Here is a 72,089-nt window from a genome sequence, read left to right as displayed (position 1 = left end):
TATGGGAACTAAACCATAAGATGTATTTAATAACTTACAAGGAATCCTCCAAATTAAAATACACACAATAGGCCCTGCCCAATACACACATTTAAGGTAGTATTCACTCATAATATCATGTGAAAAAAACTGAGATATTAACAATCGTAATTAACGTCTTATCTTAATGATATCAGATTAAGATACTGATATAGGCCGGGCGGTGGTGGCGCACGCCTTTAATCCCAGCACTCGGGAGGCAGAGCCAGGTGGATCTCCGTGAGTTCGAGGCCAGCCTGGGCTACCAAGTGAGTTCCAGGAAAGGCGCAAAGCTACACAGAGAAACCCTGTCTCGAAAAACCAAAAAAAAAAAAAAAAAAAGATACTGATATAAAGGATGAAACTGAATAAAATTTATCAAAGCATATAAGCATCAAAAACATAATAATGAAAGTGGTAGTGAGTCCCATATCTAGAATAAGGAAGAATATAGACATGAACATGTCTATAAAATCAAAAAGTAAGACGTGTACGAGGGTCTGTAGTTGGACTTTTTCATCTGGACTACTGGTTTCCCAGTAATGTCACAGAGACTTATTAATTGTAAAAGCTCAGTCAATAGCTTAGACTTGTTTCTAACTAGACTTTATTACTTACATTAACCTATTTCTATTCATCTACATGTTATCTCATTACTTATGGCTTTTACCTCTCCTCCTGCATGTCTGTTCCCTCTGCATCTGCAGGCAACTTCACCTTTCTTCTTCCCAGAACTCAATGTTTGAAGAAGTCTCACTTACAACTCTTCTTGAGTAGCTATTGGCCATTCAGCTCTTTATTAAATCAGTCACAGTGACATATCTTCACACAGTGTAAAGGAATATTCCTCAACAAGGGTGACTAGAGTGTCCTGGTTGACCTGTGTGCACCTTCAGTTTGTCAGTAACAATCAGAAAAAAATGGAACAGTTGTCCCCACTTTTGACATCTCCTATTTGGTCTTCTTGTTTATTGTAACAAAATACAATAAGCTGGGTACCTGAAGCAACAGAAATTTATTTATTACAAATTTGGACACTGGTGAGTCAAGATCAAAATTCTGGAAAGGTAGATTTCACTGTAAGGCCTCTTCTTTGGGGCTATAGACGATCACTATCTCAGTTCTTCACCCAACAGCTCTGCAATCATGGTGTACAGAAAGAACAAGCTTTTTGTCATTTTTAATAGGGATATTCACCCATCAGAAAGACCTCACCCTCTTCATCTCATTGTGTTCCAAAGTTGATGTCACCATGAATATCATAATGGGGGCTAGTGCTTCAACATATGAACTTCAGGGGTGATATATTAAGTCAATAAAACCTTCTTGGCAACCTTCTGACAACTACTTAGTTTAAACCTGTGCCGTGGTCCGTGTGGGAAGGCTAACATACATAACAATTTCTCATGATTATGACAAGTCAGAACTTCAGGTCAGTGAGGGAAAAGCTGATAGGTTACTGATATATGGATGTAGGATTAGAAGATATGGAGAACACCAAATAACATGCTATACAGTTCATCTGAGGCAGAAGAAGGTCATGAAAACAGGACTGCCAAGGGACAAAATAGACAAAAGGAGATAGCACAAGAGTACAGAGAGAAGTCTCTAATGCCATGGTCATGTTTTAGGCAGAAGATAGAAAGTGCTTTCCATGATCCCTTACTTTAGGCCTATGCTTGGCTTGCCACTTTGACCCTATAAAGAATGATTAGATGAAATAATCTTTATGACAATTCTACATTTTCAAAATAAGCATATTGTATGAATTGGCCTTGTAATTAGAGGAAAAGTCTCACTTTGTTTTCTCTAAATATGCATAACTCTGGCAGACTTTTGGAAGGAAGGCTCTGGATGGCAGGGCTCAGGGCAGAGCACTGAGCAAGCAGGCCCTTGGTGGGTACTCTGGCTTACTAACTACTTATTTTACTAAGATGTCATTTTGCTAACACATCTGACAAATCTCAGTGATTCTTAACTTGACAACAATTCATTCTTTCATTCACAATCTATTTTTTTAATTTTATTTTACAATAAAATTCTGTTCTACATATCAGCCATGGATTCCCTGGTTCTTCCCCCTCCCGCCCCTCTCCCCTTCCCTCCAGCTCAACCCCCCATTGCCACCTCCTGCAAGGCAAATCCTCCCCGGAGGACTGAGATCAACCTGGTAGACTCAGTCCAGGCAGGTCCAGTCCCCTCCTCCCAGGCCGAGCCAAGCGACCCTGCATAAGGCCCAGGTTTCAAACAGCTGACTCATGCAATGAGCACAGGACCCTGTCCCACTGCCTGGGTGCCTCCCAAACAGATCAAGCCAATCAACTGTCTCACCCATTCAGAGGGCCTGATCCAGTTGGGGGCACCTCAGCCATTGGTTCATAGTTCATGTGTTTCCATTCATTTGGCTATTTGTCCCTGTGCTTTATCCAACCTTGGTTTCAACAATTCTTGCTCATATAAACCCTCCTCTTTCTTGCTAATTAGACTCTCGGAGCTCCACCCAGGGCCTAGCCGTGGATCTCTGCATCCAGATACCTCAGTCTTTGGATGGGGTTTCTAGCAAGACAATTAGGGTGTTTGGCCCTCCCATCACCAGACTAGGTCAGGAATTTTTAAAGCTGATGGGATTAAAGGTGTGCACCACCACTGCCCGGCTGGCTACAGTTCTTGACAGCTATTTCTTTGCCATAAGAAACATTTTTTTTAAATAAAACAGTATTTCCTTAGACAGAAGCATTTATGGATGTGTTTCAAGGAAGATCCTGTCATTGGCCTTGTGAAAAAAAGGTTTACTGCTGTCAACTTCGAAGGCTATGTCAGAGGAAAAAGTCTTCAAACAAATTCCTTCGGTTGAGATTAAGTTCTAATCACACAGCTTTGGGGCTGTAGCAGAAAACTCTATCACTTTTTAATCCTAGAATTCTAGTCTTGAAATAGTGGCTATTAGCTCATGTTCTTACTTAAATTTAAATTAATTAAAAATGACGTAAACTTAACAAGATTTAGTAATTCTGGCCACATAACTAATAACTTGTGTAGCTTGTGGTGACCATGTCAAGCAGGGAAGACTTGAAGCATTCCATCAGCACTGGTACCCTGAAATAACAGGGAGACTCAAGAGACAAAGAACCCCGTCAGGGCAAATATGCACAGTAGGCAAATATGGGCTCCTGTTAGGTAATTCCTTTTTCTCTATCTATTAACAAGTAATTAAAATATATCAAAGCTCAAAGCACTGGATTTTCTCCTTAATGGTTAGAGGGGGAAGCCAGCTCATTGAAGACTTGTATTTATTGTTTGTATGTTAAAAGTAACCAAAAGAAAGTTATTCTGTTTGGTGTATCAGTCAAATACATTGCAATTCAATCTACAGTGCATAAACTGCAAATTATGCCTGTTCCTTTTCTACCTCCTCTCCCACATTTGTTCCTGTTGTAATAATCCATTCTCTCTCTCTCTCTCTCTCTCTCTCTCTCTCTCTCTCTCTCTCTCTCTCTCTCTTCTCTCTCTCTTTCTTTCCTTTACAAGCTAACAAGTTTGATGTGGCTCTGTGTCTTATTCCCTTCCAGGCTTGCAGCTGTTTTGGCAACAGAAGAAAAAAATCCCCATAACAAATCAAATAAAAGCTCTTTCTGTGAAGAGGAATTGAAAACAGCAGGCCTCAAAGAGGACTGCACATGAGATGCCTTGTTCTGGCTTTCAACACAACTCAAATCAGAAACACATTACCATAATCTGAAACAGCCCACTGCTAACACAAGACAGATGGTAGGTAATAACCCATGCATCATTAATAAATAAATTCCAGCATTAAAGGCTTTACAAAGTATGACAACATTATCTGGGCACAATTACTGCCCCTTTCCCACCCCAGCATCATTTCAGTGTGTTATGGACTATGCTAGGTTTATTTTTATCTTTTTTCACTTCGACTCCACAGATCTAAGGGAAGTTTAAATATGACACACGTTCTAACCAGATGAAACCTATCTCAGTGTACAAGAGAGGTCAAAAACTCCATAAGGAAAAAAGAAAATAGCCGCCAGAGTTTAAGAGCTCACATGTTCTGCGGTTGGATCGGCCCACAGAGATTTACTGCGCTGCCCTCCATGGGCTGGCCTCGCCCTCTCCAGTATGCCTCAGCCTGTATCACACTGCACATTTTACCCAAGAATCTTGGCATCACATTTGCCATGAAGCTGAAAGATGTATGTGTAATTTCTCAGTTTTCTTTTTGCGAGCGTTGCCATCTGTGTCTTTCCCCCTGGTTCCCCTCGCTACATGGGAAAGCAAAACAACCTCTGATTAGATTCAAAAAGTAAAAGAGAGAAATTTAATACCATAAATGTTGGAAACTAAACTAAAATAAAAGAAGAGAAAGACATTACAACATCCAAAGATATGGACTGCATTATTTGTTCAAGGGATGTGGAATATCTTACCGAACCAGGATGAGGGGAGCACAGAGGTACCAGAGAGGACTGTGAAGGGGTCTTAGGATATTCTCTAGGATTTCCCAGGGTACGGCTATTATTCTGCAATGTCTAGATAGCTACTCTCCCTTCACACCATCCTAAATCAAAATAGAGCTCGGGAACAACCACAAATTAGGTACAAATACAGTATTTAGTAAAGCAAATACAAAGTTTAACTTTCCTTTATAGGAGTTATTAACTTGTCCGAATGATGGTTTTGATGAAAGAGAGAAAATATATTGAACTAAATCCTTTGACATGTAAAGACCTAAGAACAGACACAGTATATCATAAATAGGCTAATCTCAGATCATGTGACAACCAATGAATATATTCTAAGATATCATCCAAAGTCTCAAAGGGCAGATCCTCTGGAAGGCTTTCTCAGTCCTTGAATTTAAATTAGTTTTTCTTTGACCTGGGTCTCTGGGAAGAAAGAATGAAGAAAAGAAGGAAATGAAGAAGGAGACAGAAGGAAGGAGACAGAAAAGGAGAGCATAGGGACAAGGGGAAGAAAGAAGGGGGAACCTCTTCCTGACAGACAGCCCTTACATCTTGGCACTCAGAGACTCCCCTTTCTGGTATAGTACATAAAGGCTGATATGCAAGACTTCCTTGATGAGCATGTTAATCAAAACCCTCCTTTTCCTCAAACTAAATCAATATTTTTATGTGTACATGTGTATCTACTTTCTCTTAATTGACTGTTTATCTTGTTTCCTGTACTACATTGTGAGATTCCTGAGGGTACAAACTGTGTCTAATTGACGATCTAAATTCTTCTTAGCACCCGACACAGAACACCGCACTCAGGCTAAATGGAATCACCACTCCGAGAGATGCCAGGATGGCTGGCAGGGCAGCCTTAGCTGGGTCTATGAGTTCCAGGCGAGTCTGTCTGTTCCAAAGCAGCTTTTCTTTGAGCTCTTTCCAGCTTTCTCTGGGAACAGCTGCTGAGGGATGGTCAGGAGGAGGAGAGTTAAGCTCTAATTGGTTCCTAAGGTCTGCAATTTCCTTCGATCAGTACATGATGGAGGGAAATTGTAAATAAATCCTGATTCTGAATCAGTAGATAGAGAAGAAATCATAAGATCATATTGATTAACAGACATTCTGAAAACAGCTGTAAAGTAAGGGTCATTTCTACAAACCTTGGTGTGCTTCCAACTTCAGAGTTTATGACATCACATTTGATGGTTTTTTTCTTTTCTCTTAGGTGAATACCTGCTCATGAAAATTTATTAAGCTATCATTCTATCATCATTTAGGCCAAGTAAATAATTAATAAACTTTTATTTTCTCATCTTAAAGTATAAGTTACAGATTGAAAGTTTTAAACAAGATTTTATCAGTATCTCTGGAGTTTCAAGTTCAGAAATCAAACCCAATGTCTGCAACTGCTAAAACTGTATAAAGAAAAACCTGCATGCAGTCATCTGGCTACATATATGCATTTCTTACTTGTGAATTCAAACAACTACAGATGGAAATGCTTATGAAGAAGTATGTTTGTTTTGAGCATGCATAGGTTCCTATTTTCTTGTCATTCTTCCATAAACCATACAATATAACATCTATGTATAGTGTGTTAGTGTTATAAGAAATCTAGAAGTGATTAGTGGCTATAGAAGGATGTCTATGTAGTGTATAGATCCATATGATTATCATCCATGGTTTGCTGTTACTAATCATGAAGGGTAGCTGTAGAGAGCTGCATAGTCAGGATATTGTCTCAATGATGTTTATACATTTTTACTTAGCAAAGGGAAAAATAAATCATATTTTTGTTTTCTAGAATTATTTATTTTATTGTTTGTATGAGTGTTTTGCCTTTATATATGTATGTGTATCCCATGTGTACAGTGTCAGAGGAGGTCTGAAGAGGTTGTTCCATCCTTTGGAACTGAAATTATAGATGGTTGTGAACCACCATGTGGGTTCTGAGAACTGAACCTGGGTCCTTTGTAAGAGCAGCAAATGCTTTTAACCACTAAGTCAACTCTGCAGCCCTAGTTACTAAAACAAACAGGTTAGCTTAAAATCTTCCTCAATTAAATCAGATAAGGAAGCAAAGCACATAGATGAGTACCTATGGACACAGGCCTTCTGTAGATCTGAACTTACTGAAATATAACTACATGCTTAGGGTAGTGCATCCCTAAAGGAATCAGGGGTGGGGTTCATTATCTTATTGATAAATTTCGAGCCTCCAGTTAGTGTTTATTCACTTTCCCAGTATCTACTGTTAGAGAACACAGTTTCATTTAATATTTGTGAACTTTCTACTGCCTCATCTACTTGTAAATAAGAAAATCTTCTGCATCTCATAAAGTATTGGAGGACTGAACTAAATCATGCTTTGAGGATGCTAAAACATTACTCACATTAAGCATGACATGACAAAATTTAGCTATATTTTAGAAGCCACATCTTAGACTTGGGAGAATAGTTGCATTTTTTCTTGTCATTTGGAAGCATAAAATTTGGGGTAAGATCAATATAGGAACATCATTTCTACATGACATGGTAAATGCTACCTGAATTTACGTATGCAAAGTTGCCCAGAGTATCCAGTGTACAACCAGGTCTTTCTTATAGTAAGTGCTGTGTATATGTTGATGGAAACAAGAAAAAAGGTCCTGCATTTCATTGACAGTACCATTTAGTGAGAGATGGTAAAAGATGTGATTCACATAAGTTCACAGAAATAAGAGCCAAGTTCCAATTGCACATGAGTTCCAGAGTAAAGGCAGTGTCAAGAAGATCAAGTTGTTCAGCTGTTTCTAAGTATGCAGGGCAGTCAGTCAGCTAACAACTTGTAAATGTTCCTTTAAATGGTGATGTGCTCATAATTATAGATCATTAAAGAGCTAATTGTAAAGAGTCTTGACTGTGGAAGCCATACTGAAGAGTACTGAAGAAGATGGGAAGAGAAAGATAGGGGTATACTGTTTCTACTGCAGCAGGCTTTTAACATATGACAGCTGCAGGGGAGGATTCCTCCCAGCATGTGAGTTCAGTGTCAGACTCTAGGAGTAGCTAACACCCTACTCTATATCTTAAATAATGGGTCATGCATGAAAAGGTTTAAAATAATTCACGTTGAAATATTTGTCTTGTCAGATGACATTTGTCATTTTGATGGTAGATAGACTTTTGAAGGATAATAGCCTTATAAACACTCCTTGCCAGTGCTTAAAAGAAGTGTATGATAAAGAAGGGGCAGTCTGGCTCATTTCTAGTTAGTTAATGGGATGCAAAATTCATTTTCTAGTTTTTCTCCCACATCGGAAAGGACAGGTTGATAATTTTATGATTTAAGTCATATTTGTGCCACAAATCAAGTGGGCCTGTTGAATAGCCTCAGAGAATCTTTAATCCCACGTTATCTCATTTGATGCCATCTGATGTGTAGAGTTCATGAGTTACCTTTCTCAACTCTAATGGTATTATTCATGGTTGGCATCCAAATTCCTCTTAAAACCTGACCTACATCTCAGAATTTTAATTTGAGGAGTAAAAAGCATAGTGATCTAAACACATGTGTGAATGAAGCCATTCCAGGCTTTAAAGTTCCGAGTTGTGCTCCAAACAACTCTGGGTTTCCCTATGAAACCATTTTTACCCAAGAAAACCAGCAAGTAAGCTTCTGAGCCCTGGAATGACAGTGAGATGGTTTTTGGAAGGCATCAAGAAATTGTGGAGAGAGAAATAATGCAAGATCTGGTTCCTGGTAGAAACATTCCATCTGCGGACTTCGTGGATGTCAGTGCTGGGAAGGATAGACGGACTAACTCATCATTTCATCTTGCAAGGTTTCATGCTTTCTTATTCTTCATTTGAAGCTTTCTGAGCTGGAAAACAGTAGAAATAAGAGGAGGAAAAAATCTGCTTCTCTGACTTTCCTTCTTCTAGCCCCAAAAGCTTTGTCATTCACAACCCTGTAGGCAAAAATCTACGGATTTTCAGTTGCAGAATAAAAAAAAGTCATCTCATTTTTACCATGCATGACTCATAATTCTTTAAATTTCATTTGTGATTTTTACTCTTTGTAGGAAAACATAAAAGACAACATTTGAGAATTGCAAGCTTTCCATAGAATGATGTTAAAAATTGTTAGCAGTCAGCCAGCAAGAGGGCTCAGTAGTTAAATGTTCTTGTTTCACAAGCCTCACAACCTGAATTTGATTCTCAAATCCCAGAGTGGAAGAAACAACCCACTCCTTTATGGCACTTTGTCATTGTTAACTGATTTCATGATCTGAGATGAAATCCATTTTCAATAAAAGGTAAATATTGTAGACCAAATTGATAATTGATAAATGATCAGTAATGAAAACCAATTCATTTAAAGTTCTAGCTTTTCTTTTTCCTTTTTAGAAAGCTAGTAGTAGAGTCATACTCCCAGTGACTGATTGTCCCACTGTGTCTCTGGCTAGAGTTGTCCAGCAGCCTATCCATGAGCTCACAGAGCTTCCAACGGTAAGAACTCACCTTTCTTTCAATTCCTCACCACTGCTGTACAAAACATTGCTAGCTGTTGTTCGTTCTCCTTTTGTTAAAACAAAAGACTTACATATGGATCTGTTGCCAATCTCCCAACTTTCTGAGTGAATTAGAGGTCATTTACAAAGAGAGAGAGGAGAGACAGGGAGAAGAGCTAGGGATGGATAGAGGGAGGGAGGGGGGAGAAAAAGAATGTACAGATGTACTGAGGGAAAGAAAGGAAAATAAAGACATGGACAACTATCTATGTTGCCAAAACATAGGAGACTAAGGTGGGATCATCGCAGGGCTCTAAGAGGCCTGAGCTTGGTGAAATTGATGCTGACAGGTTTTGCCCTTTACTTCTTCTCCCTCTCCCTTGCTAAAAACCATTAGACTACATTCCTAAAGCTAGCCCTCAAGGTCTATTCCCTTATTTGGCCACTGATTCATTCCTGACACAAACCACCAAGGTCCAACAATCAAAATTCATTATTTGGCTACCCCATCCAATCAGGATTCAGCACATCACCCTAGCACAGAATCCCCCTTTTCTCCTCAAAAACACCTGCTTACTTGCTTGTTTCTTGCTGTCTGCCATTAAAACCCCACCACCCCCATACTTGCCCCTCTGGGGTAATAAATCTCCTTTATACTGAGAATTTAGTGTCTGGGTGTGTCCTATACCAACTGGTTGGTGGGGAGCAACCTCTCTTACAGTCATAAGGTTGACATTCAATGGTTTAGAAATCTCTGATGTGAGGTCTTTTAGATCATGTGAAAGCCTTCCTTTCCTTTCAAGAAAAATACTTATTGTTTTACACCCTGAAGTGGATTTCTGATGCCCATCACAAAAAAAAAATCTGTGTTTGATTTAGCTTTTCACAGATTTGTTTCCAGAATCTCTCACACTTCCCTTTCCCAATCACACCCCTAATTTATTCTCTAGGCTTATCCAGAGTGATCTTAGATTTTATTAATTTATGTTTTGTGTATATGTATGTGCATGTGTACATGAGTGCATGTTTGTGTTCAGGTGTGTATACATCTGTGTATGGAAACAAGAGAACATCAGGTGTTGTTCCATGGGAGAGCCATGGGCTCTCATTAGCCCGAGACTTCCCAATGTTTCTAGGCTGATTAACCATCAAGCCCAGAAATCTGCCCATCTCTATCTTTACAGTTGCAATTACAAGGATTTACCATCATTCCTGGCTTTGTTAAATAAATTCTGGTAATCAAACTTAGGTCCTCCCTTCATGCTTGTGTGGCAAGACCTTTACTGACTGATTAGTAAAATATTTGCAATTGTGCTTAGTGTTTGCTTTCTACTGGAAATCAAATTAAATGAACAAAGCCCTGACCCATATGGGCTTCTGCCTTACCTCTCATACTCTGTCTTCCTCACAAACCCTTGCCATTGCAAGCACTACTACAACTTCCCACAGGCAGCTGTGGCATCAGCCACAGGACATTTGCACTGATTTTCTATGTTGGATTCTTCCAGGTACTTTTAAATCCCATTTGTTCTTTGCAAAAAATTCTAAAAGGGGGTTGATTAAATTTAAATGTACTTATGTTAGAGTTCAAGAGATGTTGTTCAGTTCCTCCTTGAGAAGACTCCAACAATTAATGGGCAAAATATAAAGGTATTTATTTCCTAAAATATGTGGTACCATCAAGTGCTAAACATCTTACATGTTGCTGATCTGTTCTTTTAAGCTTTGTTATTTTCCATCAAAAAGCAGCACATTGCCCATTTTCACTTATCTTCTTTTGGCTTCTTATATGCTTTGTGTTCTGGCTTCCAGTAACCCACAGGAAGTATTCATTCCTTTTTTTTTTTCTAGATGAACATTTCTGTCTAACCTGCTGCCTTTCCACATTTTACTATGGCCTGATGGACTCATCAGGAGGGACCTTCTTTCTTCACTCAGGTCCAGTGTGCCTCACTGAAGGTTGTAGAGACTCTTTCCCAGTGAGAGGGAAGTCAGGGTCCCTCTGAGATACTCTCAGAGTTTGTCTCACTTACACCGTTCTGCACAACACTGTAACAAATGCCTAATTCCAGGCTTAGGTATGGATAGCCCATAATGGCCTGTGTGCTCTGCTCTGTCTTCTTCCTTCCTATTTTTGTAGGAATCAACTCCATCTGAGATAGATGTGGGGAGGTGGTCACTCTGCTACTGAACAGTTCATCTTGACTTTCCACTTTCCACTGCCCTGAAATCTAACAATGACAGGAAACAGTGATAGTTACAGTGACTATGTACAGTGTTACAGTGATCACCTTCTATGTGACAGGCATTTGTCCAAGTGCTTCATATGTAATGTCCCATCAGTCCTCATGACATTCCAACACATGGGGCTTTCTTATAATTTCTACTTTAGGATGAGAAATGTGGACTTCCAGAGCTAAAGAGCCTTTGCGAGTTCTCACAAGTAAAGAAGGAGTTGAGACATAACTCAAGGTTGCATATATCTGTGCACTGTGTTTTTAACCATTATTTCTGTGTTATCTGTGGGTGAATAAAATATAGGATTCTTTAAAAAATATGTTCTGGGCATTACTACACACAGAAATCTCATGGCAGCATAGTTGAGGTTTAATGATTTTTGGGTCCATCTCAACAATTCAGATTTCAAACCATCAATGCCCCTAGAGGCTTCAAAGTACTTGCAGAAATGAAGCATGCTTCTATCCATATACTCCAAAGGAATGATTTGCTCAAGGTTTCCCCATTATAGAACATTATCAATTAATGGGTATTAGGTGAGAAAAATTTATCACTTATCAAATGAAAGAGGACAGTTAATTTGATCAATTCATCATTCAATTTAATCATTTGAAGGCTGCAGCTAAAGAAGACATGATCATGAGTCAGAGCCATAGGTGGTGATTATGAGATGTCATCTAGAACGTGTTTGGAATCTCATTCCAACACATGATAATGACATAGTAAGTAATATCAAATGATTAATTTGAGTACAATCATGCCATCTGAAGACTTCAGCTCATAACCTTAATGTACTATTACCATAATTAAGGTATCTTAGCCATTTGGCATTTTGTTGCCTTTCAGAGTTTAACTTTTCTTTCATTGTATTAGTAGTATAGTGTTGATTCATTTATGATAATCATCTTCCTTCAAATGGTTTGGTAATGGCTCAGGAGTAGAAAAATGACAAAGATGGAAACAGAAGCAGAGAGAAATGGAGATCAGAGAGTAAAATTTATGTGCAAGCACTCCCAATAGAAATGAGTCCTGTATGTTAGTTAAGATTTCCTAGCTACTGCAATAAAAAGTAAAAAGAATGGATGAGATTATTTTAAACATAAATTTTGTTTATTGAAATACATTTAAACTTCAACATGAAATCAAATAAAAACCTAATCATGAGAAATATTACTTGTTTTTTACTAAGCTTTTATGAACCAAAGTATATTTACTTTACCTTTATATCACACAGCAATTCAATTGCAAATTCAGGTCTTCCATCACTGAAGTCAAATTGTCACACTGTCCTTAACCACATTAGTTAATGGCCATCATGCTGCACAGAATAGTCATAAAGTATTTGTAAAATGAATCATGTTCTTTGATAATGGAAACATTGGAATACTTTTATTAGCTTTGAGAAGCATGCTACAATTCTTTGTGTTTTGTGATGTTTTTACCCAGGCTCACTTTTTTTAAGTAGGCAAGAAATGAATAAGAAATTTAAGTAAGCACAAAAGAATAAGTAGTATAATGATTTTACACTGTTTCACAGAAGTCTCCATCCACAATAAATGTGAATATTCTGGGTACCCCTGGCATCCAAAGCAAGAACTATCAACTATCCATTTCTGGCACAAAATCAGAATTCCAACAGTGAGGAGGGAGAAAAACTGCCTATCATTCATGGTTCAGTGGTTACTTCCTATAGTTTCAGGGTCATACAGAAGGAGCTCTGCAACTTTACAAGATAATAAAACTAAAGCCAACACATGTAGTACTACTGGCCCTAATTGCAAATAGCATCATTATCATTAATAAGGACCAAAGTGTTTTTAACTGCAAGAAAGAAAGTGAAATTAACCAATGCAGAAGTAGAGTTTAAGCTTTTGAGGAAACAATTGCAATTAAAACAGTTTAACAAAGCTTTGCTTGCTATCTACAAAAACCAGGCAGAACAGTGCCACAAAATATCTGCCAACTTGCAGTCCCGACATCCTGAGTATCTCCTGCCTGTGTTAATCCAAGCGCCCATCTCTTCCATGAAAAGCAACATTCAAAAACAATAGAGCTGCTTCAGGAATTTTCTGACCAACATCCAGAAAATACAGTTGAAATCTAGCTCACCATGTAACAGTTGAATTTTCTCAAGGTAATATTTCCAAAGCCTGTCTAATATTTAGAAGAACAGAGAAGTTAAATCGTAAACCAGATATGGTACCTGTTTTAGTGATCATGTACAGCCACAAAGAAGATATTGGTGGTGCCACTGAGGTTTTCACACAGCCATCCAGTGGTATCAAAGCCATCAACCATTATCCTATGCTAATTTGTCCTTGATAAGAGAAATTGCAATCTTTAAGCTCAAATATGGAAGTAAGTAAGAGGTAATTACTGACCTAGAACAGCTATGGAAACAAAATCCAAAAGATATTTATAACCTAGCTAGCATTATTTCTGCTTACTTGTTTATGGACCCAGTAAAAGCAAAGGCCTTTAGTAAATGCTTGCCTTCAGCAGATAATAGATGTTTAAAAGTAGATATTAAGGCTCTTGAAAATTCTCTTGGTGGTTCATACCAAGAAAGAGGGGAGAGAAAGTTATTGGAGAAAATCAACCTAAGGAGCAAGAACAAGGAGATTTGAAAGAGGATGAAATGAAAAAAAAAGGAAGAGGAGGAGGAAGAAGAAGAGGAGGAGGAGGAATAGTAAGAGAAAGAAGAAGAAGAGAAAGAAGAAGAAGAAGAAGAAGAAGAAGAAGAAGAAGAAGAAGAACAAGAACAAGAACAAGAACAAGAACAAGAAGAACAAGAACAAGAACAAGAACAAGAACAAGAAGAACAAGAAGATCAAGAACGAGAAGGAGAAGGAGAAGGAGAAGAAGAAGAAACTGCCTTAGAATTATGACCCCAAAGTAAAACATTCTTACTACCTAGGAATAAAAAAGGGTGAAGAGAAGAACCAGACTGGAAAAAGAACAAAGAGAGCAACTGCAAGAACTTCCTCTGAACTGGACACCAGTAAAACTGGGAACAGCCTACTTGCCTCACTAAGACCTGCCTTGCTACAATACCTACCTCTAAAGTAATCTGTACTTCAAGACACCAGAAACATCCAGGGCCCCAGAAACAAAACAGAAACATGCAACAGGAGAAGGAGAAAGGAGGCAAAGGGGCTAGTGATTGTGATGTACTTGTTGCAGATTGTTTTAAATCCAGAGTTCCTGGCTTTTCCAACATAATAAAGGCAACACAGCAAGAAGCCCAGAGCTCCCTCCTCCATCCCCATTGTCAGGAAATGATTTCTTGTACTTCACATGGGAACTTCATCAAACTGACTAATCAGGTTTAGCCTACTTCACAAAATAGCTTTGCACAAATTATGAAACTGAAGATGCCTGAGTGTCAGATACATTATCTAAGGTTTCCTGGAATTTAAATACAGTGTGTTTCCCCTGCTTCAATTAGTGTGAGAAGACATACATTCACTTTTAAGTCTCACCTTAAATTATGTGTTGGGAGGCCCTGGGTAGGTTAAATGTGGACTCTTCTGTGCATCCAAGTCCTTGGTTTGGATTATCATGTGATGAAAAGGAATCTTACTAAAATACTAGTATGTTTAATTAAATAAGTGGCCAGAAACACTCAATGTCTAAAGTAATTTTACCATAAGTTCTCTGTTCCTGTGATACTAGGAGTGTGATTTTCTTCACTTGTATGCGTATGTGAACAAGCCTGACTCCTCTATGCCCTTGCTATTTTCAATTTCAGATTATGTTAACAGCTGATTCAGTTCCATTGAAGACCTCCACAAACATATCAATGATCCATATACTTGAATCTTAGACCAGTGCTCTAAGGGCAAATGAATTTTGGCTTCTTAATAAGAACATTTAATGGCCACTATCAAGGACATAAACTTTGACTTCTTTATTTTAAGAGTAATAGTATCAGGCACTATTAAAAATTAACAAGAGCATTTGGCCCAGTTAGCACTCAGGTGGCTCCCTTTTCTGTTATGGGATCTGACCTTTCACTACTTTTCTCAAAGTAATTTGGTTTGCAGATCACTTATGGAGTAGATATTGCTCTTGTTTTACCTTGTTAGCAAACTGAATTCACACGCAACAGCTATGAGATGCACATTGGGGTACCTCCTCATGTTTGATATTCATTTATGCCACCCAAGATATCATTTATTTCAGGCTTTTATTTCCTTGTGATCAGATTCCTTGTGACCAGATTGTTAATAAAAGTGCTGCTGAGTTTGAATATTGAAGAATAAATGAATAAAAAGCTGATAGGAATGAATCAGTAATTAAAAAGAAATATGAGAGTTAAAATTATTCTTTGCAGAATGTATGGATGTTCCCATTTTATGCAGCCAGAAGAGTGTAAATAATGAGGGCTAGGGTTATAACATAAATGTAGAAATCTTACAATTCCTGAGAAGATTCAATTTTCAACTCTGCTCTATCTGCTACAATGACAAGATGAGAAACAGGGAGTCTGAGGCTAGAATGCTGATATATAAATTATGATGTGCAATAGTTTTTAATTTTCCTGCTTATGTTAATCTTCTAATGCTGTAAAAATTACTCACTATCCCCTCTTGGAAGATGATACAGAGGTCTCTGCTTTGCAAAACAGCTTGTGTTCTCTTTAGCATCTGTTGTTTCCCCACTCGGTTATTTACATAATAGACATGGTCAAATCACAACAGAAACACACTGGCAGCCCATGCAGCTTCAGTTAGTGGGAATAGTTATCAATGAGGCCGTGGTTACAGCAGAGTTATAAAAAATTAGCAGTGGACCACAAGCCATGTATAACCCCCCCTCCTTTTATTTTACAATCATTTTCATCTTAGGGAAAAATTATAATAGCAGATTTTGTTGACTCCATGCACAGATTCACCAATAATTAATGTGTTCCTGTTCAGTGCTTTGTAGTTCATCCAGGTTATCTGTATTTACTCTCCTGCCCAATCTTATAATAAATGGATAGTCCCAGCAATGCCAGGAGGAGAATATGAAGATGACAAGCTCACTCCCCTCAGGGAAAAGGGAATAGAAACTGTATGGAGCAAACCAGTAATACCAGCTCAGTTTCTCAATGAGAGCATCATCTACAATGGATAACAAATAGAGAATAAGAAAAGAAACTATGACCAGCTACATCAGCAGGGACTACCTTATACCCTTCATAATTCTGAGGCAAAGTGATTATCAATGTCACAGAGAAGATGACTTCAAACAGAATGAGTTCAGTATAGGAAGGTAATAGATTAGAGCAGATTGAAGGGTGGCCTATAGAGCCAAGTTTTCCATTCATACGTGTTTGGTGGTACACATCTGTGAACCCTGCTCTCAGATAACTGACACAGAAATGTCACAAGTTCCAGTCCAGCCTTTCTAATTTAATTAATTAATTAAAACAAGATTATCCCGTATTTCCGTATTTCCTAGTCTGAAGGCCTAAACTTCAGCAATCCTTTTACATTGGTATGATCATACCCAACCCCTGACTATGGCCTGAGCTTTGACACTCTCCTTGCCCTTCGCTATATGACAAACTAATATTCAAGCCTTTGAGTGACTATGCCTGGATATTTCTGGCCTTGCTCTGCATCTCATTTTTGCTGTGTTGACTTTCACCTCACAAGTCTTCCCTGAGTCCCATCCCAGAATAAACCCATTATTTAACAGACAACCTTTATCATTTTTTCTCAGTATGAATTAAAAATGTGTGTGATTAACAAATATCTTTAACAATAGATGGGGACAGAGAGGATGTATTTGTCTTTTAAAACCACAAATTCTCAAGCATGGCATATTGCCTGGCATATGTAGACACTCAATAAATATTTACTGATTTAATAAATAGATGAATGAGCAACTTGCTTTTTAATAAGCATACTAAAATCTTTCAAAATATTTAAGTTGCGTTGAATAGGCATATGATTAAAATATGTTATCCCTGGAAATAGTCATAAAATTATTATTCATTTCATTATGGCATTAAAATATCTTGGTCTTCATCTCTTTGAATGTTTAGTTTTTCTTTTTTTTTTATAATTTTTTATTAGTGTAGAAATACTGGTAAAATATTTCCCCAAAACAGAAAGATTGGCATGTGATGCATTCAGAGTGTGTCCAAGACTGACAGGAATTAAGTTCTCCTTTGTTACTACAGAAAAATATATAGGAGAATGAGAAACTAAGTAGCCTTTCAATAGGAAAGAGTAGCTATGAAATATTAGAAAAATTATTCATTTGATCACTTTATTTCTTTCATAGGAAATATAAATATTATCTTAGAGAAAAAAATTAAAATTCCATGAACTAATGTTTGTGGTTATGACTGGAGCATTACTATATATTTTTATTAAACTTACTATAAATCTATTAATGTGTTCATTTTGAATAAGCACATCTTATATTTGATTACAAAGCTAATAAAGAATGCAAATAAATTGTAAGAGATGGATTTTTTTAAAGAATTAGAATATGCACAAACTATACAGTTGTAACAAATGAATTTCACATGCTATACATGTGCCAATTACAGCTGCCCAATAGGTTTCTTAAATTAAGCCTCAGTAAAAATGTTGCTGAACTAGTTTGAATCTCAGTACATGATCTATAGAAATAAAGCAACATTAAAAATATAAAAAATTATCTAGTTTAATTAACATTTTATAAACTCATTCACATTTCAAAAGTCCTAATTCAACTGTGTATATTATTACCAAAGCTGTTTAGAACAGGCTGAAAAAAGAATCTGGCCTACCATCTGCTTAAGGCCCATCAACTAAGAATAGGATTTACCTTTTGAGGTAGTGAAAAAATGAAAAAGAAAGATATTTTGCCACATGAGAAATTGCATGAAATTCAAATATCATTGTCACAAATGAAGTTTCATTAGAATTTGCCATGTGCATTCATTTACTGGTCATTTGCTGCCTGGGCTGACTTTGTCCCATACCTACAGAACTGAGTAGCTTGTACCAATACTTCATACCTTGAAACATTTCATGTCTGACTCTTCATAGGAAAATTTTTGCCAACCCTAAACCTAGCATTGTAACTTATTATGGATTTTGTTATTACTGGGCTTCTAGATTTCTTAATCCTACGTCATTTTATGCTGCTCTGTTCTGATGTTAAAACTAACCCTTGTTCTACTGACTAGAGATAACTGAACTTGCCAAATTCTTTGTTGTTCATCACTAGCCGTCTAAGTGACATCTTCATCAGTAGCTTCCTATACCATGGTAACCCAATCCTGCCCACACATCTAGTCTTCAGTCTTGGCTTTGATAACTCAGTTCATTCCTGAACTGTGATTGTTCAACCACTTTAACAAAAGTGAAAGTGGAAATTACGTTGTGAAGCACAGAACTGAAAAGAGGCTCTTGAGGATCATGAGTTTTGTTTTTCTGGAAGAAAATCTGCATTACATAAAGCAATGTGTCATCATGAAGACATATACAAACACACATGAATGTTTAACATGATCAAAAACATACTTCAAATGACAAACTTCAAAAATAATGCTTTTATCTATTCACTGAGAATATCATATAATATATATTGGTCATATTCATCTTCTGCTTCCTATACACTACCTTCCTATCTGCCCAACTTCGTGTACTCTCTCTCTTTCTCTTTCTCTTTAAAGAACAACAATGGTGTCCAGTATATATGTTGGCCAACTTCTGGGCGGTGTAAGACCTGGCCTGGAGTATGGTCCATATAAAATCCAAATGTGTTGTGAGCGATTTTCTTCAGATCTAACTGTCTTCTTGGGGCCATTCAACTGTGCTCCCTTGTAAAGTACCATCCCAGTTGGGATTGTTGATAGTTTACACTACAGTAGAAAGGACCAGAATAAGGCATGAGATACCCACCTGAGTATCTAGCTACTCTCTATATCCTGGCATCTCTGAATGTGGCCTGGAAGAGGGGCAACAATATTAAAGAGCAGGAAAGAACAGAGTGGAGATCCATCTACACAGTTACATAGAAGCTATCATCTCTTCTGTGTAAGGCTTTTCAGGTGTGACCTGCTAGAGGCAGAGAGTATCAACATCTCTGTGACTCCTCACCTATATTCTGTAAGGAAATCACGGGAAGAACCAACTCACTTGTTCTACAGATTGAACTTTGGAGGAACTGTTTGTTGTTTAGATCTTAAGAGAAGGGGTAGGCATTGCTTTTGTGCCCCCTCACTCCCTATCTAAGAAGAAATTTTAGCAAAAAGTTGTCATTCCACTAAAGAAAACTTGCTTTTCCCCTCCCAGTAGTCACCAAATGTCAATACCTCCTCAGTTAGGGGTGGAACACTCTTCTATGCTTGGGTTTCATATGGCTTGAGCTGCAGCATATCTTCTGCATGTAGTGTGTGCTATAAGCACTCTCCTATACCAGAGAGCATGTTTCTTTGAAAGTGGACTATAAAATCCCTAGCTCTCATTTTAAAGTGATGAGATAGTTTATTTTGGAGTTCATATGTGCATCTGTCCTACTGTATCTGGAAAACTCTTTCCTTGGAATCATCCACCACTTTGATTCTTACAATCTTACTCTATCTTATATGTAGACCTCTGAGCATTGAAGTGGAGAGTCATGATATAGACATCTCATTTAAAGATGAGCATTTCCAAATCTCTTATTTTCTTCATGTTGACAAGCTGTAGAGTTTTGTGTTAAATGTCATGTACTTTTAGGAGAAACTTCTTCAATGAGGGTTGATCTATGGATATAGCAATGTCATTAGGGCTCACTTTATTCCTGTGTCAATTTAGCACAACAAAAGGAGAAGTTCTTCACTTAGGGTCCATGACCTATCTAGCTTCCAGTTCTTTGCCTTATTTACAGTGTCAGGTATGGGTTCCAGTTCATGGAGCAGGCCTTAAATCCAATAGAAACCTCTCCATATCACTGTAGTTTTAATAAACATTCAGCTTCTTTTCAGGAATCCTTCCTCATATCCCCTAGGTAGGTTCTCAGTTTTACAAGGTGAACATTTTACTTCATGGCTGATTCAAATGTAGGCATTTTTTTCCTCTGAATGGTGCCACAGATGTGGCTTGGGACTTCTCAGAATGTCACAGTGGTAAAGTATTAGAAGAGTAGCCCTAATCTTGGGAAGATTTCAGAAGGAAGATTGAGTGTTTAGAAGCTAGTCAAGATGCGGGTCACTGTGGTGCAGTGGCCAAGGCTAGAGTTTACCAGTTTGAGGATAGACTGAGCTATATAGAAGAATGACATCTTGACAAACAGTCAAATGTTTTAAATTTCAAGTAAAAAATGAAGCAGTCCCATTCAGAATGTATGGTGTGTTCAGGATAAAAATAATTTAAATAGAACTTCAGGCAAGCAATCAAATTGATTTCCCTCTTTCTCATTGTGCTACCATGAATACTACAGACATAGACATTATGAGAATTATTCAGAAGAATTTCAGAGAAACTTCAATTATTTTCCTGTTACTTTGTATCTGGCTATTTAGCAGGTAAATCAATAACCATTAAAATGAACATACACAATAACAAAAAGGAGTTTTTAAAGTTTTTGTTTCTGACCTTTCAAAATAATTCTTCTACTCCCAATATTTAATTGAGCTAATAAATACTTCTGCCCTACCCATTGAAATTCTAAAGGAAAATATATTTCTTCTAGAAAGAGATCCAACATAATTAAACATCTTTTGTGTTTGCTGAGATATAATCGTGCCCAGTAGGAAACCAAGAGTTCAAAACAGCCCTGATAAGGTACTTGACTTGCAAAATTTCTGATTGAATTGTATGCTTCATGTAGATTTTGAAAGTTGTAAAATGCCACTGAATACTAATACTAAATATTTCCCCTGGAATGTCTGCAGAGTTCTCAACTAGAGCTGTTTGGAAAGTTTCCAGAAGTCTCTTACAGCAGCACTTGTGCATAAAAGAAAAAAACATAATATACACAAATGAGAAAATTCTGTCATTGAGAGGAAATCTGTAACTTTTTCACAATGTTCCATGTCTCCATAACAATTTTTAGAATAAAAAAATTGGAAACATTTTGCATTTCTTTATTCATTTACTTTTATATTTAGTTATAACTAGTTTTTATTGTCTTCGCTTCTCTGAATTGGTGTTTGTGTGCACATATATATATGCATATATATACATACATTTATATATATATATGCATGTGTCAGCATTATGTGATAGACTCTTTAGCTACGTATTACTACCCAAATTGGCAGAGCTGCCCAAATAAATTCTATCATTCCTAGTTCATTCAGCATTAATACATAAAATGTCAAAATTTAAAAATATGTTCCAGTCCAGGCAGTTTTGCCAATTTCTAAATATTTTTTCTTTTATTGAAAATTGACATTTTTTCAAACAATATAGTCTATTTAAAAATTTCACTCTGCCAACTACTCCTATTTCCTCCCTACCTCCTCTCTCATTTGGATCCACACACTTTTTGTCCCTCATTAGAAAACAAATAGACATCTAAGGAATAATAATAAAATAAGGTAATAAAATAGAAAAAGATAAAACAAAAACAAACAAAAGAAAAAGAGTAAAAGAAAAAGCTGAGAACACACGTTCACACACACACTCACACACACACACACACACACACACACACACACACACACAGAAGAATCCCATAAAAACACAAAACTGTAAGCTGTAATATACCTGCAAAAGAATCTGTAAGGTTAAAAGGAAAAAAATGCCTAACATAACATTATGAGACAAATAACTCCCAAAGATGGCATTGAGAGTTCATTTTGTATTAGCCATCTAATGTTGGGCATGGGACCTATGCTTAAGAGTAGTTTGTTTCCCCAGGGAGACTTCCTTAGAGAAAATTAATTTTTCATTTGAAAGTAATCAACTGGAGCTAGCTTGTGGGTTAGAGATGGGGGCGTGTATTCACTTCTTCTATCAGAACTAGGACTCTCTTTTAGGGTTTCTATTGCTGTGAAGAGACACCATGACCATGGCAACTCTTATAAAGGAAAAATATTTAATTGTGGAGGCTAGAGTTCTCACATTTGACTCACAAGCAGCAGAAAGTGGCCTGTGTCATTGGGCATGGCTCAAGCACATATGAGACCTCAAAGACCAACTCCACAGTGACACACTTCCTCCAAGACCACACCTACTCCAACAAGGTCACACCTCCTAATAGCGCCACTCCCTTTGGGGACAATTTTCTTTCAAACCACTACAAACACCATCTGGTACAGATTCATGCAAGCCCTTGGAATGCTATCACAGACAGTCCTTAGGAGTTTAAATATGCATCAGTTAGGCTGTGTTTAGAGGGCTGTATTTCCTCGCTGTTTACCATTTCCTCTGGCTCTTACAGTTTTTCTGATCCCTCTTATACAGAGTTCTCTGAGCCCTAAGGGGAGGGGTTTATTGGAGACACCCCACTTAGAACTGAGTCTCCCAAATTCTCTCCCTCTCTGTACATCATTCGGTTGTGGCTATCTGTATTTGTTCCAATCTACTGTAGGAGTAAGCATCTCTGAGGATGACTGAATAAGATACTGATCTATGAGTATTGCAGAATGTCTTTAGGAATCATTTTATTAGCAGAACATTAAATTTAGTTTTCTTCTAGCCTTATGGCCTATCTAGTGGCAAGTGTTTGGTCCCCCAGCAGTATCCAGGTATGGGTCCATCTCAAGGAGTAAACCTTAAATCCAATCAGACAGTGATTGGTTACTCCCACAACTTTTGTGCCATTACTGTATTAGCTTGCTTATCTTTCAGGCAAAGTCACTATTGCAGATTGCACTGTTTGTAGCTGTGTTGATCTTTATCTTTCTCCTCTGGTAGTTTGCAGAGTACCTTCCAGTAACATGAATATTTATCTATAGGGTTGAAGGCTCTAAGTTGGCACCAACTCAATTTCTCTATGTTCAGTGAGTTGTATAGGTATTGTCTTTAGCAATAGGGTCTTACCGTCAATTTGTAGACAGCAAGCAGTAGCCTTGATAATAGCCTAGATTGTATGGGGATTCCTATGGAACCCATTTGGCTAATAGCTCTATTAGAAGTAACCCATTCTCAGTACTGGAAGCTTCTTTTGGTGATAGAGAACGTCCAGTTGGGGAGCTGTTTCCCCTGTTATTTGAAGATTTCATTTAGATCTCCTATATATGTGTATATATTTTGTGTTTATACTGTATTAGATTTCCATATGATCCCTCTAATCATTCTTAGTTCTAGCTGTCCCTCTATGTATCCCCTTTCTTGACTCCCTGTTTTCTCCTTCTCCCTATTTTATCCTGTTTCTGCCTACCCCATCCATCTACAACTATTTATTCTATTTCCTCTTTGTAGAGAGGGCTCTCCCTTCCCCATTGTCCCTACTCTCTGCCTAACCTCTGTAGTTATACAAATTGTAGGTTGCTTATCAATGACTTAACATTTAATATCCACATATAGGTGAGTACATACCATATTTGTCTTTCTGAGTCTGGATTACCTCACTTAGGATAGTTTTTTCTAGCTCTATCATTTACCAGCAAATTTCCTTTATTTTAACAGCTGAGAATTATGCCATTATGTAAGTGTACCATATTTTTGCTGTCCACTTATATGTCGACAGACATATAGGTAATTTCCAATTTCTGGCTATTATGAATAGAGCAGCAATGAACATGTTTGAGCAAGTTTTTCTGTAGTCGATGAAGTGTCCTTTAGATATATGTGCAAGGGTGGTATGGCTGGATCTTAAGACAGATCAGTTCCCAGTTTCCTGAGGAACCACCACATTGATTTCCATAGTGGCTACATGAGTTTGCAGTCACATAAGCAGTGAATGAGTGTTCCACGTACTCCACAACTTATCCACAATGAGATGTCATTTGTTTTATTGATCTTGACCATTCTAACTATTATAAGATGAAATCTCAAAGCATGTTTGATTTACATTTCCCTGATGACTAGGGATGTTGAGTATTTCTTAGCTATTTTTGTTTCATCATGTAAGATGAAGCAGAAGATAGTTTATAAACAAAAGATTATGTTTAAACCTGTACCCATTTTTAAATTGGGTTATTTGTTTCTATTATGTTCATTTCTTTTTTGTTCTTCAGAGATTTTATATATTAGCCCTCTATCAGATGTGCAGTTGGTAAAAATGTTTTCACATTTTGTGACATGATGCTTTGTCTAAATGATGTTGTCTTTACCCCACAGAAGCTTTTAAGTTTTATGAGATCCCATTTGTTAATTGTTATTCTTAATGCCTGTACTGTGTTCTGTTCAGGTTGTGTTTTTCTGTGCCATTGAGTTCAGTCTGACCAGCACTATTTAATGGGGATGATGTCTTGTGTGTGTGTGTGTGTGTGTGTGTGTGTGTGTGTGTGTGTGTGCATGTTTGTCATCTTTAGAAAATTTCAGATGTCCATAGGTGTATGTAATTATTTTTGGGTCTTCAATTCTATTTCATTGATCAATGTATCTGTTTTTTTTTTCTTTTTTGCCAATACCATGCTGTTTTTAATTACTATAGCTCTGTAGTAAAATTTGAGTTTGGAGATGGTGATAACTCCAATGATGTTTTTGTTATTCAGAATTTTTTCTAACTATCTTGGATTTTTTTGTGTTTCCATATGAAGCTGGAAAGTTTTCTTTCAAGATATTTGAAAAATTGTGTTGAAATTTTGATGGGGTTTGCATTGAATCTATAGATCATTTTTGGTAGAATAGCCATTTTTACTACATTAATCCTACTAATCCATTAGTATGGCAAATCTATCTTCTGATTTATTCTTCAATTTTTTCTTTCATTGTCTGATAAGTTTTTACTAGTCTTTCATTTGCTTGGTTAGAGTTATCTGTAACAAGTCTTTGTCTCACCAGCCAGTTCCCAACTAAACACAGAGACTTATTATTAATTGTGAAAGCTCAGCTGATAGGTTATACTTGCTTCTAACTAGCTATTATAACTTAAATTAACCAATTTTTATTAATTTACATGCTGCCATGTGGCTCATGGCTTGTTACCTCATCGCCTACATGACCTGCTTCTCTGCATCTCCTGGGCACACTGCCCTTCTTCTTTCCAGAATCCTCTGTGCCTGGAAATCCTGCCGAGCTAGTGGGCATTCAGCTTTTTTTTTTTATTTTAATCATTATAAAAACTTTATTACTATGTCCTAGAGGTGTGTGTTGTGTTGTGTTTTTTCATTTTCATTTAGTTCCAGAAATATTTTTACTTCTTTCTTGATTTTTTTTTATTTTATTTATTTTTTATTTTATTTTACAATACAATTTGGTTCTACATATCAGCCATGGATTCCCTTGTTCTCCCCCCTCCCGCCCCTCTCCCCTTCCCCCCAGCCCACCCCCCATTCCCATCTCCTCCAGGGCAAAGCCTCCCCTGAGGACTGAGATCAACCTGGTAGACTCAGTCCAGGCAGGTCCAGTCCCCTCCTCCCAGGCCGAGCCAAGCGACCCTGCATAAGCCCCAGGTTTCCAACAGCCAACTCATGCAATGAGCACAGGACTTATTAAACCTATCAAAGTGACATATCTTTACACAGTGTAATCAAATATCTCATAACACTTCCCCCTTTTGTCTAAATAAAAAGGAAAGGGTTTTAGCTCTGACATAGTAAAATTATATACAATAAGCACAATTATCCAGTAAGAATTACATTTACAATGCCCAGTCCATTTGTATTTGGCAGTTTCAAAGAAAATACTCTCATTATTTATCCTATCTTGATGAGTTCAAATTTAGTACCTAATTTACCTTCTATCATAATTAAGGAAAATTATAACTATATATATCTAGTCTTTCATGTCATCAAAGTCTTCAGAAGTATATAATATTATTGGATTAAACAAAGTACTTGTAAGCAACTTCCAAAAATTAAAAACAACACAGACATCTGGCTTCCTGGACAGTAACCCAAAGCTCCTCTGCAACATTAGGGCCTCTAATCTTCAGCCTGCAGGTCTAGATTATTTGGCAGGCTCTTCTATGAAGCACAGATTTTGAAGGACTGTCCCACCCAGTCTTGGCAAAGTTCAGCAGTTGCTTTCCTGTGTGTTCTGAAGAATGTCTGGTAGACTTCCATGAAGCAGAAATTTGAAGGACTATTCCACCTTATCTCGGGAAGGTTCTTGTCTTTTTCCTTTGTATACTGCTTGTCCAGTTTGTATAGCATACTGTCAGCAGTCAAGGCAAGAGCAGTATCCTGCTCAAATGGCCAGCTTAGCCACATGAAGGTAAACTCCATAAGGAGGTTCTTCAATGCCCATCATCTTGTGATGAGCAAACATGTCTCATGAAAAGCCTTATGATAGTAAAGCATCTTAAATGCCATATTCTGTAGGTATCTGAAGTGTTTGAAGATCACCTATCTATCTAAAATATATCTATTTAGTCTTGAAAACATACCTAATATTACTACAAGTTTGATTGTTATAAATGAGTAACTATTAACGTACATTTCTTAAATATATATTACATTTTTTAAATGAGCTGCATAAGCACAATACCCCAAACAAGTGTAGAAAACTACATTCAGTATAACAAAAATAACATTAAATTTGCATCGATATGCCAAAATAAATACCAGTGTAAAATATTTGAGACTATTGGTTATTTAAAAGTAGAGTCAACAATCTACCTTTTTATCCCATTATTTCTATACTATATCTCCATCTTCCTTCCAGAAAGAGATCCCTAAATCTAATCTTCTTTGTTCAGGTTTTTTTTTTGTTACCTTGACCAACAACAATTTGTAACAAACACCTATTAAACAATGACAAACATACATAACCCACCAAATTACCCCAAACAACCTACCCCATCTCTTGGGAATATGGGCATTGTGTTCTGCAGACTGCTTCTTGTTTTCTGGAGGCACTGACGTCTTTGGAGGGTCCTGAGATAATTAGGAAAATGGTCAAGTCCTGGCTACAATAGTCTGTGAGGCTGGACCATCTCAGCCAGCAGCCTTGAAACTGTTCTGAATGTAAAGCTCTGAGGAAACTGCAACAAAGGCAGACTGAGAGATTGGATCACCTGGGCCACCCATTTTCATTGGTTTCTGGTCCCTAGCTCTGAAAACACACAAATTTTCAAAGGTAACATGTATCTGCATTAACACCAATATGGAATGTGTAGTGTGCACAAGTCAGTTAAAGATGTTTTGTTTTATGTTTGAGCAGGTAAAATATATTATTACCTATAATATAGGGGGGTGGTTGTTTGTTTATTTCTTTATGTGTATAGCCAGGATTTTCAAGGGGTGTCCCCCGATCAAATATGATCTTTTTAATATTGAACAAATCCAGTCTTTCACTATTTGTGAAAAAAAAAGCATCACATCTCCAATGCAACATATTTTTTTACTTCTTTTTTGAAATTAAGACATTTTTAAAATAGATAGGTTGGTTTAATTTAGTAGGTTTTATAATCCAATGTCTCTCGGTAGCTATTGTTTTTTCATCAGCAATCAAAACATTTAAAGTCAATACAACACCATGCAGGATCCAGACTCCCTGTGTTTCCCATCTCTATGTGGCTTATTATTATTATTATTATTATTATTATTATTATTATTATTACTTTACTTCTCTCTTCAAAGACTTAATTTTATTATTTTTAAACTATTTTGTGTGACTGTACTCTTTTTTTCTCCTTAAGCCTACATAAATTGTTAAACACACTGTAACCTGTTTAGTAGGTTCTACTTCTGTCTGAACCTGTGTACCTGTAATCTTTTCTCTCTGCATCAGTGAAACCTTAAACTGCCATGTGTAGATGAATTTCTAAAAGGTATTATTAAATAAAAAATGTGGAACCAGATACAGGGGTGAAAATCTGAGAGAGATCAGAGGAACAGAAACAGCTACATGCTAACCTCACCTACCAACTCCACAGCTTCCAAAAGTGAAATACGTCCTGTCTACCCACGTCTATATGCCTTGCTGTTCTGCCATCTGATTTGCTTTCTCTGTCCAGCTACATCACTTCTTTTATTACCTAGCTCTCTCACTTCCTCTCTGTCTGTACAGACTTCCAGACCTCCATGGTTAACTAATGTTGAAATTTAAGGCATGTGCCACCATGCCTGGCTCTGTTCCCTGTGTCACCTTGAATTCACAGAAATCCAGAAAGATCCATGCCTGCCAAGTGATAGGATTAAAGGCATGTGCTACTTTTGCATGACTTTTGTGTTTACTTATAATGGCTAACTTTTTCTTCTGTTCTCCACGCAAGCTTTATTTATTAAAACACAAATAAAATATCACCACATTTCAGCACAAATGAAATATCACCACAGCCAGGCAGCTTAGTTCATGGTGCACTGATGATTCAAGTTGGCAGGCAATGGCCAAGAGACCTCTCTCTGTATGGAATCCAGCATGAGAGATTGAAGAACTAGGAAGCCACATTTTACTCCTTTTTGTGTGTTTGGGACCATTTTTTAAGCTTTCTCAGGTCTTATGTGGCAACACATGTCCCCACATTGGACACTATTTGTAGCAACTCGTTCTCTGTCCTGCCAGCCAGCTCCCAAATAATACACAGAGACTTACTATTAATTATGAAAACTTGACTGATAGATTAGGCTTGTTTCTAACTAGCTATTATAACTTAAATTATCCCATTTCTATTAATTTATGTGCTGCCATGTGGCTCATGGCTTGTTATCTAATCTCCTCCATGACCAGCTTCCTCTGCATCTCCTGGCAACTCCACTCTTCTTCCCAGAGGTATCTGTGCCTGAAAATCCTGACTAGCTATTGACTATTCAGCTTTTTATTAAACCAATCACAGTGACATATCTTTAAACAGTGCAATCAAATATCCTGTAACAGTTCTCCACAAATATTTTATATTTTTTGAGACTGTTATGACAGGTGTTATTTTCCTGATTTATCAGTCCATTTGTCATTTGTATATAAGAAGATATTGATTTTTGTGTATTAATTTTGTATCCTGCTACTTTGCTGAAAGTTTTTATCAGCTGAAGAAGTTTCCTGGTGGAATATTTAAGGTCATTTGTATATATTTGAAAATAAATATACCTTGACTTTTGTGCTTCCTGTTTGTATCCCATAGATCCCCTTTAGTTGTTTTCTTGTCCAACTAAGACTTCACATACTATATTAGATAGATATGAAGAGACTAGACAGTCTTGCCTTGTTCCTGTTTTTAGGAGAAATGCTTTGAGTTTCTCTTCATTGAGGTTGACATTGGTTATGTGGTTTCTGTAGATTGCTTTTACAGTGCTGCTGTATGTCTCTTGCATTTCTAATCTCTCCGTGACTTTTACCATAAGGGGGTGATGAATTTTATCAAAGGACTTTTCTATATCTAATGAAAATAACTAAGGGTTTTTTGACTTTCAGTCTATTTATATGGTGGATTACATTTATCATTTTACATATATTGAATTATGTCTGAATCTCTGGGATAAAATGGCATCCAAGGTCTGGTTGCATATTTCCACATAAGGCTTGAGAAGCTTAAAAAGGTTCTAAATACACAAAAATGGAGCCACAGACAAACATGGCTCCCTATCTCACAGTCTCCCATGTGGGTCAAAGTACAGAGACACATCTCCTGGCTGATGCCTGCAGGCTTAAGCCACCAGCATGCCATGAGCTAATCTTTGTGGTAGTTGAAGATTTTGCTCATGCAAACAAAAAAAATAAGGTTGCAGATGAGCAGTAACGCAGGCTCAGATGGGAAAAAAAAAACTCTAAACAGGTTTCAATGAGTTTTAAAAAGGTGCTTGGGATTAAGAAAAAAGGAGAAGGGGTATAGACAGTCATAAAAAAATAAAACGTTTAAAAATAAAAAAAACATTTAAAAATAATAAAGTCATTAAAGAGAAAAGTAAAAAAAAAAAAAAGACTATACCATGTAAAGATGGGAAATACTACAACATAGGGAGAGTTTGGACCTTATATGGTGCTTTGTTAATTTTGAAGTCTTGGAATGTTAATGAACAGACAAAAGCTGCTAAGAGACATTGAATTGTAGAAGGGACTGCTTAATTAAACCAACCTATATATTTTAAAAATGCCTTAACTTTAAAATGGAAGTAAAAAAATGTATTACATTAGGGAAGAGGTTATGATTTTGTTTCCACAGAAAATGAAAGTCTGTCAATTTATTACAGGTTGATAGAGATCATATTTGATCAGGGAAGAATCCCTGTAAATCCTGGCTATAGATATAAAAAAAAAAAAACATAAAAAACCTACAAGACAAAGCAATGGGTCTAGACACCAATAAAGATGGGTGGCCCAGGTGATCCAGTCTCTCAGAGTGCCTCCGTTGCAGTTTGCACAGTTTTGTAACCAGAACAGCTTCAAGGTTGCTGGTTGAGATTGTGCAGCCTCACAGACAACTACAGCCAAACTTCAGATAAGTCCAACATTTTCCCATCACACCAAGAATAGACAGCAGCAGGCCTTCCCAGAACTTGATCATTATCCCAATTTTCCCAGGGTCCTCTAAAGATTCCAGCACCCCCAGACAACAGGAAGCAGTCTAGAGAACACAACACCCACATTCTCAAGAGATAGGGTGGGTTGCCGTGACCCACATGGCCTGGGACTGAGAACTAGCGAGGGCCATCGAGGTTAAGCAGCACTCAGGACACACCGTGATTCGTCATTCAAAGAGAGCCCCTTTATTGACTATCCAGCAGCCTTATATACCCTGCTACTTCCTACTCTCCATGGGGTCAGGGTACGGTCCTCAGGTTCCCATCCGCGTCCCAGCAGCTCAGCCAAACAGGAAAACCGCAAGCGAATCAGCAGAGAGCTGATTGCTGAAGCAATGTTCCAGCAATAGCTATATCATAAAATCCTGTGACTTACTGACCACAGGAAAAGAGGAAGAACAAAAGGGCATCTTAGGGCAACTTAGGGCAAGCAAACAGGCTATGCACAAGGCCTGTTCAGCATCTGCTGCCAACAGTGGGTGTTTTTATTTTTTATTTTTTTTATCATTCTGTAGGTTATGGATGTTTATCATTGTTAAAGGGGATTGATTACATATTGTTATTGGTCATGGTCAGAAAAAAAATTGAACAAATTGAACAGGAGATTGGATTCAAGGATCTCTTCCTAAAGGGAAAAGGGGGGATATAATATAAAAATGGTGAAATAAAAGATTGGATTTGAGACCATTAGTCTCAAATATTTTATATTGGTATGGATTTTTGGCATATTGATACAAATTTTAAAGTTATTTTTATTATACTGGATGTATATTTCTACCCTTGTTTGAGGTATGGTACTTATGCAGCTCATTTAAAAATGTAATGTATAAGTAAGAAATAGAGGCTAAAAGTCATTTATAATAATCAAACTATAATCATATTTGGAATGTTTTTAAGGTTAAACAGATATATATTTAGATAGATATGTGATCTTCAAACACTTTAAAGACCTACAAAATATGACATTTAAGATGTTTAATATCCTGAGGATTTTCATGACAGTAAGACACATCTGTTCCTGGCAGCTTTAGTGAAGATGATGGGCATTAAATAAACTCCATATGGAGCTTGCTTTTTTTGTGGCAAAAGCCACTAGGCAAAGAAACTGCCTTTGCCTCAGTTGCAGACAGTATACTGTCCAAACTAAACAAGCAGGATACAAAGGTAAGTGTCTGCCAAACTTTGCCAAGACAATATAGGACAGTCCTTCAAAATTCCTGCTTCACAGCAAAGTCTGTCAGATACTTTAGGCCCATAGGCCAAAGATGGATGTCCCAATCTTACAGAAGAACCTTGGGGCAACTGTCCAGGCAGCTTGATGTCTCTATCATTTCTTAGTTTTGAAAGTTGTTTGTTCTGCACTTCTGTTTACTCAAGTAATATTTAATTCTTCTTGGGTCTATGATGGTGATTGAAGACTAGATATCTACAGTTTTGCAGTTTTCCTTGTTACCAAATTCAGAAAAAAACTTACATAAGAGATGTAAAGTTTATATAATTGAGAAACATAAAAGCTTAATTTGTTTATCTAAAAAGATATTTTAGGGTGGTAATACAAGCTATGACAAAAATGATTGAGGTATAAAACTTTGGACTAAGATAAGACAGATTGTGGATATTTTCTCTAAATTTGCCCAATGCAAAGGGACTGCTGACCCTATAAATGTAATTCTTACCTGATAATTGTCCTTATTGAACCTAATTTTACTGTGTTAGAGTCAAAACCTTTCTTTCTTATTTAGAATAAAAGGAGAAATGCTGTGGAATAATCTTTTTGTACACTGTGTAAATATGTCACCCTGATTGATTTAATAAAAAGCTAAATGGCCAATAGCTATGCAAGATTACCAGGAACAGAGGATGCCGGGAAGAAGAAGAGAAGAAGCACCAGGATGCAGAGCAAGCAGAATGAATATTATATAGTAAAGGTAACTGAGTAACCTAAAAGAATATAGATTAAAAGATATTGGTTAATTTAAGTTATAAGAGCTAATTAGAAACAAACCTAAGTTACCAAACTTTCATAATTAATAACTAGTCTCTATGTCATTTTTGTGAGCTGCCAGCCCAAAGAAAAATCTGTCTACCCTGAAGCCTACATGATCATGGTGAATAATCATTTTGATGTGTTCTTTGATAGGATTTACAAGCATTTTATTGAATTTTTGCATCTATGTTCATAAGGGAAGTTGATGGGTTGGTAATTCTCTTTCTTTCTTGAGTCTTTATGTGATTTAGATATTAAGGTAACTGTACCTTTGTAAAAAGAATTAGGCAATGTTCCTCCAGTTTCTGTTTTGTGGAATAATTTAAGGAAGACTGAAATTAACTCTTCTTGGAAAGTCTTGTAGAATTCTGGGCTAAAACCATCTGGTTCTGGGCCTTGGTTTGTTTTGGTTTTTGAGGGGAGACTTTTAATTACTGTTTCTCTTTCACTGGGAATTATAGTCTGTTCAAATTGCTTATCTGATCTTGATTGAAAAATTATCCACTTCTTTTAGATTTTCCAAGTTAGTGCAGTACAGGATTTCAAAGTATGTCCTTATGTTTCTCTGAATTTCCTTAGTGTTTGTTGCTATTTCTCCCTTTTTATTTCTAACTTTGTTGATTTGGGTTTTTCTATATATACCTTTTAGTTAATTTGTCTAATGTTTTGTCAATCTTAACTGCTTTTCTTGAAGAACTAACTCTTGTTTTATTCATTCTTGTATTGTTTTTGTTAGTGGTGGTAGCATTTTGATAGTATTGATTTAAGCCTTGTGTTTGATTATTTCTTGCTATCTACTTCTTTTTAAAATTGTGGAGGTCCACAAAGGTTTCCTAGTGAGATCTGAGCTTGCTTTACCCAGCAGGGCTGCATTAGAGGATTGCTTGACCACATATGTGGTTACCAGGTGATTGGAAGGGTCTGTACTTGGCTGTGCTAGGGGGAGGTCTTTTGCTCCACCCCTTGGCATTCCTATAAAAGGCCCTTTAGAAGAGACAGAAGGGGGCCAGTGGATAATAATCCAGGTCCTCTCAAGGATATCCTGTGTTTCTGTTTCTCTCCTCTCTATCTTTCTACCTAATATCTCTTATCCCAGAAAAAGTGGGAGCTGGTCTCCCACAGGGAATATTTCTTCTAGAGCTGTCAAATGTACCATTAAGTTACTACTAAAAGATATGTCCAATTTTTTGTGTTGGTACTTAATGCTATGAACCTGTCTCTTAGAACCACTTTCACTGTGTCCCATAAGTCTGGATATGTTGTGCTTTCATTTCATTCTATTTTAAACAGTTTTATTTTTTTCTTAATTTTTGTATTGCCACATTTTTTTATTCAGGAATTTGTTGTTCAATTTCCAAGAGTTCTCACACTTTCTTTTTTTGATATCCAATTTAAATCTGTGATGGTAAGATTGAATGCAGGGTATTGTTTAATTTTCTTCTATCTGCTGAGACTTGCTTTGTGTTCAAATATTTGGTCAATTTTTGGAAAATGTTCCATGTGGTCCTAAGAAGGTATATTCTTTTGGGTTAGGGATAAATGTTCTATAAATGTGTGTTTTGTCCATTTGGTTTATGACATCAATTAGCTCCAGTATTCTCTGTTTAAATTTTATCTTTTGGCAAGAGTATGGTATTAAAGTCACCCACTATCACTGTGTGAGGGTGGATATGTGATTTAAGCTACAGTAATGTTTCTTCTATGAACTTGTTTGCTCTTGTGTTTGACACATAGACATTAAGAATTATAATATTTCATTAATATTTTTAATTAAGAGATTTTCCATTTGTTTGACATATTAACCACGGACTCCCCTGTCCTCCCTCCTCCCACCCCCCAGCCTTCCCCCCCAATCCACCCCCCATTCCCACCTCCTACAAGGCAAGGTCTCCCCTGGGGAGTCAGCAAAACCTGGTACATTCATCTGAGGCAGGTCCAAGCCCCTACTCCCTGCACCAAGGCTGAGCAAAGTGTCCCAGCATAGGCACTAGGCTCCAAAAAGCCAGCCCATGCACCAAGGACAGGTCTGCCTGGGCCCCCCCCAAACAGTTCAAGCTAAACAACTGGTCTCACCTATCCAGAGGGCCCAGTTCAGTACCATGGGGGCTCCTCAGCTATTGGTTCACAGTTCATGTGTTCCCACTAGTCTGGCTAGCTGTCTCCCCTACTTTTCCCAATCTTGGTCATGAGCAAAGTTCACACGGGTTTTAGGCTGTATCCAGTCACAAAGACAACCCATTCTTGGAAACATCTGAATAACAAAAGTAAGCAGTCTTGTATAATTTGAAGCAAGCCCACTCCTATTTACTACAACAGAAGCACATTTCAAGAACAAATCAAGAACAAATCCATTTTGTAGAGGTACATAGGTTACAACACTCTTTTCTTGTTTACTTGGAGTTTTCTCACAAGCTCTCCGAAAACTCCTCACACAGCTTCACGCAAGTACCATGTTCCGACAACTTCCAAATGAGGATACATTGTGAGTACTATAGTCAGGGCTCAACTCAAGCATTATTGAGTATACAATTCAATTTAATATCAACATCTTTGAAATTTTCCAAGACCTCCAGGCATACTTTATCCCATTAATTAATTTCTTATGATAGAAAATAGAGGAAAGAATTTAGCATATGCTGAATAAACATTTCAGCATATTTTGACTACCCTAAAACAACATGAATAAAAAGTGGTGTGGTAGATTGGGTCAATTTAGGATACTTGGCAATCTATGAAATAGCTAAATCTCCATAAAGTTATTTAATATTTTTTTTTAACTTTCAAATGCAAGTAGCTGGTTTCCTCATAACACTTTCATACACACTTGTTCTCTCTTGACCTTTCCCAACACCCCAACTTTTTCTAAATCTTTCTGCCTCTGCTTAGCCATTTCCACCCTGACTGTATGCCCTTTTATTTTTACATCACATGTGTTTGCCCACTATACAAATATTTAACTAAACTATTTCTTTACTTGGGAAACATGTAGATATCTAACTCAAAGTATTGCCTTATAGGAAATGATCACACTGATGGAACAGAAGTAAGACATTTGCTCAGATTTTTATAAAGAGAAGTTGGTGAGACTTGAAATGCCACCATTGGACCCCGTGCAGCACTAACAAATAAAGCACCATTACCATCATCCTCTAGGAAGATGGTTCTGCCATCACCACTTGAAGCATCAGATCTCTGTAAGCCAGAGTCATTGGTGTTTCAGGCTGGTTTGCCATGTCTAGTATGCCTGCTTATGACAATGCATGTGTAGCTTCAACTCTCTTCCCCACTTTTCCATTTCAGCAACAGGAAGAAAAAAGTCCTCTTGTTCCTGAACGTGAGTGTCACAATTTTTGCCACAAATCGGGTCTGGCCACCTGGCTCCAATATTCTGAAAAGCCAAAATAAAACTGAAAAGAAGAAAGATGTATTCCATGTGGACACATTGGGATGATGAACAGAGAGATCTAGGGAAACCTCCAAGTCCATCTTCAGGGTTCTGAAGTAAGATTAAAGTTTAAATAGATGGCCAATGATACACACATCTAAGTAGCCTCAGTCAAGCTGTGGTGACACCCACCACTGACACAATGTTTTCTGGGTTTTAGTTTCAGCCTTGGTCTAACAAATAGTTAGAACTCCGTGAAATCTCTTTCCTGGAGACAAGCTCCTTATTTGGCTGGTGCTATTCTCTTCTCCTAGCATGAGAGTCCTAAAGAAAATTTTCATTTTTCTGGCTTCCATTTTTTCAACAGTCTGATAGTCAAATTGAGAGACAGAAGTGTCTCTTTAGAATATCTTCATTTCTGAAAGAGTAGTTACACTCTGTTGTAGGTAATTTCATTTGTTAATGGTCTAATGAGATTCATTATGTTGAAAAGTCATTTTATATGCCTTGGTGTAAGCAAAATTAGGATACTTTTATATGCTGAAGAAACAAAAATATTCTGTTTAGCCTATACAATAATTCTTGAATGTTTTGAAGGAGGTTTTTCTTTTCCTTTTTTTTCTCTAATATCCAATCAAGTTCCTAAAGGATATGTCATATCTTTAGAAGAACATGTGGTATTTAAGATGAATATGCAATGAACATCTAAATTATAAAAATTCATGTTTTAAATTCTTATCCATTAACATTTGTTTTTGCTTCCTTTTATATTAAAAAAACATGGTTCATCCTAACTTGTCTTCCTTTTCTCCTTCACCCCTCAAGGTTCTAAAACACATGCTAATGCCTCATTCTCCCAGAGGAGGTGAAGTTTGGAACTTCCCTTTTTTCTTTTTTCTTTTTACTTATTCTTCTCTCATGTTGTAATTTTTCTCTCATACAAATATTCTTCTCTCATCCTGACCACAACCTCCCCTCCTGCAGTCTTCCCCACCAACATCCCCTCTCTACCAGATCTACAGTTCCTCCATTTCCCTTCAGAAAAGAGCAGGCCTCCAGGGAAATCAATTGAACTGGGCACAACATGATGTAATAAGACTATGTACAAACCCTCATAGAATGGCTGGAGGAGGCACCCCAAGAGAAGGAATAAGGTACCACAAATAGGCAAAAGAGTCAGAGACACCCCCCTCCCACTGTGTGGAGTTCCACAAAAACCCCAAGCTAAATACTCACAGCATGTATGTAGAGGACCTAGCTCAGACCCATGAAGGCTCGGTCATTAGTGCATCAGTCTTCATGTGCCCCTACGAGCCCTGTTTAACTAATTTTGAGGGTTGTCTGATTCTCCTGGTGTCCTCTACCCTTCTGGCTCCTACAACCCTTCCTCTCTCTCTTCTGCAGGGTTCCGCAAGTTCTGTTTGTTTGTGGTTCTCTGCATCTGCTTACAAAAGATCCTCGATCAAGCCTCTCTGATGACATTTGGGCTAGACATTGACCTATGAATATAGCAGAATATCATTAGGAATTATTTCGTTGACTTTTGTTTTTGTTTTGTGTAGTGGGTAGCTGTTCCAGCTTTGACCTTGAAGCACCACCCCAGTGAGGTAGGCATTAACTGTCATGTCTACCTATGACCTGCCCCTGGCGTGTGGCCAAGACAGGAGCCCTTAAGACCCAAGAACTGAGATCCTTATGTGCCTCTTGGCTCCTCATGATTCTGGATGCTGGATGGCAGATCAAGTCAGAGTTCTTCAAAGAACCCCACTGGACTGTACCCCACCTCTCCCGGATCCTGTAACCAATCCCTTTTCTGGATGTAAGTTACCGCAAAGTAAACCTCCTTTTAACTACCCAATAAACTACATGGAGTTGCCTTTTAAATTCCCACATTAGTTTTGTTTTGTTTTGGTTTTGTTTGTTTTTGTCAGTTGTGTTTGGTTCTACCCTAGGTCTCTGGCCATCTAGCTTCCACTTTCTGGTCATCTTGGCGGTGTCAGGCATGGGCTCCTTCTCATGATTTAGGCTTTAAGTTAGACCAGACATTGGTTGGCCACTCCCACAAGCTCTGAGCCAGTATTGCCCCAGAACATCTTTTAGGCTGGACAGGTTGTAGGTTGAAGGTTTTGTGTCTGGTAGTGTCATGGTTTCACCACTGGGAGCCTATATCCTGGTTATAGATGATGGCTATATATCCTCCATTACTAGAAGTTCTTACTAGGGTCACCTTCATATGTTCCAGAAAGTTTCCACTGCACAAGATTTCCACATCACCACCTAAATGCCCACCTATCCCCACAGTCTCTCCAGGTAATCTCTCCTCTCCATCTTTCTCTCCACAGAATCTTTAAGACTTTCACCTTTCAGTTATTATTTTCCCATGTATCTGGAATCAGGCTATTATGTCATTATTTCCTCAGATATTTCAAATGTGCCCATTTTCCTAGGGCCTGCATGAATGCAACTCTTGATGGTCCAACACAGGGCTTTGTAACCTTATGGCACAAGATCCTTTATGCTAAGAATTTTTCACAATTCAAAGCAAATAGGTATTCATATTAAGTATTTACTGATTAAAAACTCAAAGAAATTTATTTAAAAATAATTTTTTGCTGAGCATATATCTTTTTTATTTATTAAAGATGAAAGTCAATCTGCATACCACCATAATGGCTCTGTTCTTTATTTTTACACAAGACATTCAACTTTGACTGAATACTTGGTATTAAGAAAAGTAGAGCATCTTCATTCTTCAGAGTTGACTGATGGGTGAATTTTAAAACAACCAATGGCAAGAATGTATCTTTCCTAAACACATAGTACAAAATGGCAGGTGCATGTTAAGGATCATTTCAGAAATTGTCAAAAATCCTGTCCTAATCCCCAAAATGAATTTGACAATGTTTCTGAACCTCCTTAGCAAATTAAGAAGTGGTTTTAAAAATTAATCATCCTCACATAGTCCAATAAAAAGATAGCAACTTTGATACTTACATGCTAAGGAATTAGAGTGGGAAAATATTCAAAGTGTTTTTTTTTCCCTATAATTAACCTTTCATGTTTCTATAAGAGCAGAAAACTTCACACAAGCAGTAAAAACAGTGCAGTTCCTAAGGTGTAATAGTCTTTGGATTGGAGGCAGTTTCTGTTAATGGGAAGGCATGCTGTCCAAAGTGTGCATATGGTACATTCAGAACACAGCCAGAGGTGGAGTCACACAATGCAACATGTGTGAGTGCTGCTGTAACATCCCAAAATTATTACACATTTACTTTTAAATGCAGTTTGGGTCATGGAATGTTGAGAAATTTCTTCTTTCTAATAAAATTTTGTGACCTCCACTTGCTCCTGCAGGAGCCATATGGGGTCACTGCCCATAGGTAAAGAAGCTGTTGTCCCACCTGTCACCATACTCCTTACTCTACAGATGAATGACTCAATTGTTCCTCCTACAGATGCCCTTTTTCTAATTTCTCCTCCCCATGTAACATCCATTTTACCTGCTTATGCAATGCAAACTGTACTTAGCATTCAAACACAGCACTAAGGAAGGTTTCCTTTAAACAGACTCCTTCAAACAACCTTAAATGCTTCACTAGGTAGGTTCCCCTAACACTCAACTTGATCTCTATCTTAATGTTTCATACAAAGTGTTTTAATTAGCTACAGGTTCTTGTTTGGGAGCTATTTCTCAGGATTGAAACATTCCCTCATCCAGGGAAGATGAGAGGCCCACAAAACTCACAGAAATTAAAAAAAAAATCAACAACATAATAACAAGAAACAATAAGGAAGTTTTAAAATTCACAGGACACCTCTGTCTAACTCCCACATGGTTATAGAAATAATTCTTGTAGAGAGAAGTCTTCTATAGAGCCACCCATCAGCTGTAGAGAAAACCTTTATGATGCAGCTTTCACGGTTGACCTTCCATGCTGAGTGGGCTTTGTGGTGATGTCGTAGCCTCTAAGTCACCCATGTAAGTAACTCAATAAGCACAGTGGTTCTCTAGGCTTCACTTGGGTGGATTCATTGGGTGTGAGGTGAACAGATTACTTGTTCATGTTTCTCTAAGAAATGTTATGCTGCAATGCTGTCTTTCCACATGACCTTCACAGGAATGCTATGCATTATACTTCCCCATTGAGTCACTCTTCTGACAAAGCAGATTCTAACTGTAGGCCAAGATGGGGTATGCTAACTTCTGTATTTTTCTAGAGAAAAACCTTCCTCTGAGAATTTCATGTTGTGGTGAATCAATTTATTCCAAGTTCTTTAATTATTTGTTGAAGCCACTCACTTTACTAAGTAGTCTCAAATCCAGTAGTTAGGTATTGCAACTGTGCATGAATTTTTAGCATTTTCTGGCCTGCTCATGCCAAGATTAAGAGCCTTCATGCTTTCTAGTAAAATCCCCAAAGCAAGAAAGCAGAGACATGTGCAGCCAAATGCTCGAAGTAGATAAGAAGTACAATCCACACTGAAATCAAATAGAAGCCATGTGCAAGACTGGTTTTCTACAGTTGCTGGTTTGAAAGAGGTTTTATCAAAAAAGGGATGCCAACTCTCATTGCATACTCCCCTATATCTCTTTAATCATCTCATAACATTGATTTGCAGTAACTGGTCTGCTGATGTCAAGTGAACTTTCAAATGGGTCATGATGGATTATTTATTTACTGTCTGCCAGATGCATCATGATGATCTTATGAACACAAGTTACGTTATTTATATAATCAAGTTCAAGAGGAATATTTTTTTTCTGGTACTCTTATTACAAAATGATGTCAGCTTTGGGTTCTGCCTTCCTTTCATTCTGATACTTTGTCTTATTTTTCTTAATCACGCTGTAGGTTTGTCAACTATTTTAGACTTTCAGATAATTAACAATTAGATGTGCTGTTTCTACCCCCATTGTGTCTTCTTTTGATTTCACTATTTTCCATTATTATTTTTGCTATTGTTTTTCTCTTTTTCTCTCATATCTTTGGACTTTTTTTTATTTGATATGCATTCCAACTTTTAAAAGTACACATTTAGGTGTGGATTTGGTTTTATGTTTAATTTTAATGATTTTACTTTTCTTATTAAAAGCATATAACCTCCTGAATTTATTCCTAACAATATATTATTTGTATACTATGCCTGCAAGTATGTTACATCCTCATTTTGTTTAGTTATAGGTGTTATTGTTTGAGTTATAAATTTATTTTTCAAATTTTTCTGTATTTTGACAATTAAATATTTTGTTCATTGGGCTATATTTTGATAATTTTCAAATAAGTGGAGTTTTTCTAGATATTTCTTGTGATTGCTTTCTAACAAATTACACTGTGCTCACAGAATATGGCCTATTAAATGTCCCAGAATTTTGTATTGTCCCAACATAAGTTTAAGTTTTACAGATACGGGAAGAGGCTGCGGCAGCGGAGGCAGGAGCCAAGGAGCAGGCTCCAGAAGCTGCTTAGGAACCAGGGAGCCAAGAGTGCCCGCACAGTGAGCTCTCAGCTCTAGAGGCATCATGGCAGAGTATGGGACTCTCCTTCAGGACCTGACCAACAACATCACCCTCGAAGATCTGGAACAGCTCAAGTCAGCCTGCAAGGAGGACATTCCCAGCGAGAAGAGTGAGATCACCACAGGCAGTGCCTGGTTTAGCTTCCTGAAGAGCCACAACAAGCTGGACAAAGACAACCTATCCTACATTGAGCACATCTTTGAGATATCCTGCCATCCTGATCTACTCACTATGGTGGTTGACTACAGAACCCGTGTGCTGAAGATCTGGGAGGAGGACGAGCTGGATACCAAGCTAACCCATATCCCCTGTGCCAAGAAATACAAAGACATTATCCGGCAGCCCTCTGAGGAAGAAATCTTCAAATTGGCTCCCCCACCAAAGAAGGCCTGAGCAAGGGGGAGGAAGAGGAGGAAGGTTGGATCTTCATCAGACCACTCCCTTCCCCATCCTCAATGGGAGGGGCTAGGGCAACCCCCCTGCCCTGTACCCACATACTAACTTGGCCCTAACCCCCTTACTATGCGCACGTGTGTGTGCGTGTTCACATGCTCTGTCTGTCTGTCTGTCTAGCTCATCTAGTTCCTCCTCCTCATGAGAGGACTGGAGTTAGGGGAGGGGGAGCTTAATTTCCCCACTATAGGGGAGGTGGAAGCTATTTCTGTGTAAATAGAAATTGGCACATTCCTCCTCCTCCCCTTTCCTCTACTCTTCCCCCACTCTTTCCCCACATCTTTAAAGTATGGAAGCAGAAGAACCTGCATTTTCCTACACTGAGAAGCTAAGGTGAAGATGAGGTATGGGAGAGATGGTTAGAGCTAAAGAAAACCAAGGAGGAAGGAAGATAAGAGCAACTCAACCTCTACCTGGAAGGGAAAAGAAGAGTCAGAATTCAGTGTTTGTAAATCTGTGCTGGACTAGCTAGAACCCAGTTTCCGGCTATTCCTTAGGCTGAAGTTCTGAGTGCCAGTAGGCCCTCTTTTATGCCCTTGTCACAGGCCTGGGATAGATATGAGCCAGAAATCTTAATGAGAAGACCACTAGATCCTTTCCTGGCCCCCAAAATCAAATCCCATGGAGAAGTCAGCATTTGATGTCCTCAACTTCTGCTCTGGAGAGACTATGCTGGGACCCATGCACTACTGAGCCTGACATGGGGATGCAGACAGAGACAGGGACAGGCCCACTTTCTAGTCCATTTCTGAACACAGACTGTTGAATATGCTGACCCTGAGCCTAGGAAGGTTGGGGAATGAGATCTGTAGGTTTTAACCTCAACCTGCCCAAACCTACAGGGTCCCAATAAGGCAACATTCACACTCTCCAGTTTAGAATTCCCCAAGCAAGAAAGTTAATTACAGTGGTTTCCTCTGCACTGACACTGATTACCACCCCAATTCAATCCAGGAAGGGACTTGGTAACCTTTCACATTTGGGTTTGTGGATGCCTCCAAGCCAAGTCACTAGAGTACAGTGAGTGAACCCAGCCTCCTACCTGTCCCAAGACGCCCTTCCCCATCTTGACCATGCTAACTGTGTGTACATATATATTCTACATACATGTAGATTAAACCCGCACTGCCATGACTGCCCTTTTTCGTGGTTTTGAGCATTAACTTATTGTCTAGGCCAGGACAGGAGTGGGAGGGGATGCCACAGTGAAGGGAGTGGCAGAGCCACATTGTTACATAGTCCAAACAGAAAAGAAAGCATTTCAACCAACCACAGCAAACATTAAATTTACATGCAAGCTCAGAGACTATGTAGAGGAAGTTGAAGGTAGGAGCTTCTAGGATGTGGGAGCAAAGCTTCCCAGGGAGGGGAGGTCAGGCTCTCAGAAGAGGGAAGAAGCCAGACTGGCTACAGTACCCTCAACTCCTAGCCCAGCCCAGTCTGCCCATCCCCTCTGGCCACTGCTGCAGACACCTGCCTTAATACACACACCTCAAAGACTCCAGTTTTGCCTTAAAGGTCCTTCCTAAGTCTCCCTAGTCCTGTCTGGCTTCTCCTTCAAGAAAAGAGATACTTGTACTACCGGGAGAAAGGAAATAAGCATAAACCATCCTTCCATCTGGGATGGTCTATGAGAGCAAAAGTGAGATGGAGCTTTCCTTATGGAAGAAACAGGAAAGAGAGGGTGCTTTTCAGCAGTTTCTCTGTAAGAAAAAAAAAAAAACTTTAAATAGACTAACCTGCCCTGATAGACTGATACCCTGCTCCCCCACCCCCTTGCTGCCGTGAGGTTGCTCCTAGCCTGTGCTCCCTGTCTGCAGCGTGCATGGCCTTGTTCTAACCCTAGAATAAAGGTGACTGACTGTACTGTAAAAAAAAAAAAAAAAAAAAAAGTTTTACAGATGCAGTGGTTTTTGCTTGAAAATACTGCAACATCTACAGATACTGAACATTTCAAGTTTTTGGTCTCTGTAAAAAGGTTTAACATTCAACTAATTAGTTTTCCTTAAGATATGAACTAATTTTGGTAAATCTTCCATAACAATGTGAATCCTCTTTTTTGGTGTTTGTTTGTTTTGGTTTTTTTGAGACTGGATTTCTCTGTGCAGCTTTGGAGCCTTTCCTGTAACTCACTCTGTAGACCAGGCTGCCCTTGAACTCACAGAAATCCACCTACCTCTGCCTCCCAAGTGCTAGGATTAAAGGCGTGCACCACCACTGCCCAGGCTTACAATGTGAATTCTTGATCATGAAATTGATTTCTCTCCCACTTCAGGCAGGAAATAGAAAGATGCTAAACTTATAATCTTGAATCATCTATAAGATCTCTGATATCAGAGCTGCCAAAATATTTGAATATTCACAAAAAAATCTTAAAATTTTTCATTATATGTTAATAATTAGTTAATCATAAAATTATTCATAATAGAGGTGAAGACACTTTTATTCCAAAGGTAGATAAAAAACAGTAGCACAAATATAAAAATCAGGAAAGGAAGAAGGTGATGCCAGATTAGCGAGGGAGGGAGACAGTAAAACCACTTCCAGATCACCAACTGGACATGGTGCCATCAAGTTATAGAAAGAAAGGATGTAGGAGAGGTAGGAAAAATGAGAGGGAAGGAAAGAGAAAGGGAGGGAGAGATGGGACTGAACACTAAACCTTTTTATGTACTGTGATGGCCTTATATTGCTTTGCTGAATTCTTTTTTTTAATTAAGAAATGTTTTATTCATTTTACATACCAACCACAGATACCCATCTCTTCCCTCCCCCCCCCCCCCCCGCCTTCCTCCACCCAACCTATCCTCCATTCCCTCCTTCCACAAGGTAAGGCCTCCCATGGGGAGTTAGCAGAGCCTGGTACATCAGTAGAGGCAGGTCCAAGCTCTGCCTCCTGCATCAAGGCTGAGCAAGGTGTCCCACCTAGATAGTTGGCTCCAAAAGCCAGCTCGTACACTAGGGATGAATCCTGATCCTACTGCCAGGGGGCTCCTTAAGCAGATCAAGCTATGCAGAGCCTAGTCCAGTGCTGTGAGCTGTTCTGTATGGCAAATGTGTTGCTCTGATTGGTTAGTAAATAAAACACTGATTGGCCAGTAGTCAGGCAGGAGGAAGTATAGGCGGGACAAGGAGGAGAATAATTCTGGGAAGTGGAAGGCTGAGTCAGAGACACTGCCAGCCGCTGCCATGACTAGCAGCATGTGAAGAGGCTGGTAAGCCAGGAGCCACGTGGCAAGATATAGATTTATAGAAATGGATTAATTTAAGATATAAGAACAGTTAGCAAGAAGCCTGCCACAGCCATACAGTTTGTAAGCAACATAAGTCTCTGTGTTTACTTGGTTGGGTCTGAGCGGCTGTGGGACTGGTGGGTGACAGAAAGAAATTTGTCCTGACTGTGGGCCAGGCAGGAAAACTCTAGCTACAGTCCAGTACATGGAAGCTCCTCAGCTGTTGGTCTAAAGTTCATCATGAGTTCCCACTAGCTTGTTTCATTTGTCTCTGTAGGTATCCCCATCATGATCTTGATGCCCCTTGCATTTATCGCCCTGGGAAGGGGAAATAGATGAGATTTCCATGAATAAACTGGGGGTGAGGGGGGCAATAGAGGGTAGGGGATAGGGGATGAGAACATAAGGGAATGGGAGGGTCAAGCTGGAACAGGGACAGAGTAGGAGAGTGATAAAAGAGCTTTGCTGAATTCTACAGCCTTAGCTTACTCCTTCCACTACAACACATGGTTAAGAAGGCTTTAATGAGAGAGCCCAAAGAAATAGCTTTGGTAAAGATTTTGTTTGGTTTTTAACTGAGCATAGGGAAGTCAAAGAAAATTGCACCAGCATTTTCTTGGCATTCAGTGTGGGCCTTGTGGCTGTATCATGTTTGCGACATCACTTTTAAAAAACAAGAAGTGTGCCACACATGTATTTTTTCCCTCTTCTTATAAAAACCAGCAGTTTCTTTATAGGATCCCAGTTTCATGACCCTTTCCCATCTAAGTACCTCTCAAAGGCTCAACTTTTATCTGGTATATTGAGTTAAGTTTCAGCCTTAGTTTTGGGGGGACAGACAGATCATAGAGGCGTGGCTGTGTTTGCTCTAACATTAAGCTCTTTCCCTTCCCACAGTCCACTGAAGTATTAATTTATTCTTATTAGTTTCACTCCTTGTAGCCATTTTTATTTGTGACTACTGACATCAAGCATGTGGAAGACCATGACATACAAATACAACTTCTTTCTTCACTTATTTTGATGTTCTTCAGTGAACTTTAGGAACCCACAGATTTGATGTTTCCCTTCCATGTTTCCCTGCTTTATGTGTGGAAGTGCTATCTGATAACTAATTGATCCCAAAATATTTCTTAAACTGTTTCATTCTCTAATGATTTTCAGTGAGATAGGCACTGTACTCACATTGAAACCTCTTTAAAAGTTCTTTTATTTTATATTTCACTTTCACTTAAAATCATAAGTGCATAAAGGACACATAGGAAAAAGAGCTTGCAAAAACAAACTACTGCTGTCATAGGGACCAGCCTGCAGCATTACAGGGCTCAAAGGGGATCCACTGAGTTTGTGTACTTTTTTATCTAAGAAAATAAAGAGAAACACACACACTCTTGATAGTTTGCTTCTGATTTTTTCTTTATTCTTCTGTATTCTTCCTCTACATCTTTACTGGTGATTTCTTTCCTCATTCTTGATGTTTTCCTTCTAACTAATTTTATTTTTTTTACATTACAGCTTATATAACCCAGCAAAATCTTTCAAGCAATATAAAAATTACAATGTGGTTACATTCTATTTTTCAAGTGAATGATTACAGTGAATACAAGAAAAAACAGCATCTTTTTCATATCCCTTATATGATTAAATATTTTATGTATTACAGGTGAAAAACAAGTTGTCCCAAGAATCAATACACATTCATGTCCAAGCAACTAGTTATAGATTAACAGAATGTGAGCAAGCAAGATATTTTTATCAGCCAGTTCTTTTGCTGGCAGGCTGCATTTTGTGGTTACAAAGAAATGATCAATTATTTTATTATTTCAAAAGGTAATCATATAAGAAATCTTAGAAGAATCACAAACATAAACTTTTATAGAATCAGCCAGCTCTATTTTAAATCCTCAGGGTATATACCCACTCATCAACAGTATATATATATATATATATATATCAGCTGAGGGCAGAAAAGGGCATAAGGAGTTAATCATCATCTTTGATCACCAGCCAACAATCCTAGATATGTCAGCCAATAATAATTGGGCTGCTTTTTTTTTGTTCCCTGACCTTAATGAGTCCCTCACTCAATTATGTACCTTTCTAAAACTTTCTAAAACTTTAGATTGTCTTCTTGGGTTTTTCACCTCAAAGCTATTTGATAAAAGACATCCTAGTCTAATCTTAAGATATTTTCAAAGCTTTTTTTCAGCTATGATGCACTCTGAAATCTGTAAACACATCTCCCAACATTAAAAGAATTTTAGCTAGCTGGGATAATGGGACTCAATTGTTTTTCTTAATCATTGACCTAAGCCTCAGTCTATACAGCTCCTCAATAGAAAATTATGTGTTCTAGCTGTGTGACATTTCCTTGTTTTATTTTTTATCCTCTGCAACCTCTACTTCATCAGAGGCTGGGGCAACATTTTATCCTACATTTACCTATGTTAATTTTTCCACTAAACTAACCTCTATCATAATTCCTTATTATATTTATTAAAAACCCTCAATCATCAAAATCCTATTCCAACTAACACTATTAATGTATAAAATCATTGCTTCAGTTAAACAAAACAGCTTAAGGGAAAATTATCTTCATAATAATCCACAGGTTAAAAATCCGTAGTAGAATAGGATATTTCCAAGCGATGATCATACTGCATTAAGGACAATGGGATCTCTCCATGCCCATTCACATTTTATCAGATACTAGAGAAGAATGGCAGCAGCAATCATGCAAATACATAGCAGTAGCAAGAATTATTCTAGGGCTGAGGCTCTCAGGGGCTTGCCTATCCAAGATTCACCCATCAGAGTTTTATTTCCTGGTGGGCTGATCCCCCGAAGTCAATTGCCATCTGCTGCTCCTCTGACATGGCTATTGGCAGCACACATATTCCACTAAGTAGAGGGGACTCAGTATGCATGCCTAATCAAACCTCAAAACTAAGATGTGTGATCTCATGACTACATCTAATGGGGTCACGTCAGGAGCTGGGAGAGAACAGACATAACCTCATTTATAACTGGTCATCGAGTGTTCCAGGGGATGAAGGAGTTTAAAAGCAGGCTGTTCAGTACTGGAGACATTAAATAGTCCTATTGACAGGGTGACTTCAGGAAATCACTGGGCAAAGTGAAGTTGATAATGTTTTAAGTACCATGAGACAATATAAAACCTTCCAATTTTTATCTGTCAAAATGGGGCACAGATAATCCAGTAAGTTTCTGCAAGCTGGTCACTTTCTAAGAAAGGGACAAGCCTGGATGCTAGTTGTGACATCACTACAGTATTCTGAATAGCAGTACTTGGAAAGTTTCAAGTGTCTCCATCATGATAGACCTTACAAAGATTAGCAATGGCCCCCAATACCTCCTTTGTGAAACATGTTTGATTAAGACCTACAACATTGCCAGGGCTGTCTAAGAGACTCCCAAAACATATAGTCTACTGCTGACACCTTTGGTTATCCTTCAGGGCTGAAAGTAAATTCCTATTACTGAAGACAAGATGTACTTCAAAAATAGGTACCAGAAGCCCTTGAGCTGGAACTTACCTGAAAGCTCTCTGAGGTGTAGTTTTCCTCATACTAGAAGGCATAAGGCAAGCTTCCAAAAGAGAAAAGCAGCCAGCAGTACCACTCAGATATCAGCATGGCATAATAACCTTATGGTTGCAGTAGTTACACACATAACTTAGTGGTAACCAATGGCTCTCTAATTGGACATAAAACCCATTCAACAAGAGGAATGCCATGCCTAGAATTGAAAACCAAGCCAACTAATCAGTGCTAGTGAAATCATGGTTCCTGAAGTATCTACAACTACTAATTTACTAAACTATCAAAATTCTTACAAATAATCTATAAACATTTGTCCTTATATCCACAGATAAGTGTAGTCTTCACCCCTCCTTGGAGAAACTTCTCTTTGCAACAGAAAGATATCACTATAGTGCTGTGGATATCGCTCTATATAAATAAAACACTGATTGGCCAATAGCCAGACAAAAAGTATAGGGGGGAATAACAGAGAGGAGAAGGGAGGAAACAGGAAGGGAAGGGACAGACTGGCTGGAGCCGCCAGGACAAGGAATATGTAAGGTACCAATAAGCCACAAGCCACGTGGCAAAGCGTAGATTAATAAAAATGGGCTAAATATAAGAGTAAGAGCTAGACAATGATAGGCCTGAGCTAATGGCCAAGCAGTTTAAATAATGTAAGAGTCTGTGTGTTTATTTTATAAGTGGGCTCTGGGACTGGTGGGACTTGGCGGGAGCTGGAGAGAAATTCTCCAGCTACACTATAGAAAGCCACAACCAATCAGCATGCACAGTTGAGGAGCTGAGTCCAAATGCATAAGTCTACAAAACACTCCCACACCTAAGGCTCAGTGAACATTAAAGAAGAGGGGGTGGAAAGATTGTAAGAGACAGAGGATCAGGAACTTTGCTGTGAGATTGTATCTCCTAGTAAAATCAGAATCTATATCTGTAAAGTCTCACCAGCATGATTGTCCAAATGTGAGGTGAACATATGCTAAACTGCATGAGGAAAGATCAAGAGGCCTCAATTCCATGTCACAAACTACAAACAACTGAGTAAAGCTGGAAGCCGGAGAGGTAGCTTTCCCCAGGTAAGAGAACACCAATTGGTTTTCCAATGACAAATGGTCATCTGCAAACACACTTACAAGTAGACTCAACAAGTTATACTGGTAAATATGTATGTATATACACTGTATCTATGCATACAATAACAATTGATGATGAAAAGAGGCCTTGAATTTGAAGAACAGTGGGGAAGGATATATTGGAGAATTTGCAAGTATGATAGAGAAGGAAGAAATGTTGTAATTAAAATACAAAAAAGCAAAAGACAAAAGAAATATTTACAGAAATAATCTCCAGCATTATCATCTCTAACACATGAGAACTGTTTAAAAAGTCCTTTACATTATTGCAATAATTTGGTTATCATGCAAATAAGTAATCTCTGCATGTATTAGTCAGCATTTCCATTACTGTGAGAAAATACATGACAAAAAAATTCAAGAAGTAAGGCTTCATTGGCTCACAGTTTGAGGATACTATTCATCATGACAGAAACTTGAGGCTCACAGTTGGAGGGTACATTCCATCATCATAGAAATCAGGGAGCAGAGGGAGAGAGAGAAGAAAACTGATTCTCAGCTTGCTTTTTACATTTTATTCAGCCTAGAATCCCAATCCATGGGATGGCACCATATACATTCAGCATGATTCTTTCTCCTCAGTTAAAACTCAGTGGAAATACCTTTATAGGCATACTGATAGGTGTGTTTCCATGGTGATTCTAAATCCAGTCAACTTGACAGTAAAGATTAGATAACACCACTCTACTCCTTGTCATCCAAACATTCAAACACAACACTGAAAATTATCACATTCTACCCCTGACTCCTAAAGTCTCATTTTCATCTCACCATGCTAAATGCATCAAGTATATCTCTAAAATACCCATGATCTTTGACAATTCCAGTAATGTTGAAAAGTCTACACACCTAATTCTTCTCTGAGACTCAAAAAAAAAATCTCATTATTGTGTGCCTTTCTAATAATCAGAGAAACAAGTGAAAGACTTCTGACTATAATGGCACAGAATAAGCATTTCCTTTTTGCAGTCATTTGAATGAGAATTATCTCCATAGACCCACATATTTGAGTACATCGCGTAGTAGTTTGAATAGGTATGGCCCACACAGACTCTTATGTTTGAATGCTTGGCCCATAGGGAGTAGCACTAATGGGAGGTGTGGCCTTGTTGAAGGAAGTGTATCACTGTGGAGGTAGACTTTGAGATCTCATATGCTCAAGCTATACACAGTGTGGCACATAATCTTCTGCTGCCTGTGGATCAAGATATAGAACTTTCTGCACCTTTTCCAGCACTATGTCTGCTTGAATTCTGTCATGTCTGGCCATGATGACAATGGACTAAACCTCTGGTACTGTAAGCCCTCACCCAGTTAAATGTTTTCTTTTATTACAGTTGTCATGGTCATGGTGTCTCTTCACAGCAATAGAAACTCTAAGACACCTGGTCCCCAGGTAATAGAACTTTTGGAAAGGGATTAGAAGGTGCAGCCTTGATAGAGGAGATATGTCACTGGATACTGGCTTGAGAGTATCTTTCAAGAGCCTCCTGTCATCCCAAGTGTATTCTCTATGTCCCCTGTTTGAAGCTGAAGATATGAGCACCCATTTATTCCTGAAGCCATGCCTTTACTTTACCATCATGGTACCCAGCCCTCTGGAAGTTATCCAATTGAATGCTTTCTTTTATATGTTGCCTTGGTTGTGATATTTTATCACAGCAATGGAGAAGTAATCAATATAACTATCTTGTCATGTCCTCTGCCAAGTAATTTTTTTAAATAAAAGTAATCAAAAGAGAGCATGAATGGGGATGAGGGTTTTATTATAGATATAAAGGAGAAGACAGGCACAAAGACCAGAGGTATCTAGCAAAGTCCAGAATGAACATGCCCAGCAGACTGAACCAGATCATGTGAGGAGAGAAAAAAGGAGAAAGACCAAGATCAGGGGCCAAAAGGCAAAGAAGCCAAGAAGCTAGGTTATATAGGAATCAGAGAAGGGGTAAGCCCAACCCAAACCCTGTGTGGTATACCAGGGTACTGAGAGAGACTAGTAAACAGCATCTGCTTCATTATGTTAATAGGCACCTCAGTTAGCCTTTGTCCCTGATTTAAGACCTAACACCAAACAAATTAGTTCATTAGTTTTTAATTCAACCTCAAACAAGTTCTCAGGACATGGGTAAAATGAAGCCAGTTTTTTGGTTTTGGTTTCTGTTTTTTTGTTTTGTTTTGTTTTGTTTTGTTTTGTTTTCCCCCTATAATGTAATACCAATGGTCTCTACATTGAAATCAACAGCTACAAGGGCCTGAGGACTATGGGGTCAAGTTCATCACAGCAACAGCTACAAGGGCCTGAGGACCATAGTATCAGGTTTACCACTTTGGACACTAACTGTTAGTGACTTTTCTCATTCCTAAACAAGACACTTGACAAAAGTAACTTAAAGAATACAGGGTTATTTTTAGTTCACACCTTTTGGGTACATTCAAATATGACAGGAAGTCCTACTGGCAGAATAATGGAGCAGCTGGCCCCACTGTAGCAACAGTCAAGAAGCAGGGAAATGAATTGCTGTTACTTGGCTTACTTTGCCCCTTTTCTCAGGTTAGGTCCCCTGCCTATGGGATAGTGCTGTTCATATTAAATGTGGCTCTTCCTTCCACAGTTAGAGCTTTATGGAAACATTCTTATAGACACACCTGTAAGTGAGTCCTGATGATGTTTTTTTGTTCCAATCAGGTTGTTAATGAAAATTCATCACCAAATTGCCCAATTGAAAGTCATATCTTGAGAAAGTGATACACTCCCTGCTGATAGATGGATACAGTGAAGTTTGAAATGTTTGTTTTCTGATCCTTTAGAGACTTCTGACCCATCTCCTGCAAATACAAAAAGAAAAAAAAAAGGATGCCTTAAATGAAAGTCATGTAGATGGTTAGAATTTTTTCTTTATTGGTTTGACATAAACAGATTTGTAGATGTAACCAACCGTCTTATTAAATAAGAAACACAGAGCCAATGCAAAGATGAAAGCCAAGAGATCAGAGCTAAGAGCCTTACCCGCCTACTGCAGCTAGCCTCTTCAGCCAAGAGACCTCTCCAAAAGACACCTACTTCCTGTCTGTTTGTCTTTATATAGACTTTCTGTTCTGCCTTCTCATTGGTTGTAAACCCAACCACATGACTGCCTCGTCACTGCCTGTTTGTATAGACCTCCAGATCTTCTATGGCTAGTATTGAGATTAAAGGCATGTGTCTCCAATGCTGGCTGTATCCTTGACCATGCAGAGTTCTAACTAGTTCTGCCTACCAATTTCTGGAATTAAAGGTGTGCGCCACGAATGCCCATCTCTGCTATGGCTTGCTATTAGCTCTGATCCCCAGGCAACTTTATTTATTAACATACAAATAAAATCACATTTCATTACAAATAAAATATCACCATACAGATTCACAGAGTGTCCTATCTCCAGCTCATAAACCCTCAAATGCTGACATAATTCATCAAAGATTGGGGTGAGTTGAATGTACTATCATTTGCTTCTCAATGTGTCCATCCATAGATTGTTTATTACTTTAGCAGCTTGATGGCAGATCATGCCACATGAAAGCATTTAACATGTAAAAATAGCCCAGTGATCAACAAGGGGATCCTAATTGTTAATAATAAGCAGAGACTGTTCAAACATCTTCATGATTCAGCTTTAAGTTATCCTATGATGTGGAGACAAGAGGAAAAGTATATGGTCAATGGGTCAAGGTATGTTCTTCAAGCCCTGAAATAATTGTTTTGGAGAGAAATTTTGTATTGAGGTACAGTTTTACCTAGAGTCCTAAAATAGGACATAATTTTGCTGCATTGTTTTTCAACTTGAAGTAGAAAAGGTTGAGAAGTGACTGTGTACAAATACAAGAAATGAAGAAACACAGGCAGCTTGTATGCACAGACTAACTACCAGACCCCATATTTGGTCTCTCAGTTGGCGTCAGTCCCTTACTTGGCTTCACCATGCTGAGTTGGAGATCTCCAAGAGTTTGTACTGTTATCCTTGCTGATAACTGTTCCATCTCCCTCTGGCTTTCAGATTTGTGCTTCTATTTTTTTGTTTTGTTTTTAATAAAGATCATCTTCCCACGGAATAAAAGTATCTTTAGTCCTATTATGAATAGATGTGCTGCTAACTATTTTGATTGCACTAATATTCTCAGATGATAAAAACTTTTAAGATTTTTTTTAGAGGCCATTGAAATGTCTGAGCCCTTCTAAGCTTACAGGCCTATGGACTCGAATTATCATTTTAACTGATTTCTATTTTTTGCTTGTTATTGGAGGGAGAACAATTGTGTGATCAGCACTAAGAATAACATAGTCAAATAAACTCATTAATAGAATAACATTCTCACAACGTTAAAAAATACATAATACTGCCATGAACTTGACATGAATTTGAATGTTTTTTTCACATTATTATTGCCTATATTACCTATATTTTTCACATTATTATTACCTATTGAATTTCTGTATTACCACTTATGTGTTTAATTTGCATAGGGCAACATAACATTTGCCAAAGAAAATGTTAACTAAGTAAAAAAAATGTAACAATAATTCCATTCTTAGACCACACATTTAAGAACATATTCTCCCTTTCCTTATGTTTCAGTTTCTCACCTTGTTATGGCAAACAACAAATCAAGCTAGCTATGCTTATTTTTTTTAGTACTATAAATATAGAAGCACTTAAAAAGAAACCAATGCTTAGTATTTTGTCTATTACTTCTGAAAAAGCTTCTGAAGTGTCAATACAACATTAAATGCAAACTAGGAAAAATTACTGCTAGGCAATAATTATATAATACACAAGAAAATGTGCTTGGGTTTCAAACAGAATTTTCTGGGCAATTAGGGCCCCTTTGTTACAAGTGAAGTTCAGAAAATTAAAGAGATAATAACTTGTATTTTATGATCAAAAGACATTATTTTATTAAAAATACACTTTGAAGACAAATATGAAAAAACAAAGATTCAAATAATAATACATTAATCCAGATAAAAGCTATTAACATTTAATGTAATGTTTTGTTTATATAACCCTCAATTATTAAAATCCAACAAATTAATATTGAATTGCTGCTTAATAGCAATTTTCATGTATATGAAATAAGGTTTACTTCAATTTTCCCTATTAATGACCTTTTTAAACTTAATCCTATGTAGGTAAAGAGAAGCAGCCATGCTTTATTTTCTTTCTCCACCCCTTGTTCTCTCTGTGCTTCCTCCGTGCCCCTGATGATTTTCTCTTGACTGACAGGCAGAGGTGACTATGGGACCTGCTAAGCTTACCCGTTCACACAGGAGCGTTGCTTTCTCTCTTTCTCTTTGCTCTTTGCTTTTGGCAATTTCAAATTTCAGGGAAAGAGACTTGGGTTTGCCTACCTTGGATACTGGGAATAATTCTAGATCAACTCACTCTGGAAAATTAAGAAGAGCATAGTTTGCCATTATGGATATATAGGAAGTTTCAAGAACTCTCCCAACTGTGAAGACACATTCCAGAGGTGTTCATTTACAGAAAAATAAATTAAATTAAGCTACCATCATCTTAAAGTCAAAGACATAGTACTTTATGATTTCTGACACCACATGATAATTCTTACCTGATTGTTGATTGCCTTTTGTACCAAATTCTGATTCTTGAGGCATTTAACAACTTGAGAGTTTGCTTTCCAGGAATGAAAGATAAAGTGCATGGGTTTTTTTTTAAACCCTACAGCATATCTATATAAACATATAGAAAAAGAATAAGTGTTAAATTCCAAATGCTTTTTTACTTGTGTTTATTATATCCACTAAAATCCTGAATTTAGAATGTTTTACATGAGTGATTCTTATCACCAAAGGGGTAAACCCCAAATATCTTCACCTTTAAGAGTAATACAGATTTATCAGTTTCAAAAGACATACACAGCCAGGTGGCAGTGGCACATGCCTTTAATTCCAGCACTCAGGAGGCAGAGCCAAGTGGATCTCTGTGAGTTTGAGGCCAGCCTGGTCAAACCCTGTCTTGAAAAAAGAAAAAAAAAGACATATACATTAATATTGGTTTCTTGTTCATTACTTCTCTGTTCCTTTTTATAATCAGAATTTAAAACATCCCTTTCACTGTAGAGTTATGGATTTCCTATATTCTCAATGAGGTTACTGTTTGTCTTAGCACTGCAAAAAAGACCCCTTGTAAAATGGTCCAAGGGCTTTGTCTTCTTCTACATACAGGGATTCAGGATATTTCACGCTATTATCAACAAGATCCATTATGTAGTTTATGGGTCTCAGTGGGAAATGAAAATGTAGAACTCTCTGTTCAAAGATTAACTCCATGTACAAATGGAAATTTTCAAGATTGGATAGCTCTAAGTCAATAACTACCAAGGCCCTTCTATAGACTGTATGTTCATGATGCCAGTCAGTTGGCATCAGGCTTCATCAGTCTGTCTCTAATACTATTGTCACAAGAAAGAGACAGGGCAAAACAACTAGTTCTTTTTTATTTAAGAACTTTTAAAATCTATTCTTTGACAATTTCATACTCTCTCTCTCTCTCTCTCTCTCTATATATATATATATATATATATGCATATGTTGTATATTTAGCAGCAGGCTCTTATCATCTACAAAAAAACTACAAGTAGTTTTTTTGAAATAAGGAATGCAACTTTAAAACTGAAACAAATTTAAAAATTCTAACCTTTTGCAGAATATAATATTCATATTCAATTTGTAAATGAGAAACTTAAGCATGTCTGCTATGTTTAGAACTTATATAATACTGTGATGTTTGACTTCTAGAAGTATTGTTTTCATTTGTACTTATCAATAAAAAATAAACCACTGTAAAGCTTCAGACAGAAATAATATCTTTTTAAAGGGTACTATTTAGAAAAGACATGACACTTTATTTCTGGTACTATTTAGAAAAGACATAAAATTTCATTTCTTAATATCCTACAGAAAAAGCAAAGTTCCAAAAGAAGTGTCTGAGATTCAGCAGTCTACAGAGAAGCAACAGTGCTTTTAATTTAGGTCTCAAATCAGACCTGGGAATTGTGAAGATCAGAGATACTTGCTGTACTATTTTATCAGCAGCAGTAAATATGCAAATGTATGAACATATTTGAAGTTAGTAATCAGTTGTAAACTTTAATAGTACAAGGTAAGAACTGAAACCTTATCTTGACTGATGGCTCTTATCTCTAAGATGGGGAGGAAGGGTTGATACACAGGAACTCTAGACTTTCAGTGGATGTAAATTACACATATGTAACAGAGCCTCAGTCCTCTGATAAGAGGGAGACTGCTCAGATAACAAAGAGCAGTAGATAAGAGAAGCAAAAGAGAAAAGAGCATAGAAGAGTTAACTCACCATGCAAAGGTTCTCTGGAAATATCTTGCCATTTAATTCCTCAGAAAAGCAAGATACTGAATAATGAACCCAGACAAAAGACTGGCGTGAATAACTGGAGAGCTGTATTTTAATTCAGATTCTTCTTTGGCCTGTTTCATTTCATTTTTATCTCTTGAGTCATTTTCCTTGTAAACAAAGCTGGAGCATCAGTATGAGAATAGTTCTAAATGGATGACTCAAGTTCTCATACAATTTAGATAATTTTAGAGTAAAAGGTCCTGGTTTTTCCTATCACTTTTGCAAAACCTGTTGATAGCAACTGTATCAGAATTTTACCAGTTGTTGCCTGACTCAGATACTTGTTGCTAACTCTTAGAAATAATAGAGCATTTGAAACTCTGCCTTATGTTTGTGTGAGGCTACAGAAACATGTTTCCTCATATTAAATAAGAGAGCTATTGTTTATTTTGATTTAATCACTTATACTCTTAAAAAAAAACAAGTTATCATTGATATTTTTTTCAGGTATCCTATCTGTATGCCTAAAAAAGTATGCTGAGTTATAGATGAACATCTAAGATGGAATGTTTGTTCCTGCAAGTTCAAGGCTTTGTCTTCACTCTTTCACATTTGTACTAAACAAATGAAAGCAGTGTGCAATTTTAAACATAATAACATATTCTTCTGAATAGAACTGAAAAAGGAGATAAATTCAGAGGCAAAAGTGGATGCTGTTACCAGACATTCAATTAAGCTGACAAAATCAGATACACAAAGGCTAGAAAATTGAGTCTTTGAATGTCAGTGCTTGGAGACTCTCCAAAGTTAATTATTGAAAGCCATTTTATGAATTAGAACACTGACTTTCAGAGAGATTATGTGTTTGGATCAAACTCACTCAGTGTGAGAACCAGCATCTAAAGTGAAGTCTGACCCCTATCTACCACAGGCACCTTTTCAAACAAGCAATTCAATATCACAATGGAATAGGTGTCAATGTAAGATTAACATAAAGTATAGCAGAATGATCAGTCTTAAGAGGGGAGGCAAGATTGTAAAAGATGCCCTGTTGGAAACCTTGTCTGAAACACCAAAAAGAAAGGAGCAGTTTTGCGTATTCTTAATGAAAATTAGTTTCTAGAAAAGCATAGTGACAATATATAAAGGTTGGAAGATGAGATTTGGGGTTCCTGGCTTATTAACCGATGGGCAATGGCACCTACTAAAGTCACTGTGCTTCTGCATGTTCCCTGTACTGTGTACAGGGGATTTCCCTTAAATTCTTGATTTGCCTGTGAAATTGGAAACTACAATAGAATTGGGGAAAATAGATCTAGCAATGGCACAAATATTTTGATCAATTATCTTAGTTTCATTTCCAGATGCTGTGATAAAATGCTTCAAAAAACAACTAAAGAAAAGAAGGTTGACTTTAGGTGAGAGGTCAAGGTTATAGAGTCACAGCCAGGCTTTTAGTGACATTGCATCCTTATAGTCAGGAAGGAATAGCAACAAATGCTTTTGCTCAGCTAGCTTTCTCCTTTCCCCTCAGTCCAACACCCTACCCCAGGGAATGGTGCTCTCCAGTTTTGGGGTAAGTCTCCAACCTTAATTAACATGATCAATGTAATCCTTCATAGACATGTCCAGAGGCTAAACAGTCCATTACAAGTTTGCCTGAAGGGTTGTCTTCTAAGTGATTCCAGATTCTGACAAGTTGATATTTAGCATTAGCCGTCACACCACTCAAATGAAGATATGAAATGTTGTAATTTTAAACTGTTATTTGGAAGACCAACAGAGTAACATATGCAACACTAACATGGCCTGAGAGAAACAGGTCATCTGCAACAGTTTGGGACTCAAATAAATAAGATTACTACACACTGTTCCTTTAAAGCTCATTAATTCATTGAATTTCTAAAAGTACATCTATTAAAAGAAAAGGGACAGAGAAAACTAGGAGTCTTACCTGGATCACAGATGGTAAGTAGAATGCTAACATCAGTCCTCTTTGCTTGTCTAGGTAGAGATATAATCCTAAAACCATTTCAGAAGTTTAGAATGTCCCCCTCCAAATTCTGCTGATAAGCAAAGGTGCCAAACAGGTCATATAGATAAACAATATTATCTTTCTTCATGTTCTCTATAGGATGCATGAAGTATGTTTGGCTATGATGCAGTAGAATGTCCACAATTCATTACCTAGATTAAGAACAATTTCTTCTAGAATACAATTTTTCATTGGGAAAGAAATATTTGGGCATGATATGCTGTAGGTTTTGTGGCTGTGGCTGTGAAACATGAAATGTCAGAGCTAGAGGGCATGCAGGAGATCAGATGCATGGACACCAGGGCTAGGCTGAGGAAATCAAAGCCCAGTACCAAGCGATCCTGCATAGGCCCCAGGTTTCAAACAGCCGACTCATGCAATGAGCACAGGACCCGGTCCCACTGCCTGGATGCCTCCTAAACAGATCAAGCCAATCAACTGTCTCACCCATTCAGAGGGCCTGATCCAGTTGGAGGCTTTGCCCTGAAGGAGGTGGGAATGGGGGGTGGGCTGGGGGGAAGGTGAGGGGGGTGGGAGGGGGGAGAACAAGGGAATCCGTGGCTGATATGTAGAACTGGATTGTGTTGCAAAATAAAAATAAAAAAATTAAAAAAAAAAGAAAAAAAAAAAAGAAAAAAAAAAACAAAACAAAACAAACAAACAAACAAACAAAAAACCCAAAAACACAAAGCCCAGTAACAATGTTAATACCCAGGACACAGCTCATTAAAAGAAAAATCTAGCCGGGCGGTGGTGGCACATGCCTTTAATCCCAGCACTCAGGAGGCAGAGCAAGGCAGATCTTTGTGAGTTCGAGGCCAGCCTGGTCTACAGAGTGAGTTCCAGGAAAGGCGGAAAGCTATACAGAGAAACCCTGTCTCAAAAACCCCCCCCCAAAAAAAGAGGAAAAATCTGGACCAATGTTTTTCAAACTGTGGGCCATGACCCCTTTGGGGGTAGAACAATCCTTTCACAATTATCCCCTAAGACCATCTGCATATCAGGTACTTGCATTACGATTCATAACAGTAGCAAAATTACAATTTTTAAGTAGCAAAAAAAATAATTTTATTCTTGGGGGTGGGTAACCACAACACGAGGAACCTTATTAAAGAATCATACCATTAGGAAGGTTGAGAACCAGTGCTCTAGACTAAATTTCAGAGACTTTGTGGAAGGCAGAATATTGAAGCCCCAGAGATTTCCATGTCATGCCCTTGGTTCTTGGGAATATGTTACCTTATAATATAAAAAGAAGCTTGTAGAAGTGGTTTAAGAATTATGAAACTATTCTGGGTTACCCAACATGACAATATGAGGAGCTATGGCAACAAAGATGCTGGTGTGACAGGAGGAAGGGTTGGAGCAAGAAATGTAGATGGGCTCTTGATTACATATCAAGCAAAGAATGCTGTGTGATATTTGTTTGTGTTTCTGACAAATAAAACTCACCTGGAAATCAGAAGTCCGAGTTAGCCACTAGTTAACCATAGAGGCCAGGAAGTGGTGGGCATACACCTTTAATCTCAGCACATGGGAGGCTCATGCATTTGATCCCAGCACATGGGAAGTGAAGACAGGAATATAAGGCAGTGGAGACAAGATCTCAAGCCCCCTTTCTGTCTGATGATTTGTGGAGGTAAGAAGTCTCCTGTGGCTGCTGCTCTGTTTCTCTTACCTTTCAGGTTATTACCCCAATATTTGACTCTTGATTTGTATTAATAAGATTAATTAGAATCACTCTTCAAAAGAATATATTATATTTTCAAAAGTTTAGAAGGAATCCTTCCAAACTAATAACTTTCTTTGAGACCTTTGAGAAGATACACAATGTTTTAATCTGTTTACTGGTGGCTTTATTGAGAGGCATTTTAGAAAGCATCCATAAATATATAAAGTCTAGGCAACACATCTTTTAATCAAAATTTTAACAGCTCAATTTTATTGTGACAATGCTGACCCCAAATCACCCACAAGGAGAGTATTAATATTTACTAGCATTGGAGTACATACTCAAAAGAAATCCCATTCTACCTCAATAGACCAAAGTATGTGCATCTTAGGTTCCTTTATATTAAATTTAAGATGTGCCATCTAAAGCATGCTGAAAGAGTGGCTTTTTTTTTCCTCAGAAGGAAATAAACCAAACTATGTTTACTTTTCCCTTTAGACTTAAATACATTATCTGTGGGAAATGAACTTAGGCCTAAATAAGGCACTGATTATGTAGCTAGAATATAATTAGATACTTCTCCATCACCACCTACATTGTGCATGCTCCATTATAAGTTGTTCCCCACATTGAGAACTGGCACAAGATTCCATGGGACTAAGGAAAACAAGGCAAACACATTTAGGGTTGCACAGAGCACCATTTATTGGGGGATCTTACTTACAGAAGCATGATTGTGGATGCAGCAAGATTAAGTAGATCCCCAGAATTTGTGTCAGAAGAAAGGCAGACATGACTCAATGTCAGATGGAGTGACTTGGCTTATCTTAAGCTAATATCAAGGCAGGTATATTCCTATTTCTGGACTCCAGATGTAAAGTTTGAACAGGACTATTTGTATCTGTTTATCATTCTCTAGGAAACTGTAGGAAAAATCACTAGTGTTACTCAGGGGCAACCACAGAATCTGTGACTCAATCTGTGAAACAAAAGCTATGTATATTACGGTCAAAAGAAAAACTACGTATGTTCCTATAATTAGGCAAAGGGAAGAGGGGTACCCTGGTTTGATTTCTGTTGCTGTGATAAAGTACCCTAACAAAAAGCAAATTAGGGGAAAGGAGCCTTATTTTTGCTTACAGGTCACCATCATGGGAAAGTCAAAAGAGGAATTTCAAACTGCTAGTCACTTCACATCCACAGTCAAAAAAGAAGAGAAATAAATGCATATATACTCTCTTGCTTGCTTGCTTGCTTGCTTGCTTGCTTGCTTGACAGTTCAAGACTCTATGTCTAAGAAATGATACTGCTCACAGTGACAGGGTCTTCTCATACCAACCAATTTAATTAAGCTCCTTCTTACAGATATGCACATAAGTCAAACCCATACAGACAGCCCTTCACTAAGGTTCTTTACAGGTAATTATAAATTGGGTAAACTTAACAAAACTAATCATCACAATAAGAAAACAGAGGAATTCAGAGATATGAAGTAAGTCTTGTTCTTATTAGGGTATAGATTCCATTCCAGTCTTAAAAAACCTCTTTCCAGCTGGGCAGCAGTGGTGCATGCCTTTAATCCCAGCACTTGGGAGGCAGAGCCAGGCAGATCTCTGTGAGTTCCAAGCAAGCCTGGTCTACAGAGTGAGATCCAAGACAGGCAACAAAACTACACAGAAAAACCCTGTCTCAAAAAACCAAACAACAACAAAAACCTGTTTCCTTCCAGGACTAACACAGGGAGGGGACAATGTCCCTGGGGTCTGTGCTTGACTACTTATACACATTTGGCAAAAATATCACTTAGTGATTACAATTTAGTTTGAAAAAATCACAGGTTCCTGCTCACCTGAAAACTCTATCACATAAAGTAATATGTGATGTTAGAGGATTATATATTAGAACTTCCATTTACTCATGGTTCTTAGCCTCAAAGTTTATGTAAATTGGATCGCTTAGCATCTTAAAGTAGCATCTGAATGAAAATGAATAAATCTGCTTAATTAGAAAAGGAATCTGCTGGTCAAACTAATGGGGAAATCCAGTGAGAATAAGTCACCCAGGGGTCTGGTTCTAAGAACTAAATAAAAAAATAATTAGGTCATTTCTTCTACCTCTCTTAATTGCATAACCCTTCATAAATTTGGGCACTAAATTTGGTCTTAACCAGCCTCTTGTCCCATTGAACCACATGGTAAAACTCTATAAAATTCTTCTTAATGTAGACAATAGTAGCTGCTTCCAAAATACAATATAGTAGCACAAGTGGTAGTTTCTAAGCACTCCATATGCATTGAAAATAAAAATTAACTGAATTTGTCCCTAAGCTTATCATATCCAGTAATTAAAAACCACCTGGGAGATGTGTTATAGGTCTCTTAACCTCAGTATAACTTGTAAGGTACATTAAAACATACATAGAATAGTAGCCCAAGTAGATAACAGCTATTCCAGAATTTGTTTAGTTTACTACACAATTAGATATTCTTATGTTCTCTAACCCAGCCAAGTACACTGAAAATTAATGATATGTTGAAATAATGAGTTTTCAGTTTTTTTAAAGTTCAAGCACATTTTCAAAACAAATATTAATAATAACAATAACAATAGCAACGATAATGATAATGGATACCTCTTAAATTCCCTGAACATTAAGGTTTTTGAACATTTAGCATTATAAAGTGATTGAATTGGATAATTCACACCATTATGGCATTCTGTATCATTAGCAAGGAGCATAGTGTTAGCCTCCTTACTATCAGGAGAATGCTAACATAATTCTATGATTTTTGCAGAAACTATTCTAAATAGAAAGTTCATCATAATGATCCAATTTCATAAACTTAAAAAAACATTTAGAAAAGCTAAAATCTATATTTAAGAGCTAGATGCTTATATTAACAGCAACCTGTACTACATTACTAATAAGTACTGTTTAATATTAAATATGAACTTTCAATATTTTTTTATTCTGATCCTCTTTGCAGCTCTTCCACAGTGGAAGCTCCAAGAAATAGAACTGTATCCTCTGTTGTCTGACCAATTTGCTTTCAACTATTTTTTGTAACAATGAACTCATACATATCTTTTGCCCCAAATATGTTTCCTTGATATTTACATAGAATATAAATATTTGTTTTGTACACTGGCAATAAAATTAAATAGGGCAAATTCAATGTTTGTTGAGTTGAACTACAATTACACACATATGTGACTATATTTACATAGGAGAATTGGCTGAAATGTGTACAACTTTAGCTATTAATCTTTAAGTCAAATCTCTACATTGGCTGCATTAATATTAAGTGTCAAGTGCTGTACATTTTTCACATAAATGTATAATATCTAAGTTTTAGGACTACAATATAATCTTTATGGTTGTAGAAATCTGATGTTAAGAAGAAATTATGTACATTGATGGCCTGAGGAGAAATGAAAAACACATCATTCATAAATGATTCTATTGGAATTCTTAGGACTTTGTCTAGGTTACAACATCAATTACCACAGCATTACTCCTGCTCCCTAGGGCTGCCACACCTCCCAGGAAAGGAGTAGGATGATAAAGATGGAACATCTTTATCAGAATGGGTCTAAGATGACTACAACAGTCTTAGCTGCAACAAGCCCTTATTTAAATCAATAAACTACTTTCCATACAATAGGAAATTCTAAGTTACTCTTTATCTGAGGAATGAGGAACATCTCATACAAGTAAGAAAGGAAAATTAATAAAAACCAGCAAAATTACCAGTAGGCTTTATGGTACCTAAAATCAAATAGCCCCAACAAAGAATTAGGAACATGGCTAAAAGAAACAAAAACACAAATTATCCTTGTGGTCATTTTCTATGACTGTGATCGCCCAACCTGACTCTTCCAAAGATAAGGATTGTATAATACACTAAGTATGAAAGAGCTAAGTACTGAAATTAGTTATCATCAAAGAAAGAACCTGATTAACTAAATTTTACATTTTGTTTCTTATATACAATTAATTCTAGAATCTCTGAATTTTTACAAAATATGTCGACATATATCCCAGATTGATAACTGTAAAGCAACACCCCACTGTACTTATATGCTGCGGCCTGCACTTTTGTTGTATTTAAACAATCATACTAAATGCAGTGTTATCCAACTTTCCAGTGTTTAAAAAGTTGTAGAATTTTAGTTCTTATATTTAAGGTCTTTGCTCCATTTTGAGGTTTTTGTAGTGTGTGTGTGTGTGTGTGTGTGTGTGTGTGTGTGTGTGTTTACAAAGGTTCACACTCATTTGTTTGCATGTGTATATATACTCTTCTTAACAGAAATTGCTGGATATAAAGATTCTGTCGTTTTCCTTTGAAATCCTTATCACCTTCTACCCCTATTTTATATATCAATTTTAAAATAATCTTTAAATATACAAGGTATCTTTAGTGGGAATTCATTTATTATTTTATATGGCCTATATTTCATGCTTTATACTATGCAAATCTTAACAGTATTTAATTTCCAACTAAGGAAAAAGTTATATATTTAGAATTTCTTTATTTCCTTCTGGCTTATAGATTTATTTTACACAAGAATCTTCCATAATTTCTGTTAATGTAATAGCTAAATGCTTTTTTTCATTTCAAAAATAAATGATGTTTTATTTCAACTCTTTCATTGATTTTTTTATATATAGGAAATGTAGATGTAACCAACCGTCTTATTAAATAAGAAACACAGAGCCGATTCAGAGAAGAAAGCCAAGAGGTCAGAACTAAGAGCCTTACCCTTCCTGCTTCAGCTATCCTGCTTCAGCCAAGAGAGCTCTCCGAAAAAGAGGACTACTTCCTGTGTGTATGTCTTTAAATAGTCTAGATGTTCTGCCTTCTCATTGGTTGTAAACTAAACACGTGACTGCCTTGTCATTGCCTGTATGTACCGCCCTCCAGGTCCTTAAAGGCGTGCGCCACCACCGCCATGCACTTGCTATGGCTCTATAACTCTGACCCCCAGGCAACTTTATTTATTAACATACAATTAAAATCACATTTCAGTACAAGTAAAATACCACCACATTTCCCCTTTTCTATTTTAATAAAAAAAAAGAAAAAGGTTATAACTAACAAAAGAAAAACTATATACAAAAGTACAATAACTATATATAATATATACAAATAATAAATGTCTAAACAATGTCTAGTCCATTTGTATTTGACAAATTCAGAGATGATAATCTCATTATCCTATTTTGTTAAGTCCAAAATGTATCTAATTCACTTTCTATCCTAATTAATCTTCAACTAACTAACCTTCAACTATAACTAACTAATCTTCAACTCCCTCAGAGACCCAAGAAGGAAATAATATTAGCTAACAAAAATAAAAACAGAAAGTGCATGCAAGCAACTTCCAAAAAATTTGTGAGTTGACAGAAACAGCCAACTGCCTGGACAGTCACCTGAGGTTTCTCCGCAATGCTGGGGCATCATCTTCAGCCTATATAGGCTTAGCATATCTGACAGACTCATTTGTGAAGTAGGATGTACACAAGGTCAACAGTTCAACCTCACATTGGGTGAGAGCAGTCCATGCACCAGAAACACCTGAATTCCACTAATGTCATGTCATGATTTAGGATTTTAAATTCTGGAAAATGTTGATGGTTTTTTAGTTCAGCTCTCCATTCTTCTTGGCTGTGTACATATGGCTTCATCTCAGCATCCCGTTCTTCTCCACATCTCTCTATCAAATGCCAGTCTACTATTGAGAGGCGTGAGCTTAGTTACTCTTCAAGAATAACTGTTTCAGCTGCTGTTCCATAGCACATCAGAAGCCATCGGCCCACTGCCTGTTCAGCTGCCTTCGAAGAAAAGGGCACTGTATCTTTTCCGAGTTGCGAAGGCCACGTCAGGGATGGTGCCATATTGTCCTGGCCTCAGAAGATGCCTTTTGATAAAGCCATAACCACGCTTGTTTAGGCAAGAATCAGTAGTCCTTTGTTTCATGTCCTGTCTGTCCATTTTGTCATCAGTTGATTCGAGGATACTTTGTTGTCCAGTGGCTAACTTTTGCCACAATGAAAGCTAACTCCATACGCAGTTTCTTCAATGCCCATATTTTCTCTGAAGTAAATTGGTACTGCCAGGAGCCGACATGTCTCATAGTCATAACAAAAAAGAAAAATTTTCTAAGTTATTAAAACATTTTAAATGCCATATTCTGTAGATCTCTGAAGGGTTTGAAGATGACCTATCTAAAATATATCTGCTCAATTTTTAAAACATATCTAATATGACTACAAGTTCTATTGTAATGTCTAACTACTAACTATCATTTCTTTATATCCTAATGGTAATAATAACATTCAAGGATCAGAAAATTGCATTGTTAAATGAACGATATAAGTACAATTAGAAATATACATATAGCATTTTCTAACAATATCAATTTCAATATATATAATTTGTATACAATATAAAACAATCCAATCCAATGTAAAGTATTTAAAACTAGTAATTGTCTTTTTCTTCTTCTTTCTTTCTCTCTCTCTTTTTTTTTTAAATAAGAACCTTAAATCTAATCTGCTTAGTCTTTTTCCTAACCATTGACAACAACTTGTAACCAACCCCCCTAAACAATGAAAATTATCCCAGACCCAAAACCCATTAAAAAGACCAAAAAACCACCCACCCCACACCACCTCTTTGGGAATGTGGGCGTCATATTCTTAAAATTGCTTCCTGCTGGGTATGGGCGAAGTTATCTTTATCCTGAAAGAAAAATTTTAGGTTAATTGTCAAATTCTAGGAAAGGTAACTATATCCTTCATTATCCATTCTGTGTATAATGCCAAAGTTCAGGGTTTATCTCAAGTCCTTATTCAAGTAGTCTTTGAGACTGGATCATCTCAGCTAGTCATCTCAAAATTGCTCTGAGCACCTTGTAGTTCAAAGCTGATCTGTAGATGATGTTTGTCAGCTTAGTGATGTTATTATTGTCCACATGGAATTGTTGTTGTTGTGGGGCCCCAACTTCTTCCTGGAGACTTCAGTTGATGTTAGGCCTGGCCATGAATTCCTGCAGAAAACTGATAAGAGACTCGAACACAAAGACATATATATGCAGCTAATTGAAGCCTTTTTTTTTTTAGAATTAATCAGTACTCTATATGACCATTCATATCTTAGCAAAGTTTAAAATGTATATATATATATATATATATATATATATATATATATATATATATATTAATCTTGTAAGTTTTGATATAAAATTTATACTTTAAGAAAAGTTTAAAGAATCAGAATAGAATCAAAGAGTTGAGATTAGTAATAGAATAGTCCCTTAATTAATTTGGCTTTTCTCCTGTCTCATAGCAGAAGATGGCTCTTTTATTCTGGCATGATACAGGGAGTTTGCATTTTCCTTTTAACAACATGCTTGAGTTTAAAGAAGGAGAGAGCCATTCTCCAACTCCAAAGTCAGCTTTAAATTTTAATTGGACTGGGACTATTAGAAGACCAATAGTGTTAAATCTTTAGAGAAAAGCAGAAACAAACATTTAGAAAGACATCAAATTTTTTAGATAATATATACCCATACGCCATTTCACTCTGCTTCCTGGGATAGATGATTTGTCCCTTTTCTTCAGTTGTCTTATTTGTCCAGTGTTCTTCAGATTCCTTAACCTTCATTCTCCTAAAAGACAAAAACAAAAACCTTTCCCCAAGACTAATTTTGGGGATGTTCCTTTTTGGCAAGTTATTATCTGATTAAATGAAAAGACATGTGTTATTGGTATAAGTTAGTTTAAATTGGATGTTCATGTTGGTTGATGAGCTATCACCTCCTTTAATTAAGAGGTTTCTCTTGTTCAAATCGAACCTTTATCAATTTTGATGGTACCCACAACTTATCTTCTCCTGTAGAAACAAAAGCAAAACCTCGTCCCCAATGTAACACATACCCTGGTTTCCATTCTGAGGTCAGCACATCCTTAAAATATATAGGTTGATTTAATTCTGTAGTTTTTTCTATTATCCAATGTCTCTCTGCAGCTGTTGTTCCTTTCTCATTGGCATTAAGAAAATTCAAAGTTAATAGAGCATTATGCAGTCTATTTCTGGGGGTTTTTGTTGCCCCTTTCTGTTTATTTAGCATATCCTTTAGAGTTCTGTTTGATCTTTCTATAACTGCTTGACCTGTAGGATTATGTGGTATGCCTGTAATATGCTTTATATTGTAATAAGCAAAAAACTGTTTCATTTTAACAGAGACATATGATGGAGCATTGTCAGTTTTGATTTGTGCAGGTATACCCATGATGGCCATAACTTCTAGCAAATGAGTGATTACAGAATCAGCTTTTTCAGAACTCAAAGCAGTTGCCCACTGAAATCCTGAATAAGTATCGATAGTGTGGTGTACATATTTCAGTTTTCCAAATTCTGCAAAGTGAAACACGTCCATCTGCCAGATTTCATTCCTTTGAGTACCCTTTGGGTTACATCCTGCTGGTAATGGCGTTTGATTGTAGAAGGAACAAGTAGGACATTTCTTTACTATTTCTTTGGCTTGTTGCCAGGTTATGGAAAAATCCTTTTTTAAACCTTTACTATTGACATGATGTTTTTTATGACATTCTGAGGCCTCCAGCATATTTCCTATTAATAACTTATCAATCTCATCATTGCCTTGTGCTAGAGGGCCTGGCAGACCAGTATGGGATCGAATGTGAGTTATATATAAAGGATGACTCCTTTTCCTGATTGTATCTTGTAATTGAATAAATAATAAAGTTAATTCTGAAGCATCAGGGATAAATTCTGCAGTCTCAATATGTAATACTACTCTTTCAGCATACTGAGAGTCAGTTACTATGTTGAGAGGTTCTGAAAAATCCATTAATACCAACAGAATAGCATATAATTCTGATTTTTGAACTGAATTATAAGGACTTTGAACCACTTTACTTAAATTTTCTGATTTGTAACCTGCCTTTCCTTGTTTGTTGGCATCTGTATAAAATGTACGAACTCCAGATATGGGCTTTACCCGTACAATTCGAGGCAAGATCCAATCAGCTCTCTTTATAAGATCAATTCTATCGCTTTTGGGATATTTGCTGTTAATTTCTCCCAAAAAATTACTGCAAGCTCTTTGCCAAGGTTCACTTTCTGTCCATAATTTTTCAATGTCCTCCTTAGTTAAAGGTATGACAATTTCTGCTGGGTCTATTCCTGCTAATTGACGAAGTCTCAATTTTCCTTTCCAAATCAAGTCAGAGATTTTTTCCACATAAGTTTTTAATTTTTTGTTTGGTTTATTTGGTAAAAATATCCATTCTAATATAATATCTTCCCTCTGCATTAATATTCCTGTAGGAGAATGCCTAGAAGGTAAAATAACCAAAATGCAATCCAGCTTTGGATCAATACGATCCATGTGGCCTTCATGTACTTTCTTTTCTACCAAGGCCAATTCTTTCTCAGCTTCAGGTGATAACTCTTTTGGACTGTTTAGGTCCTTGTCACCTTCTAAGGTTTTGAACAAATTATACAGTTCATCATTTTTTACCCCAACAATAGTTCGTAGATGAGAAATATTTCCAAATAATCTTTGAAAGTCATTAAGAGTCTGTAGTCTATCTCTCCTAATTTGCACCTTTTGGGGTCTAATTTTTTGTAGCTCTATTTTATATCCTAAATAATTAATAGAATCTCCTCTTTGTATCTTTTCAGGAGCAATTTGTAATCCCCAGCAAGGCAAAATTTTCTTTACGTCTTCAAACATTCTTTCTAAAGTATCTGCATTTGAGTCAGCTAGTAAAATATCATCCATATAATGATAAATTATAGATTTAGGAAATTTTTTACGTATCACTTCCAATGGCTGTTGTACAAAATATTGGCACAGAGTTGGGCTATTCAACATTCCCTGTAGGAGGACCCTCCATTGAAATCTTTTAACCGGTTGAGAATTATTATAAGCAGGCACTGTGAAAACAAATCTTTCTCTGTCTTTTTCTTGTAACGGTATTGAAAAGAAACAGTCTTTTAAATCAATAACTATGAGAGGCCATCCTTTTGGTAACAGAGTAGGCAGAGGAATTCCAGATTGTAGAGAGCCCATTGGCTGAATTACTTTGTTAATTGCTCTAAGGTCTGTTACCATTCTCCATTTACCAGATTTCTTTTTAACAACAAATACAGGAGAATTCCAAGGGCTGGTTGATTCCTCAATATGCTGAGCATTTAACTGTTCTTCTACCAGCTCTTCTAAAGCCTGGAGTTTCTCTGTTGTTAAAGGCCATTGCTGGACCCATACAGGCTTGTCTGTTAACCATCTTAAAGGTAGAGCTGTTGGTGTCTTTGGAAGATCATCAGTTGTTGTGCCCTGTTCTTGTATAATATGGATGGCTGGTGACCACTCAGAATAATGCCTTCTAATATTTCTCTCAGAAACATGTGCTAATTTATGATTTGTTTCTGAGATTGGAGGGATGTTAATCTGAGTATTCCATTGTTGCAACAAGTCTCGACCCCACAAGTTCATAGCTATGTTAGCTACATATGGTTTCAATTTTCCTCTCTGTCCTTCTGGACCTATACACTCGAGCCATCTTGCACTCTGTTTCACCTGAGATAATGTCCCAATTCCTAACAGTTGAACATTTACCTCCTGAAGAGGCCAAGTTGGATGCCAAAATTCTGGTGCAATTATGGTAATGTCCGCATCTGTGTCTACCAGACCAGACAACATTTATTTTTATCGATAATTTTGGTCTTTGATCATTAATAAAAGTTTGCCAAAAAATTTTCTTTATATGTGCTCCTGAAATTTCTATTCTCTCTGTTTCATCATCCTGACCAGCATGACTTATTCCAATAGGCATTTGGTTATTTAATTGCTCTGGGTAGGGGTTTCCTCTACGACTACAGGAAAGGTTTGAACTGTATTTGCTATTGGGGCCTGCATGAGGCCCCTCTGGGAGTTTCCCGAAGACTGAGGCAAAGGATTACCCTGTCTGTCCCTTGTTGATCTACATTCGTTGGTCCAGTGTTTT

General features: G+C 37.3%; 1 protein-coding gene and 1 pseudogene across 2 annotated transcripts; both read left to right on the top strand.

Moving 5' to 3' along the window:
* The first annotated feature begins 8,165 nt into the window (after window positions 1-8,165).
* On the top strand, window positions 8,166-14,284 carry LOC131904788 (signal recognition particle subunit SRP72-like; annotated as a pseudogene).
* A 27,313-nt stretch (window positions 14,285-41,597) lies between these two features.
* LOC131904965 (astrocytic phosphoprotein PEA-15-like) lies at window positions 41,598-42,105 on the top strand. 2 transcript variants are annotated; one of them, XM_059255942.1, is made up of 2 exons: window positions 41,598-41,703; window positions 41,767-42,105. In XM_059255942.1, exons 1-2 carry the CDS (start codon window positions 41,598-41,600, stop codon window positions 41,985-41,987), a joined length of 327 nt encoding a protein of 108 aa, XP_059111925.1. In that variant the 3' UTR covers window positions 41,988-42,105. The 2 variants fall into 2 exon arrangements, with proteins under 2 accessions (XP_059111925.1, XP_059111924.1); XM_059255941.1 differs by having other exon boundaries at window positions 41,598-42,105.
* The last annotated feature ends 29,984 nt before the right edge of the window (window positions 42,106-72,089 follow it).

The sequence above is a fragment of the Peromyscus eremicus genome, chromosome 2 (genome assembly GCF_949786415.1).
Source record: "Peromyscus eremicus chromosome 2, PerEre_H2_v1, whole genome shotgun sequence".
Classification (NCBI taxonomy): domain Eukaryota; kingdom Metazoa; phylum Chordata; class Mammalia; order Rodentia; family Cricetidae; genus Peromyscus; species Peromyscus eremicus.
This window is presented reverse-complemented; position numbering and strand designations above follow the sequence as displayed.

Excerpts from the sequence above, each read along its gene's own strand:
- LOC131904965 (XM_059255941.1), top strand. The coding sequence starts at position 41,598 with ATGGCAGAGTATGGGACTCTCCTTCAGGACCTGACCAACAACATCACC.